Here is a 71,827-nt window from a genome sequence, read left to right on the forward strand (position 1 = left end):
TGTTTAATGGTTAATGATGGTTGAGGGTGAATGTTTAATGGTTAATGGTGGCTGAGGGTGAATGTTTCATGGTTAATGGTGGTTGAGGGTGAATGTTTAATGGTTTATGATGGTTGAGGGTGAATGTTTAATGGTTAATGGTGGTTGAGGGTGAATGTTTCATGGTTTATGATGGTTGAGGGTGAATGTTTCATGGTTAATGGTGTTTGAGGGTGAATGTTTAATGGTTAATGGTGTTTGAGGGTGAACGTTTAATGGTTAATGGTGATTGAGGGTGAATGTTTAATGGTTTATGGTGGTTGAGGGTGAATGTTTCATGGTTAATGGTGGTTGAGGGTGAATGTTTAATGGTTTATGATGGTTGAGGGTGAATGTTTAATGGTTAATGGTGGTTGAGGGTGAATGTTTAATGGTTTATGGTGGTTGAGGGTGAATGTTTAATGGTTAATGGTGGTTGAGGGTGAATGTTTAATGGTTTATGATGGTTGAGGGTGAATGTTTCATGGTTAATGGCGGTTGAGGGTGAATGTTTAATGGTTAATGGTGGTTGAGGGTGAATGTTTAATGGTTTATGATGGTTGAGGGTGAATGGATAATGGTTGTTGAGGGTGAATGTTTAATGGTTAATGGTGGTTGAGGGTGAATGTTTAATGGTTAATGGTGGTTGAGGGTGAATGTTTAATGGTTTATGATGGTTGAGGGTGAATATCTAATGGTTAATGGTGGGTGAGGGTGAATGTTTAATGGTTATGATGGTTGTGGGTGAATGTTTCATGGTTAATGGTGGTTGAGGGTGAATGTTTCATGGTTAATGGCAGTTGAAGGTGAATGTTTAATGGTTAATGGTGGTTGAGGGTGAATGTTTAATGTTTAATGGTGGTTGAGGGTGAATGTTTAATGGTTAATGGTGGTTGAGGGTGAATGTTTAATGGTTAATGGTGGTTGAGAGTCAATTTTTAATGGTTAATGGTGGTTGAGGGTGAATGTTTAATGGTTAATGGTGGGTGAGGGTGAATGTTTCATGGTTAATGGTGGTTGAGGGTGAATGTTTAATGGTTAATGGTGGTTGAGGGTGAATGTTTAATGGTTAATGGCAGTTGAGGGTGAAAGTTAATGGTTAATGGTGGTTGAGGGTGAATGTTTATTGGTGGTTGAGGGTGAATCTTTCATGGTTAATGGTGGTTGAGGGTGAATATTTAATGGTTTATGATGGTTGAGAGTGAATGTTTCATGGTTAATGGTGGTTGAGGGTGAATGTTTCATGGTTAATGGTGGTGAAGGGTGAATGTTTAACGGTTAATGGTGGGTGGGGGTGAATGTTTAATGGTTTATTATGGTTGCGGGTGAATGTTTAAAGGTTAATGATGGTTGAGGGTGAATGTTTCATGGTTAATGGTGGTTGAGGGTGAATGTTTAATAGTTAATGGTGGTTGAGGGTGAATGTTTCATGGTTAATGGTGGGTGAGGGTGAATGTTTAATGGTTAATGGTGGTTGAGGGTGAATGTTTAATGGTTAATGGTGATTGAGGGTGAATGTTTAATGGTTAATGATGGTTGAGGGTGAATGTTTAACGGTTAATGGTGATTGAGGGTAAATGTTAATGGTTAATGGTGGTTGAGGGTGAATGTTTAATGGTTAATGGCGGTTGAGGGTGAATGTTTAATGGTTAATGGTGGTTGAGGGTGAATGTTTAATGGTTAATGGTGGTTGGGGGTGAATGTTTAATGGTTAATGATGGTTGAGGGTGAATGTTTAATGGTTAATGGTGGCTGAGGGTGAATGTTTCATGGTTAATGGTGGTTGAGGGTGAATGTTTAATGGTTTATGATGGTTGAGGGTGAATGTTTAATGGTTAATGGTGGTTGAGGGTGAATGTTTCATGGTTTATGATGGTTGAGGGTGAATGTTTCATGGTTAATGGTGTTTGAGGGTGAATGTTTAATGGTTAATGGTGTTTGAGGGTGAACGTTTAATGGTTAATGGTGATTGAGGGTGAATGTTTAATGGTTTATGGTGGTTGAGGGTGAATGTTTCATGGTTAATGGTGGTTGAGGGTGAATGTTTAATGGTTTATGATGGTTGAGGGTGAATGTTTAATGGTTAATGGTGGTTGAGGGTGAATGTTTAATGGTTTATGGTGGTTGAGGGTGAATGTTTAATGGTTAATGGTGGTTGAGGGTGAATGTTTAATGGTTTATGATGGTTGAGGGTGAATGTTTCATGGTTAATGGCGGTTGAGGGTGAATGTTTAATGGTTAATGGTGGTTGAGGGTGAATGTTTAATGGTTTATGATGGTTGAGGGTGAATGGATAATAGTTGTTGAGGGTGAATGTTTAATGGTTAATGGTGGTTGAGGGTGAATGTTTAATGGTTAATGGTGGTTGAGGGTGAATGTTTAATGGTTTATGATGGTTGAGGGTGAATATCTAATGGTTAATGGTGGGTGAGGGTGAATGTTTAATGGTTATGATGGTTGAGGGTGAATGTTTCATGGTTAATGGTGGTTGAGGGTGAATGTTTCATGGTTAATGGCAGTTGAAGGTGAATGTTTAATGGTTAATGGTGGTTGAGGGTGAATGTTTAATGTTTAATGGTGGTTGAGGGTGAATGTTTAATGGTTAATGGTGGTTGAGGGTGAATGTTTAATGGTTAATGGTGGTTTAGAGTCAATTTTTAATGGTTAATGGTGGTTGAGGGTGAATGTTTAATGGTTAATGGTGGGTGAGGGTGAATGTTTCATGGTTAATGGTGGTTGAGGGTGAATGTTTAATGGTTAATGGTGGTTGAGGGTGAATGTTTAATGGTTAATGGCAGTTGAGGGTGAAAGTTAATGGTTAATGGTGGTTGAGGGTTAATGTTTATTGGTGGTTGAGGGTGAATCTTTCATGGTTAATGGTGGTTGAGGGTGAATATTTAATGGTTTATGATGGTTGAGAGTGAATGTTTCATGGTTAATGGTGGTTGAGGGTGAAAGTTTAATGGTCAATGGTGGTTGAGGGTGAATGTTTAATGGTTAATGGCAGTTGAGGGTGAAAGTTAATGGTTAATGGTGGTTGAGGGTGAATGTTTATTGGTGGTTGAGGGTGAATCTTTCATGGTTAATGGTGGTTGAGGGTGAATGTTTTATGGTTTATGGTGGTTGAGGGTGAATGTTTCATGGTTAATGGTGGTTGAGGGTGAATGTTTAATGGTTAATGGCAGTTGAGGGTGAAAGTTAATGGTTAATGGTGGTTGAGGGTGAATGTTTAATGGTGGTTGAGGGTGAATGTTTCATGGTTAATGGTGGTTGAGGGTGAATATTTAATGGTTAATGGTGATTGAGGGTGAATGTTTAATGGTGGTTGAGGGTGAATGTTTAATGGTTAATTGTGGTTGAAGGTGAATGTTTAATGGTTAATGGTGGTTGAGGGTGAAAGTTTGATGGTTAATGGTGGTTGAGGGTGAATGTTTAATGTTTAATGGTGGTTGAGGGTGAATGTTTGATGGTTAATGGTGGTTGAGGGTGAATGTTTAATGGTTAATGGTGGTTGAGGGTGAATGTTTGATGGTTAATGGTGGTTGAAGGTGAATGTTTAATGGTTTATGGTGGTTGAGGGTCAATGTTTATTGGTTAATTGTGGTTGAAGTTGAATGTTTAATGGTTAATGGTGGTTGAGCATGAATGTTTAATGGTTAATTGTGGTTGAAGGTGAATGTTTAATGGTTAATGGTGGTTGAAGGTGAATGTTTAATGGTTAATGGTGGTTGAGCGTGAATGTTTAATGGTTTATGGTGATTGAGGGTGAATGTTTAATGGTTTATGGTGATTGAGGGTGAATGTTTAATGGTTAATGGTGGTTGAGGGTGAATGTTTAATGGTTAATGGTGATTGAGGGTGAATGTTTAATGGTTTATGGTGGTTGAGGGTGAATGTTTAATGGTTTATGGTGGTTGAGGGTGTACAATGATGTTATGTATGTAAACATTCAAAACGAGTTTGACAAATTACCATTTTTACAATAGACTGTTAGCAAAATTTAAACTCATGTGATGGAAGGGGATGGCAGCATGGATCCAGAATTGATCCATTGATTGGTTGATTGATATTTATTGTCACATGTACCTAAGTACAGTGAAAACTATTTTTCTGCGGCCAAGGGAACAAATGGTAGATCAACAAAAAGCGATTGGTTCCATTGCGGAACAAGGCCAAACAAGAGCAATATAGAGCGTCATGAACAGTGTTCTTACAGGGAACAGATCAGTCCGAGGGGGAGTCGTTGAGGAGTCTAGTAGCTGTGGGGAAGAAGCTGGTCCTCTGTCTGGATGTCCGAGTCTTCAGACTTCTGTATCTTCTGCCTGATGGAAGGGTCTGGAAGAAGGCAATGCCTGGGTGGGAGGGGTCTCTGATAATGCTGCCTGCCTTCCTGAGGCAGCGGGAGGTGTAGACAGAATCAATGGGAGGGTGGCAAGCTGGTGTGATGCGTTGGGCTGAGTTCACCACACTCTGCAGCTTCTTGCGATCTTGGACCGAGCAGTTGCCATACCAGGCTGTGATGCAGCCGGATAGGATGCTCTCTATCGCACATCTGTAGAAGTTTGTGAGAGTTGATGCAGACATGCTGAAGTTCTTTACCTTCCGTAGGAAGTAGAGACTTTGTTGGACTTTCTTGACTGTTGCATCAACATGAGTGGACCAGTAATGGTGATGGTAAACCCCCAGGAACTTAAAGCTATCGACCATCTGGTTTAGGGGCTGGCTTAGCACAGTGGGCTAAACAGCTGGCTTGTGATGCAGAACAAGACCAGCAGCGCGGGTTCAATTCCCGTACCGGCCTCCCCGAACAGGTGCCGGAATGTGGCGACTAGGGAGTTTTCACAGTATCTTCATTGAAGCCTACTTGTGACAATAAGCGTTTATTAATATTATTATTATCTCCCCTTCGGAGCCATTGATGCAGACGGGAGTGTGTGCCGTGCTGCACTTCCTGAAGTTGATGATCAGTTCCTTGGTCTTTCCGACGTTTAGAGAGAGGTTGTTTTCGGTACACCATGCAACCAAGTGATCGATCTCCCTCCTGGAGTCTGATTCGTCGCTGTTTGAGATGCGGCCCACCACAGTCGTATCATCTGCAAACTTCCAGATTGAGTTGGAGTTAAATCTTGCCACACAGCCGTGTGTGCACAGGGAGTACAGTAGAGGACTGAGCACACATCCTTGCGGGGCCCCGGTGTTGGGGACTATTGTGGAGGAGGCGCTGTTACCTATCCTGACAGATTGTGGTCTGTTGGTGAGGAAGTCGAGGATCCAGCTGCACAGGGAGGGGTCAAGTCCAAGGTTGCGGAGTTTGGTTATTAGTCTTGTTGGGATAATGGTGTTGAAGGCGGAGCTGTAGTCGATGACCAGCAGTCTTACACAGGTGTCCTTGTTGTCGAGGTGTTCGAGTGTTGATTGCAGAGCCAGGGAAACAGCATCTGCTGTGGACCGGTTGCGGTGATCGGCATACTGCAGTGGATCGAGACCGTCTGGGAGGCTGGCGTGGATCCGTCTCATGACGAGCCGCTCGAAGCATTTCATGATAACAGACGTCAGGGCCACCGGTCGGTAGTCGTTGAGGCAGGCTATCTTGTTCTTCTTTGGTGCTGGTATTGTGGTGGTCTTCTTGAAGGAGGTGGGCACCTCAGAGCGGGGGAGTGAGGTGGTGAAGATATCTGCGAATACACTCGCCAGCTGGTCTGTGCAGGCTCTGAGTGCACGCCCAGGGACTCCGTCGGGACCCGTCGCTTTCCGCGGATTCACTTTCAAGGAGGCAGCTCTTAGCTCTGAGGCTGTAATAGTGGGTACGGGTGTGTCCAGGGCTGTTGGGGCGGGAGGCACTGATACATTGGCTGACTGCTCAAAGCGGGCATTGAACCTGTTCAGTTCCTCGAGTAGAGATGCTCCAGCCCCAGAGATTCCGCCTGGCCTTGCTTTGTAGCCTGTGATCTTGTGTAGACCCTGCCACAGTCGCCGTGGGTTAGTGTCACTGGCCTGGGACTCTAGTTTGATCCGGAATTGCCTTTTGCTGTCCCTGATGGTTTCCGTACGTCGGACCAGGATTTCTGATCGAGGTCAGGGGGGTCAGACTTGAACGCCTCCGTCCGGGACTTCAGCGGGGAGTGAACCCTTTGGTTGAGCAGGGTTTCCGATTGGGGAATACCCCTATTGTCTTCTTTGCTGCACCGTCCTCGACACACTTCCTGGTGAAGTCTGTGACGGTGGTTGCGTATTCGTCCAGGTTCGCTGCCGGGGCCTTGAATATGGACCAATCCACAGTGTCCAAGCAGTCGCGGAGAATGTCCTCAGATTCCTCGGACCAGCACTGCGCGCTTTTTTTCGGATTTGCCAAAGTGTGGTTGGGGAATGGAGCGGTCGGCCCCTTTGATGCTCGTGTAGCAGTGTCCAGGGTGTTCGCACCTCTGGTGGAGCAGGAGATATGTTGATGGAGTTTGGGTGGAAACTTCCTGAGGTTGGCCTGGTTGAAGTCTCCAGCCACGATTGTCAGGGCTTCGGGGTAATTTGTTTCTTGGTTGTTGATGGTGGAGTTAGTTCGTCACGTGCTGCTCTACATCCTGGCTACTTGTTCATTTGCATATTCCCTTAAAGTGATATCACAACATTTTCCACATTTCAACAAAGTCACCCTACCCCCTCACCTGTAACTTTTTACTCCCTGTAAGCTGATCACCCAGTTAAATGCTGTGTCTCTCTGTCTACAGGTACCGTTATTCCTCTCGCTGCACCTTGGGGAGTTGTTGGATACTTGAAAAATGGCAAAATACAACAAAGATTCAGTGTATTTGTCCTGATAGTTCCCGAAGTCAACAATCCCCCGGAACCAACAGATCCAGCAGTTACATTACAAACTGGACCTCCTGTTTGGTTCTATGGCAGTTGAGTTTAGTGATTGATATATTGTGATTGATGTTCCTTTCTGTCAGCTCTTGTATCAACATCAGCCTGGGGCGGGATTCTCCCGTTTTGAGACTAAGTGCTGTGGTGTGGGTGGGAATGTGGAATGTTCCTGCTGTGGCTTCTTGCCGGAAAACACTCCGAATCTTCCCACCCATCATTAATTATTCACCTGGGTGTTTTCCGCTGTTTTCAGCAGTGGGTCAGGCCTGGATGGTGTGTAGTCCACCCTCCTGCCCGGGTGTCATATTGAAAAGATGTCCAACAACACTGAGCCATGTTGACAAAAGAAGGTGGACCTCCTGAAAATGCAGATCGATTTCCAGCAACATTGGTCACCCAGAAACAGGCCAGCAGAAGGACCCCCTCCAGAACACATAATACGGAAGATCCAAGGGCCCAATCTCCCCCAACCCACTGCTGTGGTGCTCCAGGGTCCAGGGTTGTGGGCGCTCTCCATCCTCAACTCTGTGGGCAGCGCCAGGCATCCTGACTTTGGCACACTACATTGTGAAGAATGTTTCTCACACTGGCGTTTTTCCCGCCGGAATGGCAGAGAATCTATCCTGGGCGGGCACCCCGAGGTCCCTCTGCTACTGCACTCTCTTTAGAACTGAGCCATTAAGTCTGGATAGACTCTCTCCACCCTTTCTGTAAAATGCATCACCTCACATTTCTCTGTGTTAAACTCTATCTGCCACTTGTCTGCCCATTTGGCCAGCTTCTCGATGGTCTTACTCCAGCTGTGGACTAACTGATTGGCGGAGGCGACTCAATGGGCTGAATGGTCAACTCCTGTCCCTGTTGTCCTGGCAACCGACTTTCCAAACAGGATTTGTCAGGAGGATAAAAATTAAATCCTCTGTTCTTAATTCTGTTGCAGGGCTTTTGACAAGAAAGTTGATGAACAACAAACTGAAGAACTTGTGATTCAATTCCTGAAGGATTTGGAACAAGACAACCAGCCCTTCAATAGTACATTTTTTGCCATCGCTTATTTGAACACAGAAGGGTTAATGGAAATAGGTTTTATGAAGACAGGAGAATGAAGGTTTTCTGGAAGGTTCTGTACCTTTCATGGCATCAAACAGTGAGATGTGCTTAACTCTATTCTAAAACTGTTTAACTTTCCATTGGGTTTAATCTGGAATACTGAGCATAGTTTTAATCTCCTTACCTCAAGACGGTTATATTTACCTTTGAGGGAACGCAATGTCTGCTCATCAGACAGGTGACGTATATGTGTCAATATTGGCATTTTGGACAATTCCACCAATGTCCATCTCCAAATCCCTGTGACCCTGTTTAGAAATATTGCCCTCTACTGGCAGTTAGTAATTATGACTCCCACACACACACTGCAGCATTTATTCTAGATTCAAAATTATTCAGCGACATTAATATCAACAGTGAACATTTCTTCCTCATTTCCATACACTGTCCCATTGATTATTTAACTCAATGGTTCTAAACAATGTTCTTTTCTCGATGTCCAGTTTCTTCCCACATTGTCCGGTCATCTTGGTTCTCACCTGGGTCTGGACCGTTTTGTCTGCCTCAAAATTAAATAAAAACAGAGACTCTTCAATCCGCTCCACCATTCAGGAAGATCATGGCTGATCTTCGACCTTAACTCCACCTTCCCACACTGTCCCTCGAGTGTGTAATCTGTCTGATAAACAGGGAATGCACTCCCACAAAACTCGGTTCATCCACCCTTAACTAAGGAGCCCAAACATCACCACATCATATTCTACCTGCCATGTTCTTAACCACTCACTTAACCAACCAAATGTGGAGCAAACACGTGATCGTCCACCCACACGTTAGCCGTACATGTGACTCCAGCCCTGATATATTTGACTGTCTCTGAGTCCCGCCTGCTCTATTTCCCGTTAATATTATTTATAATTAGGTCTCCCTTCAACGTCTGAAATTCATTGCTGAACACGTCTCCACACTGCACAGATACAGGGCAAAACTCAATTGTACCGGGTGGTGGGCCCTCTATTGGGGAACGGAGATTAATCACTGCACTAATTTGCTTTTTCTGTAATCTTGCTTTCAATGAATTGTGAGAGTGAGACTGAGATGGTCCTAGTGTCAGATATAGTTCCAGAATTTTCCATCTTCACACAGCCATGGAATATATTCATCTTTATCCATCATACTGACCAGAATGTTTCAAGTTGATGTGAAAAGAGTTGGGATTTGTTACAGAGCACAGAGTATTGAAGCTGTTAAATGTGAAATCATGGAGTGATCAGATGTGGGACTGTTCCTGGGCTCTCTCAGTCGGAGTTAGTTCCAGATGGAATTATTTAATTACAAGGGAATGTTTAAACTGTAAAGAGACAGTGTGTTCACCATTTGTAAAATAATGAGATTTTTATCACATCATCGGGAAGATTTTGCTTCAATGTTTGAATAGTTCTGTGTCCTGTGCTCTGAAATATAATGGGAATGGACCATATAACAGACTGTGTGGAATAGACACTGGACACTGTAGGAAGAACACGTCACTCACTGGAGAAACCTGCTAATGGAGACAACACCCTGTGTGGGCAGTAAAATATTCCCTTTTCCTGCCAGTCCTGAGAATCAAACACTGGACATTGTGGTGGGGATGATTAAAAAGGTTGTTTCTCAACCCGGTTTGGTCTGACTCAGATCAGTCCAAGTTCAGGAAACAGATGGGCCCAGATCAGGAAAGTGAAAGTGGGAGTTTTGTGACCCAGGTGTGAAGCAGCTGAAAACTGGTCCTTAAACCGGAGAAAGAATCCCAGTTTAAAATTAGAATCCAGAGACTGAAGGTGGAATAAAGTTTCCATTCAGATCTCCTCAAACCCACACTGGGAGCTGACTTTGGGAATATCGACAGACTGAATCTGTGACTGAGAAAATGATCGATTCAGATCTGACTCCCGTTAACAGGTGACCCATTCACAGGATTGTCTGGTGCAGTAAATAATCCATCGTCTTCTAGTCTTTGTTTGTCTTTTGTTTTTCAAACTGCTGGGAATGGATTCTCACTGTGAAATAAAGAGGGTGATGCATTTACACATTTGGTCTCGTGTTAGATTCTTCCTCACAAACAAATCTGGGTCACTGATCACATCACTAATTTCATACCAGATCAACTCTCCACATTTCAGTGAAATCATTCTGTGAAGATGTTGAGGTGTAAAGTTAAAGAATGAAGAGACAGAGAGTAATTTATTGGGAGATGTGACAATTGGAGAGTGGAAACATTCTCTCCACATCCACTCTATCCAGGCCTCGCAGTGTCCTGTAAGTTTCAATAAGATCCCCCCTCATCCTTCTAAACTCCAACAAGTACAGACCCAGAGTCCTCAACCGTTCCTCATATGACAAGTTCTTCATTCCAGGTATCATTCTTGTGGACCTCCTCTGGACCCTTTCCAAGGCCAGCACATCCTTCCTTAGATACGGGGCCCAAAACTGCTCACAATACTCCAAATGGGGTCTGACCAGAGCCTTATACAGCCTCAGAAGTACATCCCTGGTCTTGTATTCTAGCCCTCTTGACATGAATGCTAACATTGCATTTGCCTTCCTACCTGCCGACTGAACCTGCACGTTAACCTTAAGAGAATCGTGAACAAGGACTCCCAAGTCCCTTTGTGCTTCTGATTTCCTGAGCATCTCCTCATTTAGAAAATAGTCTCTGCCTAAATTCCTCCTTCCAAAGTGCATAACCTCACACTTTTCCACATTGTATTCCATCTGCCACTTCATTGCCCGCTCTCCAAGCTCGTCCAAGTCCTTCTGCAGCCCGCCTGCTTCCTCAATACTACCTGTCCCTCGACAGATCTTTGTATCATCTGCAAACGTAGCAACAGATTCTTCCAGATCATTAATGCATATTGTGAAAAGTTGTGGTCCCAGCACAGACCCCTGAGGCACACCACTAGTCACCGGCTGCCATCCTGAAAAAGACCCCTTTATCCCCACTCTCTGCCTTCTGCCAGTCAGCCAATCCTCTGTCCATGCCAGAATCTTACCCTGAACACCACGGGCTCTTAATTTATTTGGAAGTCTCCTATGCGGCACCTTGTCAAAGGCCTTCTGGAAATCTAAATACATCACGTCCACTGGTTCTCCTTTGTCTAACTTGCTTGTTACTTCCTCAAAGAACTCTAACAGATTTGTCAGACAGGATCTCTCTTTGACGAAGCCGTGCTGTCTCAGTCCTATTTTACCATGCACTTCCAAGTACTCCGCAATCTCATCTTTAATAACAGACTCTAAAATCTTACCAATGGCGAAGTCAGGCTAACCGGCCTATCATTTCCCGTCTTCTGCCTCCCTCCCTTCTTTTTCAGGGGTGTTACATTAACCACTTTGCAGTCCTCTGGGACCCTCCCTGCCTCCAGTGATTCCTGAAAGATCACCACCAATGCCTCCACAAGGGTCTGGTTTAGCACAGCGGGCTAAACAGCTGGCTTGTAATGCAGAACAAGGGCAGCAGCATGGGTTCAATTCCCGTACCAGCCTCCCCGAACAGGCTGAGAATGTGGTAACTAGGGGCTTTTCACAGTAACTTCATTGAAGCCTACTTGTGACAATAAGCGATTCTTATATTATTATTATTATCTCCTCAGCTATCTCTTTTGGTGTTGTCCATCCGGTCCAGGTGACTTATCCACCTTCAGACCTTTCAGTTTCCCCAAACCTTCTCCTTAGTAATGGTCACTGCATCACCTCTGCCCCCTGGATCTGGAGCTCTGACATCCCACTGGTGTCTTCCACCGTGAAGACTGATGCAAAGTAACTACTCAGTTCCTCTGCCAGTTCTTTGTTTCCTATTTTCCTTCTCCAGCCACATTTTCCAGTGGCCCAATGTCTATTTTTGCCTCTCTTACCTTTTATATATTGAAAAAATCTCTTACGATCTTCTTTAATATTACTAGCTAGAACAAAGAACAAAGAACAATGAAAAGTACAGCACAGGAACAGGCCCTTCGGCCCTCCAAGCCCGTACCGACCATGCTGCCCGTCTAAACTAAAATCTTCCACACTTCCGGGGTCCGTATCCCGATAATCCCATCCTATTCATGTATTTGTCAAGATGCCCCTTAAACGTCACTATCGTCCCTGCTTCCACCACTTCCTCCGGCAGCAAGTTCCAGGCACCCACTACCCTCTGTGTAAACGACTTCCCTCGTACATCTCCTCTCAATCTTGCCCCTCGCACCTTAAACCTATGCCCCCTAGTAATTGACCCCTCTACCCTGGGAAAAAGTCTCTGACTTTCCACTCTGTCTATGTCCCTCATAACTTTGTAGACCTCTATTAGGTCTCCCCTCAACTACCTTCGTTCCAGTGAGAACAAATCAAGTTTATTCAACCTCTCAACCTAGCTTGCACTCATATTTCATCTTCGCCCCCCCCTGTTGCTTTTTTAGTTGTCCTCTGCTCACTTTTAAATGATTCCAAATCCTCTGGCTTCCCACTAATACTCGCCACTTTGTCTGCTTTTTCTTTAGCTTTTATGCTGTCCTTGACTTCTCTCGTCAGCCATGGATGCCTTGTCCTCCCCTCAGCGTATTTCCTCCGCCTTGGGATGAATTTCTGTTGTGCCTCCCCAATAACCCCCAAAAACTCCTGCCATTGCTGTTCCACTGTCTTCCCTGCTAGGCTCCTTTTACAATCAACTCTGGCCATCTCCTCCCTCATGTCTTTGTAGTTACCCGTATTTAATTGTAATCCCGTTACATCTGATTATCATAGATTATCATAGAATTTACAGTGCAGAAGGAGGCCATTCGGCCCATCGAGTCTGCACCGGCTCTTGGAAAGAGCACCCTACCCAAGGTCAACACCTCCACCCTATCCCCATAACCCAGTAACCCCACCCAACACTAAGGGCATCCTAAGGGCTGATTGTAGCTTCTCCCTCTCAAACTGCAGGGTGAATTCTATCATATTGTGGTCACTGCTCCCTAAGGGTTCCTTCACCTTTAGTTCCCTAATCAAGTCTGCCTCATTACACATCACCAAATGCAGAATTGCCTGTTTCCTCGTGGGCTCTGTCACAAGCTGCTCCAAAAAACCATCTCTTAGACATTCCACAAATTCCTTTTCTTGGGATCCACGACCAACCTGATTTTCCCAGTCCACCTGCATATTGAAGTCCCCCATGATCATTGTAATATTGCCTTTTCTATCTCCTGATTTATTTTCTGCCCCACATCCTGACTACTGCTCGGGGGCCTGCACATAACTCCCATCAGGGTCTTTTTACCTTTGCGATTCCTCAACTCTACCCACAGAGATTCTCTGCCTTCTGATCCTATATCGCTCCTTGCTATCGATTTAACTTCACTCCTTACTAACAATGCAACCCCGCTCCCTTTGCCCATCTGCCTGTCCTTTCGATAGAACACATATCTTGGATATTTAGATCCCAGCCCTGATCCCCTTGCAGCCACGTCTCTGTGATGCCCACAACATCGTACCGGCCAATTTCAATATGTGCAACAAGCTCATTTACCAAGTTCCGTATACTGCGCGCATTTAGGTCCAACACCCTCAGTCCTGCATTGACCACCTCCCGTCTCACACTCGTCACCTTTTCTGCTCTGCCTGAGGTTGATATTGTTCTCTTATTTTGGTTCTCTATTTCCCCTCAGTTATTACACCTTCTAAGCTAACGTTCTGGTTCCCACCCCCTGCCGTACTAGTTTAAATCATCCCGAGTGACTCTCGTTTTGGCCTCAATTACTTTCTATGGGAGTGAATTCCGCGGAATCGGGCCGCGCCGGTTGGCGGCCCCCCCACTGGATTCTCTGGCCCGGATGGGCCGAAGTCCCGCCGATAAATTGCCTGTCCCGCCGGCGTAAATTAGAGTACCTATTTACCGGCGGGACAAGGCGGCGTGGGCGGGCTCTGGGGTCCTGGGGGGTGCCCCCACGGTGGCCTGGCCCGCGATCGGGGCCCACCGATCCGCGGGCGGGCCTGTGCCGTGGGGGCACTCTTTCCCTTCCGCCTCCGCCACGGTCTCCACCATGGCGGAGGTGGAAGAGAATATCCCCACTGCGCATGCGTGGGAAACTGTCAGCGGCCGCTGACGCTCCCGCGCATGCGCCGCCACGATATGTCATTTCCGCGCCAGCTGGCGGGGCAACAAAGGCCGTTTCCGCCAGCTGGCGGGGCAGAAATCTCTACGGCACCGGCCTAGCCCCTCAATGTTGGGGCTCGGCCCCTAAAGATGCGGAGCATTCCGCACCTTTGGGGCGGCGCGATGCCCGTCTGATTGGCGCCGTTTTGGGCGCCAGTCGGCGGACATCGCGCCGTTTGGGGAGAATTTTGCCCCTCATTTATCCACATTATACTGCATCTGCCATGCATCTGCCCACTCACTCAGCCTGTCTCTGCAACCTCCTCACAGCTCACCCTCCCAGCCAACTTTATATCGTAATAATAATAATCTTTAATAGTGTTACATGCAGGCTTACAGTAACACTGCAATGAAGTTACTGTGTAAACCCCCTCATCGCCACATTCCGGCGCCTGTTCGGGTCACAGAGGGAGAATTCAGAATGTCCAATTCACCTAACAGCACGTCTTTCGGGACTTGTGGGAGGAAACCGGAGCACCCGGAGGAAACCCACGCAGACACGGGGAGAACGTGCAGACTCCGCACAGACAGTGATCCAAGCCAGGAATTGAACCTGGAACCCGAGGCTACCATACCGCCCTCAGATTTGGAGATAATGTCTGAATCATTAATATATAATGTGAACAGTTGGGGTCCGAGCACAGATCCCTGCGGTACCCCACTATTCACTGTCTGCCAATTGGGAAAAGACCCATTTATCCTAATCTTTTGTTTCCTGTCTGCTAACCAGACTGCAATCCATCTCAGGACACTACCCGCAATCCCACACACTTTAACTAGACATAATAATCTGCTATGTGAAACTGTGGAAAGCCTTCAGAAAGTCTAAATAAACCACATCCACCGGTCCTCCCTGGTCAGCTCTACCAACAAAAAACAAGAACAAAGAACAGTATAGCACAGGAACAGGCCCTTCGGCCCGCCAAGCCTGGACCAGTCACGTGTCCTATCTCGACCAACCGCCTGTATCTTTCTATACCCCGTCTGTTCATGTGCCCATCCAGATATGACTTAAAGGTCTCGAACATATCTGCCTCAGCCACCTCACTTGGCCGTGCATTCCAGGCCACCACCACACTCTGTGTAAAAAACTCCCCCCACACATCTCCACTGAACCTTTCCCCCCTCACCTTGAACTTGTGCCCCCTTTAATTGTCATTTCCTCCCTGGGAAAAAGCCTCCAACTGTTCACCCCATCTATACCCCTCATAATTTTATAAACTTCTGTCAGGTCGCCTCTCAGCCACTGTCTCTCCAGGGAGAACAATCCCAGTTTATTCAATCTCCCCTCTTCGCTAATACCCTCCATACCAGGCAACATCCTGGTCAACCTTTTCTGGACTCTCTCCAAAGCCTCCACGTCCTTGTGGTAGTGCGGTGACCAGAATTGGACACAGTATTCCAAATGTGGCCTAACCAACGCTCTATATAACTGTAACATAATTTGCGAGCTTTTATACTCGATACCCTGTCCGATGAAGGCAAGCATGTCTTCTGCTTTCTTTACCACCATTTCCACCTGTGCTGCCACTTTTAAGGGTCTGTGGACCTGCACGCCCAGATCTCTCTGTGTCTCTATGTTCCTGATGGTTCTGCCATTTATTTTATAGCTCCCACCTGAGTTGGATCTCCCAAAATGCATCACCTCGCATTTGTCCGGGTTAAATTCCATCTGCCATTTCAACACGCAATTTTGCAGCCTATCGATATCCTGCTGCATTCCCTGACAATCTTCATCACTATCCGCAACTCCTGCAATCTTAGTATCATCCGCAAACTTGCTAATCAGACCAGCTAGTTACATCTTCAAAGAATTCCAGTAGATTTGTCGAGCATGATTTATTTCCCTCTCAGAAATCCATGCTGACTTTGTCTGATTGTACCTCTGCTTTCCAAATGCTGTGCTATGAAATCCTTGAGAATGGGCTTTATGAATAGCGGGGTTCTATTCACCACCCTCCAATCTGTAAGAACCATTCCAGAATCCAAAGAATTTTAGCAAACTGACCACCAATTAATCTCGATCTCTGGAGCCATTTCTGAAGTACTGCAGGATGAAGATTATCAGGCCCTGGAGATTTATCCACTGGAAAATCAGACAACTGAAGGGTTGAAGTACGAATATCCTGGGATTTGTCCGGATTGTGTAGTAACAAGGTCGCAAAGTCACAGGTGAAGACAAGAGGAGAAATCAAAGAGTGAAGATTACGTTGAAGTGCAATTATCAGAAACGGTTTTTGATCAGGTGGTTGACAAAGAACAAGAACAGGTGGAGGATGAGGCGGAGGCGAAAATTGGCGGAGTTACAACAGAAAGATGTAGAAATAAAACGGATATATCAGAAAGCATATACGGAAGAGGAATCTGAGAGTAAACCAGAGTGTTATTACCGTAAAAGTCATGTCTTGATGAGAAAATGGAGACCTGTACATATGCAGGCGGATGAAAAGTGGGCAGACGTTCATCAAGTCGTATTGCCGGTAGGGTATAGAAAGGAGGTGGTGCGAGTTGCACATGAGGTACCAGTGGGAGGTCATTTGGGAATAAGGAAAACTCAAGCCAAAATCCAGAAACATTTTGATTGGCCTGGACTACATAAAGATGTAGTTAAATTTTGTCAATCATGTCACACATGTCAAGTGATAGGGAAACCTCAAGCAGTGATAAAACTATCGCCCTTAATACCAATTCCAGCATTTGAGGAACCTTTTACAAGGGCCCTAATTGATTGCGTAGGACCGCTTCCTAAAACAAAAAGTGCGAATCTATATCTTTTGACTATAATGGAGGCCATTCCAGTACGTAATATTACAGCTAAAACGATTGTGGAGGAGTTACTTAAATTCTTTACTAGATATGGACTACCCACAGAAATACAATCGGATCAAGGATCAAATTTTACCTCAAGGTTATTAAAAGAAGTTATGGACAGTTTAGGAATAAAACAATTTAAATCAACTGCGTACCATCCAGAATCACAGGGAGCATCAGAAAGGTGGCATCAGACATAAAAGACAATGTTGAGGGCGTATTGTCAAGATTGTCCAGAGGATTGGGATAAAGGAATTCCATTCGTACTGTTTGCAATTAGGGATGCACCTAATGAGGCAACCAAATTTAGTCCTTTTGAACAAATGTTTGGTCATGAGGGAAGAGGACCACTGAAATTGATTCAGGAAAAATTGGTGGGTGAGAAATCGGAAATTACATGATTGGATTATGTGTCAAATTTTAGGGAACGATTAAATAGAGCAGGTGAATTGACTGGACAACATTTGAAAGTTGCACAAAATGTGATGAAACGTTCGCGGACAAGAAATCCAATGTTCGTAGTTTTGCCAATGGAGATACAGTTTTAGTGTTGTTACCACTGGTAGGTGAACCTTTTAAAGCTAGGTTTTGTGGACCTTATCAGATTGAAAGAAAATTAAGTGAGGTGAATTATGTGGGAAAAACACCAGGCAGAAGGAAGACTCACCGAGTGTGTCATGCGAATATGCTTAAAAGGTACTTTGAAAGGGATGGGGAGAAAAAGGAGGAGGTTTTAATGATTCTAACTCAAAGTGACGAAACAAGTCCAGATGACTGTGAATTTGACACATCTCAAATTAAATTGAAAAATGAGGTTGTTCTTAAAAATTGGGAGACATTGTTGAGATACCTTCCAGGGGAAAAATGAACTGACCTGAAAGAGTTATTGATATCACATGGGCAAGTTTGTAGAGGTAAATTGGGAAGTACTAAAATTGCTATACATGATGTAGATGTGGGAAATGCTGTTCCAATCAAACAACACCATATAGACTTAATCCTTTAAAATTGGCACAGGTTAACAAAGAGATTGAGAGTATGGTGCAAAATGGCATAATTGAAGTGGGTTGCAGCCAATGGAGCTCACCCATAGTGATGGTACCAAAACCAGACGGTACCCAACGGTTGTGTGTGGACTATAGAAAGGTTAATGCAGTTACAAGAAGGGACTCTTATCCTATCCCACGTTTGGAGGATTGCACTGAGAAAGTGGGGCAGTCCGCTTTTATTTCCAAATTGGATTTACTTAAAGGTTACTGGCAGGTACCTTTATCCGAAAGGGCGAAGGAGATTTCAGCTTTTGTGACTCCAGGTGGTAAATACCAATTCAAAATTATGCCATTTGGCATGAAAAACACCCCAGCCACATTTCAACGGTTAACTAACAAACTTGTTTCAGGATTACCCAATTGCGCGGTATACATGGACGATCTGGTAGTTTTCAGCCAGACATGGACAGAACATTTAAAAAGGCGGGTTTGGTGATAAACCTAGTCAAAAGTGAATTTGGAAAAGCCCGAAACATTTTCCTTGAGGAGTTTCCGATACCCTCGAGACGAAGGGAAATAATGCGATTTCTTGGCATGAGTGGATTTGATCGAACATTTGTGCAAACATATTGTGGCGTGATTGCTCCACTGATGGACTTGCGTAAGAAACGTGAAAAATTTCAATGGACAGCGGACTTTCAACAGGCATTTGACTGCCTGAAAGCTGTAATAACCAATGCTCCTGTGTTGGAGAATTACAAGGGACTCTGTGTTCAGATTGAACTAAAGTATCTGACTTTAAACAGAAATGCTGAGGCATAGAGAAATGGACAGATCGTGCAGAGACCTTCTTGTTCAAAGGGACTGTCAATCGAGAAAGATTTCAGTTGGAGGAAGAAGAACGAAAAAAAAATGGACTATATTATTATACCTGTTTGAGTGTGTTGTTTTTTTTTTTAAACGAAAAGTGTATTTACAGTGTGCATTTCTTAAAGGATAGTGCAAAGGTGAAAAATGAAACCATCTTGAAGTTCATGGTTTATTTTTTTATTCTTGGGGGGAGGTGTCATGTGAGAGTGCCTTCAAGTAATGAGTTTTGAAGAAATGTACCTTTAAGAAATGTATCTGCTCATGTTACTGGAGTGATGTCAGAGTGTGGGTGGAGCTGAGCTCTACTTCTGCTTTTTAGATTCAGTTTGAGAAAAAACTTGGCTGTGTCTGTGTATTTTCAGTGAGCTGCATCTGAAGTCTGCCATCCAAAGACTATCTATGAATCATTTGGTGAACCCAGAATTGTAAAAGGTCTCAATATTGAATGTAAACCTAATGTGCTCCTGTTTGAAGGTTTGTTAAGTCTTTTGAATGTCAAAAGGCAGCTTGTAGGGTTACTTAGTGTTGTATTCTTTGGGGGGGGGGGTTGATTTACTGGCTGCTAAGATGTTCACTGTTTGTTTTAGAAAGGTTAACTTGAGTTCATACAATAATCATTGTTTTGCTTTTAAAAATCCTTTTCCATTTCTGCTGTACCATGCCTGTAGAGTGGGCCGTGTGCTCCCCATACCACAATCTATTAATGGTTGTGGGTCAGGTGAACTCCATGATACACTTTGGGGTTCCCTAAACCCTGACCCATAACAATAGACTATTTTCTAAATGGGGAGATGCTCAGGAAGTCAGAAGCACAAAGGGACTTGGGAGTCCTTGTTCACGATTCTCTTAAGGTTAATGTGCAGGTTCAGTCGGCAGTTAGGAAGGCAAATGCAATGTTCGCATTCATGTCAAGAGGGCTAAAGAGCAGGGATGTACTTCTGAGGCTGTATAAGGCTCTGGTCAGACCCCATTTGGAGTATTGTGAGCAGTTTTGGGCCCTGTATCTAAGGAAGGATGTGCTGGAGCCTTGGAAAGGGTCCAGAGGAGGTTCACAAGAATGATCCCTGGAATGAAGAGCTTGTCGTATGAGGAACGGTTGAGGACTCTGGGTCTGTACTTGTTGGAGTTTAGAAGGATGAGGAGGGATCTTATTGAAACTTACAGGATACTGTGAGGCCTGGATAGAGTGGATGTGGAGAGAATGTTTCCACTCTCCAATTGTCACATCTCCCAATGAATTACTCTCTGCCTCTTCATTCTTTAACTTTACACCTCAACATCTTCACAGAATCATTTCACTGAAATGTGGAGAGTTTATCTGATATGAAACTAGTGATGTGATCATTGACTCAGAGTTGTTTGTGAGGAAGAATCTAACACGAGACCAAATGTGTAAATGCATCACCCTCTTTATTTCACAGTGAGAATCCATTCCCAGCAGTTTGAAAAACAAAAGACAAACAAAGACTAGAAGACGATGGATTATTTACTGCACCAGACAAACCTGTGAATGGGTCACCTGTTAACGGGAGTCAGATCTGAATCGATCATTTTCTCAGTCACAGATTCAGTCTGTCGATATTCCCAAAGTCAGCTCCCAGTGTGGGTTTGAGGAGATCTGAATGGAAACTTTATTCCACCTTCAGTCTCTGGATTCAAATTTTAAACTGGGATTCTTTCTCCGGTTTAAGGACCAGTTTTAAGCTGCTTCACACCTGGGTCACAAAACTCCCACTTTCACTTTCCTGACCTGGGCCCATCTGTTTCCTGAACTTGGACTGATCTGAGTCAGACCAAACCGGGTTGAGAAACAACCTTTTTAATCATCCCCACCACAATGTCCAGTGTTTGATTCTCAGGACTGGCAGGAAAAGGGAATATTTTACTGCCCACACAGGGTGTTGTCTCCATTAGCAGGTTTCTCCAGTGAGTGACGTGTTCTTCCTACAGTGTCCAGTGTCTATTCCACACAGTCTGTTATATGTTCCATTCCCATTATATTTCAGAGCACAGGACACAGAACTATTCAAACATTGAAGCAAAATCTTCCCGATGATGTGATGAAAATCTCATTATTTTACAAATGGTGAACACACTGTCTCTTTACAGTTTAAACATTCCCTTGTAATTAAATAATTCCATCTGGAACTAACTCCGAGTGAGAGAGCCCAGGAACAGTCCCACATCTGATCACTCCATGATTTCACATTTAACAGCTTCAATACTCTGTGCTCTGTAACAAATCCCAACTCTTTTCACATCAACTTGAAACATTCTGGGCAGTATGATGGATAAATATGAATATATTCCATGGCTGTGTGAAGATAGAAAATTCTGGAACTATATCTGACAGTCGGACCATCTCAGTCTCAGTCTCACAATTCATTGAAAGCAAGATTACAGAAAAAGCAAATTAGTGCAGTGATTAATCTCCGTTCCCCAATAGAGGGCCCACCACCCGGTACAATTGAGTTTTGCCCTGTATCTGTGCAGTGTGGAGACGTGTTCATCAATGAATTTCAGGTGTTGAAGGGAAACCGAATTATAAATAATATTAAGGGGAAATAGAGCAGGCGGGACTCAGAGACAGTCAAATATATCAGGGCTGGAGTCACATGTACGGTTAACGTGTGGGTGGACGATCACGTGTTTGCTCCACATTTGGTTGGTTAAGTGAGTGGTTAAGAACATGGCAGGTAGAATATGATGTGGTGATGTTTGGGCTCCTTAGTTAAGGGTGGATGATCCGGGTTTAGTGGGAGTGCATTCCCTGTTTATCAGACAGATTACACACTCGAGGGACAGTGTGGGAAGGTGGAGTTAAGGTCGAAGATCAGCCATGATCTTCCTGAATGGTGGAGCGGATTGAAGAGTCTCTGTTTTTATTTAATTTTGAGGCAGACAAAACTGTCCACCCCCAGGTGAGAACCAAGATGACCGGACAATGTGGGGAGAAACTGGTTCAGAAAAGAACATTGTTTAGAACCATTGAGTTAAATAATCAATGGGACAGTGTGTGGAAATGAGGAAGAAATGTTCACTGTTGATATGAATGTCGCTGAATAATTTTGAATCTAGAATAAATGCTGCAGTGTGTGTGTGGGAGTCATAATTACGAACTGCCAGTAGAGGGCAATATTTCTAAACAGGGTCACAGGGATTTGGAGATGGACATTGGTGGAATTGTCCAAAATGCCAATATTGACACATATACGTAACCTGTCTGATGAACAGACATTGCGTTCCCTCAAAGTTAAATATAACCGTCTTGAGGTAAGGAGATTAAAACTATGCTCAGTATTCCAGATTAAACCCAATGGAAAGTTAAACAGTTTTAGAATAGAGTTAAGCATATCTCACTGTTTCATGTTCAGAACTGCAGCAGAACCTTCCAGAAAACCTTGATTCTCCCGTCTTTTCAAAACCCATTCCCATTAGCCCTCCTATGGTAAAAATATCCATGATGAAATATGTGCTATCGAAGGATTGGTTGTCCTGTTCCAGATCCTTCATTAGTTGAAACAGGTGCTCTTCCATTTGCTGTTCATCAACTTTCGTGTCAAAAGCCCTGCAACAGAATTAAGAACAGAGGAATTAAATTTTTACCCTCCTGACAAATCCTGTTTGGAAAGTCGGTTGCCAGGACAACAGGGACAGGAGTTGACCATTCAGCCCATTGAGTCGCCTCCGCCAGTCAGTTATTCCAGGCATTGTCAAACTCGGGGGAGCGACCGCGACTGTTAATCACGCCGGCTGCAAGCGGCCGTCAAAATGGCTGCAAACATGTTAAAAAAAAGCGGCTGCACTGTGCATGCGTGTCAGATCGATGCACTGTGCATGCGTGTCAGATCGATGCACTGTGCATGCGTGTCAGATTGATGCACTGTGCATGCGTGTCAGATCGATGCACTGTGCATGCGTGTCAGATCGATGCACTGTGCATGCGTGTCAGATCGATGCACTGTGCATGCGTGTCAGATCGATGCACTGTGCATGCGTGTCAGATCGATGCACTGTGCATGCGTGTCAGATCGATGCACTGTGCATGCGTGTCAGATCGATGCACTGTGCATGCGTGTCAGATCGATGCACTGTGCATGCGTGTCAGATCGATGCACTGTGCATGCGTGTCAGATCGATGCACTGTGCATGCGTGTCAGATCGATGCACTGTGCATGCGTGTCAGATCGATGCACTGTGCATGCGTGTCAGATCGATGCACTGTGCATGCGTGTCAGATCGATGCACTGTGCATGCGTGTCAGATCGATGCACTGTGCATGCGTGTCAGATCGATGCACTGTGCATGCGTGTCAGATCGATGGCGATCATGTGCAGTGCGGACGTTTTTTTTTTAAACGGTCGCAGCTTTTTGTTTTACAAGTCCGGGGGGGTTTTATTCATTTAATTTTTTTTTTCATTTATTTTATTCTTTTAATTTTTTTTTATTTTTACAAGTTCGGGTGGGGGGGGTTTATTTGATCAAATTTTACAGGAAAAATGTGCGGAATTTTGGACAGATGGAGACTCCATACTTTCCCACACCGGAAGGCTTCACCTTCATCCAACAGATTCCATTGGAGGAGCGCGTACGAGGGCCAAAGGGACCCAAAACCATTTCCTCCATTTTTATCAGCAGCAAACAAGGGAAGAGAAAATGGTGGCTCGCGCAGTTTGGCCGGCATGGGTCACGAAGGTCGGCCGACGCGGGTCACGAAGGTCGGCCAGCGTGGGTCGCGAATGTCGGCCGGCATGGTTCGCGAAGGTCGGCTGGCCTGGGTCCCGAAGGTCGGCCGGTTGGTAAAAATGGGTCCCCGGAAAAAAAGTTTGAAGAAGACTGATTTAGTCCCCAGCTGGGGTAAGATCATCGAGAAGCTGGCCAAATGGGCAGACAAGTGGCAGATAGAGTTTAACACAGAGAAATGTGAGGTGATGCATTTTACAGAAAGGGTGGAGAGAGTCTATCCAGACTTAATGGCTCAGATCTAAAGAGAGTGCAGTAGCAGAGGGACCTCGGGGTGCCCGCCCAGGATCGATTCTCTGCCATTCCGGCGGGAAAAACGCCAGTGTGAGAAACATTCTTCACAATGTAGTGTGCCAAAGTCAGGATGCCTGGCGCTGCCCACAGAGTTGAGGATGGAGAGCGCCCACAACCCTGGACCCTGGAGCACCACAGCAGTGGGTTGGGGGAGATTGGGACCATGGATCTTCCGTATCATGTGTTCTGGAGGGGGTCCTTCTGCTGGCCTGTTTCTGGGTGACCAATGTTGCTGGAAATCGATCTGCATTTTCAGGAGGTCCACCTTCTTTTGTCAACATGGCTCAGTGTTGTTGGACATCTTTTCAATATGACACCCGGGCAGGAGGGCGGACTACACACCATCCAGGCCTGACCCACTGCTGAAAACAGCGGAAAACACCCAGGGGAATAATTAATGATGGGTGGGAAGCTTCAGAGTGTTTTCCGGCAAGCGGCCACGTTCCTGCCCACTTTCTTGCCCACTTTCCTGCCCACTTTCCTGCCCACTTTCCTGCCCACATTCCTGCCCATGTTGCTACCCATGTTGCTACCCATGTTCCTGCCCTCGTTCATGCCCATGTTCCTGCCCATTTACCTGCCCATGTACCTGCCCACATTTATGCCCTCATTCCTGCCCACGTTGCTACTCACGTTGCTACCCATGTTCCTGCCCACATTTCTGACCATATTCCTGCCCTTGTTCCTGCCCACATTTCTGCCCACATTCCTGCCCACTCTCCTGCTCACTCTCCTGCTCACGCTCCTGATCACTCGCCTGCTCACGCAACTGCTCATGCTCCTGCTCACACTCCTGCTCACGTTTCTGCCCACGTTCCTGCCCACGCTCCTGCCCACGTTCCAACACACGCGCCTGCCCATGTTCCTGCCCACGTTCCTGCCCACATTCCTGCCCACGCTCCTGCACATGCTCCTGCCCACAGTCCTGCCCATATTCCTGCTCACGCTCCTGCCCACGTTCCATCACATGTGCCTGCTCATGTTCCTGCCCATGTTCCTGCCCACATTCCTGCACACGCTCCTGCTCCCGCACCTGCCCACATTCCTGCCCACGTTCCTGCCCATGTTTCTGCCCACGCTCCTGCCCACTTTCCTGCCCACACTCCTGCCCACGTTCCTGCCCACATTCCTGCCCACACTCCTGCCCATGTTTCTGCCCACATTTCTGCCCTCATTTCTGACCACGCTCCTGCCCATATTTCTGCCTTCATTCCTGCCCACGTTACTGCCCACGTTCCTGCCCATGCTCCTGCCCACGCTCCTGCCCACATTCCTGTCCACGCTCCTGCCCACGCTCCTGCCCACGTTCCTGCTCACGTTCCTGCTCACGCTCCTGCTCACGGTCCTGCCCGTGATCCTGCCCACATATCTGCCCACATTCCTGCCCATGTTCCTGCCCACACTCATGCCCACGTTGCTGCCCACATTCATGCCCCTGCTCCTGCTCACGCTCCTGCTCACAGTACTGCCCACGTTCTTGCCCACATTCCTGCCCTCAATCGTGCCCATGTAGCTGCCCATGCTCCTGCCCACGTTCCTGCCCACATTCCTGCCCATGCTCCTGCCCATGTTCCTGCCCACGTAGCTGCCCATGCTACTGCCCATGTTCCTGCCCACATTCCTGCCCATGTTGCTGCCCACATTCCTGCCCACGCTCCAGCCCATGTTACTGCCCACGTTCCTGCCCACATTCCTGCGCTCAATCCTGCCCATGCTCATGCCCATGCTCCTCCCCACACTCCGGCCCACGTTCCTGCCCATGCTCCTGCCCACGTTCCTGCCCACGCTCCTGCCCCTGTTTCTGCCCACATTCATGCCCCTGCTCCTGTCCACGCTCCTGCCCACGTTCCTGCCCTTGTTCCTGCTCACGCTCCTGCTCACAGTACTGCCCATGCTCCTGCCCACTTTCCTGCCCACATTCCTGCCCACATTCCTGCCCATGTTCCTGACCATGTTTCTGCCCACATTCCTGCCCACATTCCTGCCCATGTTTCTGCCCACGTTCCTGCCCATGTTCCAGCCCACTTTCCTGCCCACACACCTGCCCATGTCTCTGCCCACATTCCTGCCCACGCTCCTGCCCCTGTTTCTGCCCACATTTCTGCCCACATTCATGCCCACGCTCCTGCCCACGTTCCGGTCCATGTTCCTGCTCACACTCCTGCTCACAGTACTGCCCGCGTTCCTGCCCACATTCCTGCCCTCAATCCTGCCCTTGTAGCTGCCCATGCTCCTGCCCACATTCCTGCCCATGTTCCTGCCCACGCTACTGCCTATGTATCTGCCCACATTCCTGCTCACGTTCCTGACCATGTTTCTGCCCACATTCCTGCCCATGCTCCTGCCCACGTTCCTGCCCATGTTCCAGCCCACGCTCCTGCCCATGTTCCTGCCCACATTCCTGCCCACATTCCTGCCCACATTCCTGCCCACACACCTGCCCATGTTTCTGCCCACATTCCTGCCCTCATTTCTGCCCACGCTCCTGCCCATATTTCTGCCCACATTCCTGCCCACATTCCTGCCCATGTTCCTGCCCTCGTTCCTGCCCACGCTCCTGTCCACGTTTCTGGCCACATTCCTGCCCCTGCTCCTGCCCACGCTCCTGCTCACGCTCCTGCTCACGGTCCTGCCCTTGTTCCTGCCCACATACCTGCCCACGTTCCTGCCCATGTTCCTGCCCACACTCCTGCCCATGTTCCTGCCCAAGCTCCTGCCCACGTTTCTGCCCACATTCCTGCCCACATTCATGCCCCTGCTCCTGCCCACGCTCCTGCCCTCGTTCCTGCCCATGTTCCTGCCCACACTCCTGCCCACGCTCCTGCCCTCGTTCCTGCCCATGTTCCTGCCCACGCTCCTGCCCACAAAATAGCACTTAGTCTCAAAATGGGAGAATTGCTCCCCGGGCTGATGTTGATACAAGAGCTGACAGAAAGGAACATCAATCACAATATATCAGTCACTAAACTCACCTGCCATAGAACCAAACAGGAGGGGCTGTTACTATTTCAACTGTTGGATCTGTTGGTTGAGGCGGGTTGATGACTTGAGGAACTATCACAAGAAATACTCGGAATCTCTGCTGTATTTCGCCATTTTTCACGTATCCAAAAACTCCCCAAGGTGCAGAGAGAGGAACAATAGTACCTGTGGACAGAGACACTGTTACAGCATTTAACTGGGTGATCAGCTGATAGATAGTCAGAGGTTACAGGTCAGGGGGCAGGGTCACTTTGGTGACATGTGGAAAATGTTGTGATATCACTTTAAGGGAATATGCAAATGCCCAAGTTGCCCGAATGGAGAGCAGCATGTGACCAGCATGGTCCCACTCGCAGTGTGAGTGCCGACTGTTGTGTTCTGCTTCTTCATGTAGCATAAGCTGCTTCCTTGATGTCGGCTCTGACAAAGGAAGGTTCAGACTTGGAGATGGTTTAACACATTTATTGAACAGTTAACAATTCTCCTCCTTGAGTTCGACTCTCCTGCTCATCTTACTATAGTAACTCAGTCTAACTAACCAGTCTGCTCTCAGCCATGCGGTGAGTGTGATGCTTCCTGATCTGCCCCTGTCTCTCTGAGTGTCCTTTTATACGGGTACCTTGTGGTAGTGCCACGTCTGGGTGTCTTGACTGCTCATTGGACGTGTCCTATCTCACTGACCTATTGGTTGAATGTCTGTCAGCTCCCGCCAGTGTTTATTTAGTTGCAGAGTATTTACATGAACCCCTTGTGTGTTTACAGTGATGCACATCAGCACACCGACACGACACCCCCCCTCCCTGCCCTCCGAGCCCTACACCACCCCCCTTCCCTGCCCCCAGTGCCCTACACCACCCCCCTCCCTGCCCCCCGAGTCCTTCCCCACACTCCCCTCCCTGCCCTCAGAGCCCTACACCACCCCCCCTCCCTGCCCCCTGAGCCCTACACCACCCCCCTCCCTGCCCCCCCGAGCCCTTCCCCACACTCCCCTCCCTGCCCCCCGAGCCCTTCCCCACACTCCCCTCCCTGCCCTCAGAGCCCTACACCACCCCCCCTCCCTGCCCCCTGAGCCCTACACCACCCCACTCCCTGCCCCCCCGGGCCCTTCCCCACACACCCCTCCCTGCCCCCGAGCCCTACCCCCCTCACCCCCCTCCCTATCCCCGAGCCCTACAACCCCCACAACCCCCCCTGCCGACACGAGACCTTACACCTCCTCCACATCCGTTGCACAGCTCTCCTTCCACATTACCCCCCTCGTCTTTGTCAAGCCATTAGTTCACCCCCACTCCAAACCCCCCCCCCCCCCCCTCCCATGACCCCAGAACGCACCTCATACTCCTCTCCTGGTCAAACTTTGTACCTTTATTGTGGTGGCTGCTGAGTGTCACAGAGCTGTCCAGATAGACACTGGTGTGTGTCACTGCTGGAAGGGACAGACAGCACAGAGCTGTCCAGATAGACACTGGTGTGTGTCACTGCTGGAAGGGACTGACAGCACAGAGCTGTCCAGATAGACACTGGTGTGTGTCACTGCTGGAAGGGGGAGACAGCACAGAGCTGTCCAGATAGACACTGGTGTGTGTCGCTGCTGGAAGGGACAGACAGCACAGAGCTGTCCAGATAGACACTGGTGTGTGTCACTGCTGGAAGGGACAGACAGCACAGAGCTGTCCAGATAGACACTGGTGTGTGTCACTGCTGGAAGGGACAGACAGCACAGAGCTGTCCAGATAGACACTGGTGTGTGTCACTGCTGGAAGGGGGAGACAGCACAGAGCTGTCCAGATAGACACTGGTGTGTGTCACTGCTGGAAGGGACAGACAGCACAGAGCTGTCCAGATAGACACTGGTGTGTGTCACTGCTGGAAGGGACAGACAGCACAGAGCTGTCCAGATAGACACTGGTGTGTGTCACTGCTGGAAGGGGGAGACAGCACAGAGCTGTCCAGATAGACACTGGTGTGTGTCGCTGCTGGAAGGGACAGACAGCACAGAGCTGTCCAGATAGACACTGGTGTGTGTCACTGCTGGAAGGGACAGACAGCACAGAGCTGTCCAGATCGACACTGGTGTGAGTCACTGCTGGAAGGGACAGACAGCACAGAGCTGTCCAGATAGACACTGGTGTGTGTCACTGCTGGAAAGGACAGAGAGCACAGAGCTGTCCAGATAGACACTGGTGTGTGTCACTGCTGGAGGGGGAGACAGCACAGAGCTGTCAGATAGACACTGGTGTGTGTCACTGCTGGAAGGGACAGACAGCACAGAGCTGTCCAGATAGACACTGGTGTGTGTCACTGCTGGAAGGGACAGACAGCACAGAGCTGTCCAGATAGACACTGGTGTGTGTCACTGCTGGAAGGGACAGACAGCACAGAGCTGTCCAGATAGACACTGGTGTGTGTCACTGCTGGAAGGGACTGACAGCACAGAGCTGTCCAGATAGACACTGGTGTGTGTCACTGCTGGAAGGGGGAGACAGCACAGAGCTGTCCAGATAGACACTGGTGTGTGTCACTGCTGGAAGGGACAGACAGCACAGAGCTGTCCAGATAGACACTGGTGTGTGTCACTGCTGGAAGGGACAGACAGCACAGAGCTGTCCAGATAGACACTGGTGTGTGTCACTGCTGGAAGGGACTGACAGCACAGAGCTGTCCAGATAGACACTGGTGTGTGTCACTGCTGGAAGGGGGAGACAGCACAGAGCTGTCCAGATAGACACTGGTGTGTGTCACTGCTGGAAGGGACAGACAGCACAGAGCTGTCCAGATAGACACTGGTGTGTGTCACTGCTGGAAGGGACAGACAGCACAGAGCTGTCCAGATAGACACTGGTGTGTGTCACTGCTGGAAGGGACAGACAGCACAGAGCTGTCCAGATAGACACTGGTGTGTGTCACTGCTGGAAGGGATAGACAGCACAGAGCTGTCCAGATAGACACTTGTGTGTGTCACTGCTGGAAGGGACAGACAGCACAGAGCTGTCCAGATAGACACTGGTGTGTTTCACTGCTGGAAGGGACAGACAGCACAGAGCTGTCCAGATAGACACTGGTGTGTGTCACTGCTGGAAGGGACAGGCAGCACAGAGCTGTCCAGATAGACACTGGTGTGTGTCACTGCTGGAAGGGACAGACAGCACAGAGCTGTCCAGATAGACACTGGTGTGTGTCACTGCTGGAAGGGGGAGACAGCACAGAGCTGTCCAGATCGACACTGGTGTGTGTCACTGCTGGAAGGGACAGACAGCACAGAGCTGTCCAGATAGACACTGGTGTGTGTCACTGCTGGAAAGGACAGAGAGCACAGAGCTGTCCAGATAGACACTGGTGTGTGTCACTGCTGGAGGGGGAGACAGCACAGAGCTGTCAGATAGACACTGGTGTGTGTCACTGCTGGAAGGGAGAGACAGCACAGAGCTGTCCAGATAGACACTGGTGTGTGTCACTGCTGGAAGGGACAGACAGCACAGAGCTGTCCAGATAGACACTGGTGTGTGTCACTGCTGGAAGGGACAGACAGCACAGAGCTGTCCAGATAGACCCTGGTGTGTGACACTGCTGGAAGGGACAGACAGCACAGAGCTGTCCAGATAGACACTGGTGTGTGTCACTGCTGGAAGGGACGGACAGCACAGAGCTGTCCAGATAGACACTGGTATGTGTCACTGCTGGAGGGGGAGACAGCACAGAGCTGTCCAGATAGACACTGGTGTGTGTCACTGCTGGAAGGGACAGACAGCACAGAGCTGTCCAGATAGAAACTGGTGTGTGTCACTGCTGGAAGGGACAGGCAGCACAGAGCTGTCCTGATAGACACTGGTGTGTGTCACTGCTGGAAGGGGGAGACAGCACAGAGCTGTCCAGGTAGACACTGGTGTGTGTCACTGCTGGAAGGGAGAGACAGCACAGAGCTGTCCAGATAGACACTGGTGTGTGTCACTGCTGGAAGGGACAGACAGCACAGAGCTGTCCAGATAGACACTGGTGTGTGTCACTGCTGGAAGGGACAGACAGCACAGAGCTGTCCAGATAGACACTGGTGTGTGTCACTGCTGGAAGGGATAGACAGCACAGAGCTGTCCAGATAGACACTTGTGTGTGTCACTGCTGGAAGGGACAGACAGCACAGAGCTGTCCAGATCGACACTGGTGTGTGTCACTGCTGGAAGGGACAGACAGCACAGAGCTGTCCAGATCGACACTGGTGTGTGTCACTGCTGGAAGGGACAGACAGCACAGAGCTGTCCAGATAGACACTGGTGTGTGTCGCTGCTGGAAGGGGGAGACAGCACAGAGCTGTCCAGATAGAGACTGGTGTGTGTCACTGCTGGAAGGGACAAGCAGCACAGAGCTTTCCAGATAGACACTGGTGTGTGTCACTGCTGGAAGGGACAGACAGCACAGAGCTTCCAGATAGACACTGGTGTGTGTCACTGCTGGAAGGGACAAGCAGCACAGAGCTTTCCAGATAGACACTGGTGTGTGTCACTGCTGGAAGGGGGAGACAGCACAGAGCTGTCCAGATAGACACTGGTGTGTGTCACTGCTGGAAGGGACAGACAGCACAGAGCTGTCCAGATAGACACTGGGGTGTGTCACTGCTGGAAGTGACAGACAGAACAGAGCTGTCCAGATAGACACTGGTGTGTGTCACTGCTGGAAGGGACAGACAGCACAGAGCTGTCCAGATAGACACTGGTGAGTGTCACTGCTGGAAGGGACAGACAGCACAGAGCTGTCCAGATAGACACTGGTGTGTGTCGCTGCTGGAAGGGGGAGACAGCACAGAGCTGTCCAGATAGACACTGGTGTGTGTCACTGCTGGAAGGGACAGACAGCACAGAGCTGTCCAGATAGAGACTGGTGTGTGTCACTGCTGGAAGGGACAAGCAGCACAGAGCTTTCCAGATAGACACTGGTGTGTGTCACTGCTGGAAGGGACAGACAGCACAGAGCTGTCCAGATAGACACTGGTGTGTGTCACTGCTGGAAGGGACAGTCAGCACAGGGCTGTCCAGATAGACACTGGTGAGTGTCACTGCTGGAAGGGGGAGACAGCACAGAGCTGTCCAGATAGACACAGGTGTGTGTCACTGCTGGAAGGGACAGACAGCACAGAGCTGTCCAGATAGACACTGGGGTGTGTCACTGCTGGAAGGGACAGACAGCACAGGGCTGTCCAGATAGACACTGGTGAGTGTCACTGCTGGAAGGGACAGACAGCACAGAGCTGTCCAGATAGACACTGGGGTGTGTCACTGCTGGAAGGGACAGACAGCACAGAGCTGTCCAGATAGACAATGGTGTGTGTCACTGCTGGAAGGGACAGACAGCACAGAGCTGTCCAGATAGACATTGGTGTGTGTCACTGCTGGAAGGGGGAGACAGCACAGAGCTGTCCAGATAGACACTGGGGTGTGTCACTGCTGGAAGGGACAGACAGCACAGAGCTGTCCAGATAGACATTGGTGTGTGTCACTGCTGGAAGGGACAGACAGCACAGAACTGTCCAGATAGACACTGGTGTGTGTCACTGCTGGAAGGGACAGACAGCACAGAGCTGTCCAGATAGACACTGGTGTGTGTCACTGCTGGAAGGGGGAGACAGCACAGAGCTGTCCAGATAGACACTGGTGTGTGTCGCTGCTGGAAGGGACAGACAGCACAGAGCTGTCCAGATAGACACTGGTGTGTGTCACTGCTGGAAGGGACAGACAGCACAGAGCTGTCCAGATAGACACTGGTATGTGTCACTGCTGGAAGGGACAGACAGCACAGAGCTGTCCAGATAGACACTGGTTTGTTTCACTGCTGGAAGGGACAGACAGCACAGAGCTGTCCAGATAGACACTGGTGTGTGTCACTGCTGGAAGGGACAGACAGCACAGAGCTGTCCAGATAGACACTGGTGTGTGTCGCTGCTGGAGGGGGAGAAGGAGACTCCTGTACTCGCAGCCCTGGCACAATACTGAACGGGAAACGGTGGCACAGGCGTGTCCATGGGTCCAGCAGCACGGTGCTGCCCATGAAGACGAGCTGGGCATGGAGACGGAGGGCAGGAAGTGTGGTGAACGATGCATCAGGAGCGGCGCAGCACTGTGGCAGTGTTGCATTCACCTCAAATATCGGGTGAACCGAGAGCCCCCTGTTCACGCCAGCCTTCATCACCATTAACCCGCCATTGGGAGACTTGTAACGGAATTTTACACCAGCGGGTATTCGACGGTCTGGCTCCCACCAGATTCACCGCATCCAGTTGGCACTAAGAGAATTGGGAGAATGGGGTCCCTGGTTTTAACAGAGCTGTGAGTGAGGTCGGTCTCATTGCTCTATTGGACTGATCCATTTAATTGCACGGACCCTCTCTTCACTTTCCCCATTCGTTAAACATTTCTCTGTTGAATTTTAGCCTTGCATTTGTTTCCAGTTCATTCCCGTGACTTCCGGCCTCCCCAGAGTTGGATTTGGAGAGGGTTTTCCAAAGATGTTACATTCGTGCCACACAAGTGCCCGGCAATGACCAACTCCGACAAGAGGGGATCTCACCCTCGCCCCAGAGAGGGGGAAGTCTGTGGAATTTGAAGAAGGAATTAGATTTGATCTTGGGACGAAAGGGTTCAAGGGATAGGGGAGGAAGGTGGGAACTTGATGATCAGCCATGATCAGAATGAATGGCGGGGCAGGCTCGAAGGGCCGAATGGCCTCCTCCTGCTTCTATTTTCCCGGTTTGTTTCTATGTGTGTAAGTAGCCCAAACAGCGCCTCAACCCACTGGTCACATGTGACCGCGGAACGCTCTGGGATTGACAATTCTTTGCTCAGTGTGTCAGTCTGTACAGAAAGTTTCAAACGTGACAGGTTAAAGAGTGAGTGGCTGTTTTCGAATCTGTTGTTACTTTGAAGGAACATCTGACATACCTGCAACATTCCCACAACGTGCATAACTGAATAGTTTGTCCAGACCGATCGCCAGCGCACTTTTAATATCCACGGCATCAACTTCAGTTTCAATCCTCCGGCGTTCTTTGAATTGCACCTCAAGGTAATTCTAAAACAAGAAAATAAAATCCATCACCATGTGGCACAACTGAACTCGCACCAAAACACATCAGTGTTGAGGGGACTGTCCTCGGTTCCCAGGTGTGGGAGCAGTATTCATGTCCTGTGATAGGGAGACCCCCCCTCACAGAGACCCCTGTGACAGGGAGACCCCCACAGAGTCCCCTGTGACAGGGAGACCCCCACAGAGACCCCTGTGATAGGGAGACCCCCACAGAGACCCCTGTGATAGGGAGACCCCCCCCCCAAGAGACCCCAGTGATAGGGAGACTCCCACAGAGACCCCTGTGATAGGTAGACCCCCACAGAGACCCCTGTGATAGGGAGACCCCCCCCCCACAGAGACCCCAGTGATAGGGAGACCCCCACAGATACCCCAGTGATAGGGAGACCCCCACAGAGACCCCTGTGATAGGGAGACCCCCCCCCCCACAGAGACCCCAGTGATAGGGAGACTCCCACAGAGACCCCAGTGATAGGGAGAACCCCACAGAGACCACTGTGATAGGGAGACCCCCACAGAGACCCCTGTGATAGGGAGACCCCCACAGAGACCCCAGTGATAGGGAGACCCCCACAGAGACCCCTGTGATAGGGAGACCCCCACAGAGACCCCTGTGATAGGGAGACCCCCCCCCACAGAGACCCCAGTGATAGGGAGACCCCCACAGATACCCCAGTGATAGGGAGACCCCCACAGAGACCCCTGTGATAGGGAGACCCCCCCCCACAGAGACCCCAGTGATAGGGAGACTCCCACAGAGACCCCAGTGATAGGGAGACCCCCACAGAGACCACTGTGATAGGGAGACCCCCACAGAGACCCCTGTGATAGGGAGACCCCCACAGAGACCCCAGTGATAGGGAGACCCCCACAGAGACCCCTGTGATAGGGAGACCCCCACAGAGACCCCTGTGATAGGGTGACCCCCCTATTTTGACCCCCTTCCTGCAGGAATCCCCTCCACAGGTGACTCCCCACATAAAGACCCCCCCCCCCCCCCACAGACACACAGAAGATGAACCCACCCCTGCCTGGAAGCTCAGAGCAGTCCAAACAGGGTCAGTTAGTGCCCCCCAATTACAGGAGTCCCTGTGGGGTCTCCCTATCCCAGGGGTCTCTGTGCGGGGGTCTACCTATCACAGGGGTCTCTGTGGGAGTCTCCCTACCACTGGGGTCTCTTGGGGGAGGGGTCTCCTTATGACAGGGGTATTTATCGGGTAGGTCTCCCTATCACAGGGGTCTCTGTGGGGGGGGGGGGTCTCTCTATCACAGGGATCTCTGTGGGGGGTTCTCCCTATCAGAGTGGTCTCCGTGGGGGGTCTCCCTATCACAGGGGTCCCTGTTGGGATCTCCCTATCACAGGTGTCTCTGTGGGGGGGGCTCCCTATCACTGGCGTCTCTGTGGGGGGGGTCTCCCTATCACAGAGGTCTCTGTGGGAGGGGTCTCCTTATGACAGGGGTTTTTGTCGGGGGGGGGGGGTCTCCCTATCACAGGGGTCTCTGTGGGGGGGGTCTCTCTATCACAGGGATCTCTGTGGGGTGTTCTCCCTATCAGAGTGGTCTCCGTGGGGGGTCTCCCTATCACAGGGGTCCCTGTTGGGGGGGGGTCTCCCTATCACAGGGATCTCTGTGGGGGGTCTCCCTATCACTGGGGTCTCTGTGGGGGTCTCCCTATCACTGGGGTATCTGTGGGGGTCTCCCTATCACTGGGGTCTCTGTGGGGGGAGTCTCCCTATCACTGGTGTCTCTGTGGGGGGGGGGGTCTCACTATCACTGGTGTCTCTGTGGGGGGGGGGGTCTCCCTATCACAGGGGTCTCCATGGGGGGGTGTCTCCCTATCACAGGGGTCTCTGTGGGGGGGGCTCCCTATCACAGGAGTCTCTGTGGGGGGGGGGTCTCCCTATCACAGGGATGTCTGTGGGGGGGGGTGTCTCACTATCACAGCGGTCTCCGTGGGGTGGGGGTCCCCTTATGACAGGGGTCTCTGTCGGGGGTGTCTCCCTATCACAGGCGCCTCTGTGGGGGGGGTCTCCCTATCACAGGAGTCTCTGTGGGGGTGTCTCCCTATCACAGGGATGTCTGTGGGGGTGTCTCCCTATCACTGGGGTCTCTGTGGGGGTCTCCCTATCACTGGGGTATCTGTGGGGGTCTCCCTATCACTGGGGTCTCTGTGGGGGTGTCTCCCTATCACAGGAGTCTCTGTGGGGGGGGTCTCCCTATCACAGGAGTCTCTGTGGGGGGGTCTCCCTATCACAGGAGTCTCTGTGGGGGGGTCTCCCTATCACAGGGGTCTCTGTGGCGGGGGTCTCCCTATCACAGGAGTCTCTGTGGGGGGGGTCTCCCTATCACAGGGATGTCTGTGGGGGTGTCTTCCTATCACAGGGGTCTCTGTGGGATGGTCTCACTATCACAGGGGTCTCTGTGGGATGGTCTCACTATCACAGGGGTCTCTGTGGGTGTTGCCCGTATTACAGGAGACCCTGTGGGGGGGAGGGGGATGGGTCACCCCTGTACGTGTGGGTCAGGAGAGTCCCGTTTCAAACCAGGGGGTTGGGGGCGGCAGTGTTGTGTGGTGGGTGGTAGGGGTCAGGGCTGACGTGTGGTCCGGAGGGTGGGTGGGGGGGGGCTGTGCGGTGTGGTGGGGAGAGAGGGTGTGGGATGATGGGGGGGGCGCTGTGCGGTGTGGTGGGGAGAGAGGGTGAGGGATGATGGGGGGGGCTGTGCGGTGTGGTGGGGAGAGAGGGTGAGGGATGATGGGGGGGGCTGTGCAGTGTGGTGGGGAGGGAGTGTGAGGGATGATGGGGGGGGCTGTGCAGTGTGGTGGGGAGAGAGGGTGAGGGGTGATGGGGGGGGCTGTGCGGTGTGGTGGGGAGAGAGGGTGAGGGGTGATGGGGGGGGCTGTGCGGTGTGGTGGGGAGGGAGTGTGAGGGATGATGGGGGGGGCTGTGCAGTGTGGTGGGGAGGGAGGGTGTGGGATGATGGGGGGGGGGCTGTGCGGTGTGGTGGGGAGGGAGGGTGTGGGATGATGGGGGGGGGTGCAGTGTGGTGGGGAGGGAGGGTGAGGGATGATGGGGGGGTGCTGTGCAGTGTGGTGGGGAGGGAGGGTGAGGGGTGATGGGGGGGGCTGTGCGGTGTGGTGGGGAGAGAGGGTGAGGGGTGATGGGGGGGCTGTGCAGTGTGGTGGGGAGAGAGGGTGAGGGGTGATGGGGGGGCTGTGCAGTCTGGTGGGGAGAGAGGTTGAGGGGTGATGGGGGGGGCTGTGCGGTGTGGTGGGGAGAGAGGTTGAGGGGTGATGGGGGGCTGTGCAGTCTGGTGGGGAGAGAGGGTGAGGGGTGATGGGGGGGGCTGTGCGGTGTGGTGGGGAGAGAGGGTGAGGGGTAATGGGGGGGGCTGTGCAGTGTGGTGGGGAGGGAGGGTGAGGGATGATGGGGGGGGCTGTGCGGTGTGGTGGGGAGAGAGGGTGAGGGATGATGGGGGGGGGCTGTGCAGTGTGGTGGGGAGGGAGGGTGAGGGATGATGGGGGGGGCTGTGCAGTGTGGTGGGGAGGGAGGGTGATGGTTGATGGGGGGGGGGCTGTGCGGTGTGGTGTGGAGAGAGGGTGTGGGATGATGGGGGAGGCTGTGCAGTGTGGTGGGGAGAGAGGGTGAGGGGTGATGGGGGGGGCTGTGCAGTGTGGTGGGGAGAGAGGGTGAGGGATGATGGGGGGGGGGCTGTGCGGTGTGGTGGGGAGGGAGGGTGAGGGATGATGGGGGGGGGGCTGTGCGGTGTGGTGGGGAGGGAGGGTGAGGGATGATGGGGGGGGGCTGTGCGGTGTGGTGGGGAGGGAGGGTGAGGGATGATGTGGGGGCTGTGCAGTGTGGTGGGGAGGGAGGGTGAGCGATGATGGGGGGGGGCTGTGCGGTGTGGTGGGGAGGGAGGGTGCGGGATGATGTGGGGGCTGTGCAGTGTGGTGGGGAGGGAGGGTGAGCGATGATGGGGGGGGGCTGTGCGGTGTGGTGGGGAGGGAGGGTGAGGGATGATGGGGGGGCTGTGCGGTGTGGTGGGGAGAGAGGGTGAGGGGTGATGGGGGGAGCTGTGCAGTGTGGTGGGGAGGAAGGGTGAGGGGTGATGGGGGGGCTGTGCGGTGTGGTAGGGAGGGAGGGTGAGGGGTGATGGGGGGGGGCTGTGCGGTGTGGTGGGGAAGGAGGGTGAGGGATGATGGGGGGGGGCTGTGCGGTGTGGTGGGGAGAGAGGGTGAGGGGTGATGGGGGGAGCTGTGCAGTGTGGTGGGGAGGAAGGGTGAGGGGTGATGGGGGGGCTGTGCGGTGTGGTGGGGAGGGAGGGTGTGGGTTGATGGGGGGGCTGTGCGGTGTGGTGGGGAGGGAGGGTGAGGGATGATGGGGGGGGAGCTGTGCGGTGTGGTGGGGAAGGAGGGTGAGGGGTGATGGGGGGGGGCTGTGCAGTGTGGTGGGGAGAGAGGGTGAGGGGTGATGGGGGGGGCTGTGCGGTGCGGTGGGGAGGGAGGGTGTGGGTTGATGGGGGGGCTGTGCGGTGTGGTGGGGAGGGAGGGTGAGGGATGATGGGGGGGGAGCTGTGCGGTGTGGTGGGGAAGTAGGGTGAGGGGTGATGGGGGGGGCTGTGCGGTGTGGTGGGGAGAGAGGGTGAGGGGTGATGGGGGGGGCTGTGCGGTGTGGTGGGGAAGGAGGGTGAGGGGTGATGGGGGGGGGCTGTGCGGTGTGGTGGGGAAGGAGGGTGAGGGATGATGGGGGGGGCTGTGCGGTGTGGTGGGGAGAGAGGGTGAGGGGTGATGGGGGGGGAGCTGTGCGGTGTGGTGGGGAAGGAGGGTGAGGGCTGATGGGGGGGGCTGTGCGGTGTGGTGGGGAGAGAGGGTGAGGGGTGATGGGGGGGGCTGTGCAGTGTGGTGGGGAGGGAGGGTGAGGGGTGATGGCGGGGGCTGTGCGGTGCGGTGGGGAGCGAGGGTGAGGGATGATGGGGGGGGGCTGTGCGGTGTGGTGGGGAGAGAGGGTGAGGGGTGATGGGGGGGGCTGTGCAGTGTGGTGGGGGGGGAGGGTGTGGGATGATGTGGGGGCTGTGCAGTGTGGTGGGGAGGGAGGGTGAGCGATGATGGGGGGGGGCTGTGCGGTGTGGTGGGGAGGGAGGGTGAGGGATGATGTGGGGGCTGTGCAGTGTGGTGGGGAGAGAGGGTGAGGGGTGATGGGGGGGGGCTGTGCGGTGTGGTGGGGAAGGAGGGTGAGGGATGATGGGGGGGGGGCTGTGCGGTGTGGTGGGGAAGGAGGGTGAGGGGTGATGGGGGGGGGCTGTGCGGTGTGGTGGGGAGGGAGGGTGAGGGGTGATGGGGGGGGGCTGTGCGGTGTGGTGGGGAAGGAGGGTGAGGGATGATGGGGGGGGGCTGTGCGGTGTGGTGGGGAGAGAGGGTGAGGGGTGATGGGGGGGGCTGTGCAGTGTGGTGGGGAGGAAGGGTGAGGGGTGATGGGGGGGCTGTGCGGTGTGGTGGGGAGAGAGGGTGAGGGGTGATGGGGGGGGGGCTGTGCGGTGTGGTGGGGAGGGAGGGTGAGGGGTGATGGGGGGGGCTGTGCGGTGCGGTGGGGAGGGAGGGTGTGGGTTGATGGGGGGGCTGTGCGATGTGGTGGGGAGGGAGGGTGAGGGATGATGGGGGGGGCTGTGCGGTGTGGTGGGGAGAGAGGGTGAGGGATGATGGGGGGGGCTGTGCAGTGTTGTGGGGAGGGAGGGTGAGGGATGATGTGGGGGCGCTGTGCGGTGTGGTGGGGAGGGAGGGTGAGGGGTGATGGGGGGGCTGTGCGGTGTGCTGGGGAGAGAGGGTGAGGGATGATGGGGGGGGGCTGTGCGGTGTGGTGGGGAGAGAGGGTGAGGGGTGATGGGGGGGGCTGTGCGGTGTGGTGGGGAGGGAGGGTGAGGGGTGATGGGGGGGGCTGTGCGGTGTGGTGGGGAGGGAGGGTGAGGGATGATGGGGGGGGGGCTGTGCGGTGTGGTGGGGAAGGAGGGTGAGGGATGATGGGGGGGCTGTGCGGTGTGGTGGGGAGAGAGGGTGAGGGGTGATGGGGGGGGCTGTGCGGTGTGGTGGGGAAGGAGGGTGAGGGGTGATGGGGGGGGGCTGTGCGGTGTGGTGGGGAAGGAGGGTGAGGGATGATGGGGGGGGGCTGTGCGGTGTGGTGGGGAGAGAGGGTGAGGGGTGATGGGGGGGGAGCTGTGCGGTGTGGTGGGGAAGGAGGGTGAGGGATGATGGGGGGGCTGTGCGGTGTGGTGGGGAAGGAGGGTGAGGGGTGATGGGGGGGGGCTGTGCGGTGTGGTGGGGAAGGAGGGTGAGGGATGATGGGGGGGGGGCTGTGCGGTGTGGTGGGGAGAGAGGGTGAGGGGTGATGGGGGGGGCTGTGCAGTGTGGTGGGGAGGAAGGGTGAGGGGTGATGGGGGGGCTGTGCGGTGTGGTGGGGAGAGAGGGTGAGGGGTGATGGGGGGGCTGTGCAGTGTGGTGGGGAGAGAGGGTGAGGGATGATGGGGGGGCTGTGCGGTGTGGTGGGGAGGGAGGGGGAGGGGTGATGGCGGGGGCTGTGCGGTGCGGTGGGGAGCGAGGGTGAGGGATGATGGGGGGGGGGCTGTGCGGTGTGGTGGGGAGGGAGGGTGAGGGATGATGGGGGGGGAGCTGTGCGGTGTGGTGGGGAGGGAGGGTGAGGGATGATGGGGGGGGCTGTGCAGTGTGGTGGGGAGGGAGGGTGAGGGGTGATGGGGGGGCTGTGCAGTGTGGTGGGAAAGGAGGGTGAGGGATGATGGGGTGGCTGTGCAGTGTGGTGGGGAGGGAGGGTGAGGGGTGATGGGGGGGGCTGTGCAGTGTGGTGGGGAAGGAGGGTGAGGGGTGATGGGGGTGGGGCTGTGCGGTGTGGTGGGAAAGGAGGGTGAGGGATGATGGGGTGGCTGTGCAGTGTGGTGGGGAGGGAGGGTGAGGGGTGATGGGGGGGGCTGTGCAGTGTGGTGGGGAGGGAGGGTGAGGGATGATGGGGGGGGGGCTGTGTGGTGTGGTGGGGAGGGAGTGTGAGGGATGATGGAGGGGGGGCTGTGCGGTGTGGTGGGGAGAGAGGGTGAGGGGTGATGGGGGGGCTGTGCAGTGTGGTGGGGAGGGAGGGTGAGGGATGATGTGGGGGGCTGTGCGGTGTGGTGGGGAAGGAGGGTGAGGGATGATGGGGGGGCTGTGCGGTGTGGTGGGGAAGGAGGGTGAGGGGTGATGGGGGAGCTGTGCGGTGTGGTGGGGAAGGAGGGTGAGGGGTGATGGGGGGGGCTGTGCGGTGTGGTGGGGAGGAAGGGTGAGGGGTGATGGGGGGGCGCTGTGCAGTGTGGTGGGGAAGGAGGGTGTGGGATGATGGGGGGGGCTGTGCAGTGTGGTGGGGAAGGAGGGTGAGGGATGATGGGGGGGCTGTGCAGTGTGGTGGGGAAGGAGGGTGAGTGGTAATGGGGGGGGCTGTGCGGTGTGGTGGGGAGGGAGGGTGAGGGATGATGGGGGGGGCTGTGCAGTGTGGTGGGGAAGGAAGGTGAGGGGTAATGGGGGGGGCTGTGCGGTGTGGTGGGGAGAGAGGGTGAGGGGTGATGGGGGGGGCTGTGCAGTATGGTGGGGAGGGAGGGTGAGGGGTGATGGGGGGGGCTGTGCGGTTTGGTGGGGAGGGAGGTTGAGGGATGATGGGGGGGGCTGTGCGGTGTGGTGGGGAGAGAGGGTGAGGGTTGATGGGGGGGGGCTGTGCAGTGTGGTGGGGAGGGAGGGTGAGGGGTGATGGGGGGGCTGTGCAGTGTGGTGGGGAAGGAGGGTGAGGGATGATGGGGGGGACTGTGCGGTGTGGTGGGGAGGGAGGATGTGGGATGATGGGCGGGTCTGTGCGGTGTGGTGGGGAGAGAGGGTGAGGGGTGATGGGGGGGGCTGTGCAGTGTGGTGGGGAGAGAGGGTGAGGGGTGATGGGGGGGGCTGTGCGGTGTGGTGGGGAGGGAGGGTGAGGGGTGATGGGGGGGGGGCTGTGCGGTGTGGTGGGGAGAGAGGGTGAGGGATGATGGGGGGGCTGTGCAGTGTGGTGGGGAGGGAGGGTGCGGGATGATGGGGGGGGCTGTGCGGTGTGGTGGGGAGGGAGGCTGTGGGATGATGGGGGGGCTGTGCAGTGTGGTGGGGAGGGAGGGTGTGGGATGATGGGGGGGCTGTGCAGTGTGGTGGGGAGAGAGGGAGAGGGGTGATGGGGGGGGGCTCTGCAGTGTGGTGGGGAGGGAGGGTGAGGGATGATGGGGGGGGGCTGTGCAGTGTGGTGGGGAGAGAGGGTGTGGGGTGATGGGGGGGCTGTGCGCTGTGGTGGGGAGAGAGGGTGAGGGCTGATGGGGGGGGCTGTGCAGTGTGGTGGGGAGGGAGGGTGATGGGTGATGGGAGGGGGCTGTGCGGTGTGGTGGGGAGAGAGGGTGTGGGGTGATGGGGGGGCTGTGCAGTGTGGTGGGGAGGGAGGGTGAGGGATGATGGGGGGGGCTGTGCAGTGTGGTGGGGAGGGAGGGTGAGGGATGATGGGGGGGGGCTGTGCAGTGTGGTGGGGAGGGAGGGTGAGGGATGATGGGGGGGGCTGTGCAGTGTGGTGGGGAGGGAGGGTGAGGGATGATGGGGGGGGGCTGTGCAGTGTGGTGGGGAGGGAGGGTGAGGGATGATGGGGGGGGGCTGTGCAGTGTGGTGGGGAAGGAGGGTGAGGGATGATGGGGGGGCTGTGCGGTGTGGCGGGGAGGGAGGGTGAGGGATGATGGGGGGGGGTGCGGTGTGGCGGGGAGGGAGGGTGAGGGATGATGGGGGGGCTGTGCGGTGTGGTGGGGAGGGAGGGTGAGGGATGATGGGGGGGGGTGCGGTGTGGCGGGGAGGGAGGGTGAGGGATGATGGGGGGGCTGTGCGGTGTGGTGGGGAGGGAGGGTGAGGGATGATGGGGGGGGGTGCGGTGTGGCGGGGAGGGAGGGTGAGGGATGATGGGGGGGCTGTGCAGTGTGGTGGGGAAGGAGGGTGAGGGGTGATGGGGGGGCTGTGCGGTGTGGCGGGGAGGGAGGGTGAGGGGTGATGGGGGGGCTGTGCAGTGTGGTGGGGAGGGAGGGTGAGGGATGATGGGGGGGGTGCGGTGTGGCGGGGAGGGAGGGTGAGGGATGATGGGGGGGCTGTGCAGTGTGGTGGGGAAGGAGGGTGAGGGGTGATGGGGGGGCCTGTGCGGTGTGGTGGGGAAGGAGGGTGAGGGATGATGGGGGGGGGGGCTGTGCGGTGTGGTGGGGTGAGAGGGTGAGGGGTGATGGGGGGGGGCTGTGCAGTGTGGTGGGGAGGGAGGGTGAAGGGTGATGGGGGGGGCTGTGCGGTGTGGTGGGGAGAGAGGGTCAGGGGTGATGGGGGGGGGCTGTGCAGTGTGGTGGGGAGGGAGGGTGAGGGATGATGGGGGGGCTGTGCGGTGTGGTGGGGAGGGAGGGTGTGGGATGATGGGGGGGCTGTGCGGTGTGGTGGGGAGGGAGTGTGAGGGATGTTGGGGGGGGCTGTGCGGTGTGGTGGGGAGAGAGGGTGAGGGATGATGGGGGGGCTGTGCGGTGTGGTGGGGAGAGAGGGTGAGGGATGTTGGGGGGGGCTGTGCGGTGTGGTGCGGAGAGAGGGTGAGGGATGTTGGGGGGGGGCTGTGCGGTGTGGTGGGGGGAGAGGGTCAGGGGTGATGGGGGGGGGCTGTGCGGTGTGGTGGGGAGAGAGGGTGAGGGATGTTGGGGGGGGCTGTGCGGTGTGGTGGGGGGAGAGGGTGAGGGATGATGTGGGGGGGCTGTGCGGTGTGGTGGGGAGGGAGGGTGAGGTATGATGGGGGGGCTGTGCAGTGTGGTGGGGAGGGAGGGTGAGGGGTGATGGGGGGGCTGTGCAGTGTGGTGGGGAAGGAGGGTGAGGGATGATGGGGGGGGGGCTGTGCGGTGTGGTGGGGAGGGAGGGTGAAGGGTGTGGGGGGGGCTGTGCAGTGTGGTGTGGAAGGAGGGTGAGGGGTGATGGGGGGGCTGTGCGGTGTGGTGGGGTGGGAGGGTGAGGGGTGATGGGGGGGCTGTGCGGTGAGGTGGGGAAGGAGGGTGAGGGGTGATGGGGGGGCTGTGCAGTGTGGTGGGGAAGGAGGGTGAGGGGTGATGGGGGGGGGCTGTGCAGTGTGGTGGGGAAGGAGGGTGAGGGGTGATGGGGGGGGCTGTGCGGTGTGGTGGGGAGAGAGCGTGTGGGGTGATGGGGGGGGGCTGTGCAGTGTGGTGGGGAGGGAGGGTGTAGGTGATGGGGGGGGGGCTGTGCAGTGTGGTGGGGAGGGAGGGTGAGGGGTGATGGGGGGGGCTGTGCGGTGTGGTGGGGAGAGAGCGTGTGGGGTGATGGGGGGGGCTGTGCAGTGTGGTGGGGAGGGAGGGTGAGGGGTGATGGGGGGGGCTGTGCGGTGTGGTGGGGAGGGAGGGTGAGGGCTGATGGGGGGGGCTGTGCGGTACGGTGGGGAGAGAGGGTGATGGGGGGGCTGTGCAGTGTGGTGGGGAGGGAGGGTGAGGGCTGATGGGGGGGGGAGCTGTGCAGTGTGGTGGGGAGGGAGGGTGAGGGATGATGGGGGGGGACTGTGGTGTGTGGTGGGGCAGGAGGGTGAGGGGTGATGGGGGGGCTGTGCAGTGTGGTGGGGAGGGAGGGTGAGGGATGATGGGGGGGGGCTGTGCGGTGTGGTGGGGAGAGAGGGTGAGGGCTGATGGGGGGGGCTGTGCAGTGTGGTGGGGAGAGAGGGTGAGGGGTGATGGGTGTGTGTGCGGTGTGGTGGGGAGAGAGGGTGAGGGGTGATGGGGGGGCTGTGCAGTGTGGTGGGGAGGGAGGGTGAGGGCTGATGGGGTGGGGCTGTGCAGTGTGGTGGGGAGAGAGGGTGAGGGATGATGGGGGGGGGCTGTGCGGTGTGGTGGGGAGAGAGGGTGAGGGATGATGCGGGGGGGCTGTGCAGTGTGGTGGGGAGGGAGGGTGAGGGATGATGAGGGGGCTGTGCGGTGTGGTGGGGAGAGAGGGTGAGGGATGATGGGGGGGGCTGTGCAGTGTGGTGGGGAGTGAGGGTGTGGGATGATGGGGGGGGGCTGTGCGGTGTGGTGGGGAGGGAGGGTGAGGGCTGATTGGGGGGGGGGCTGTGCAGTGTGGTGGGGAGTGAGGGTGTGGGATGATGGGGGGGGCTGTGCGGTGTGGTGGGGAGAGACGGTGTGGGATGATGGGGGGGGCTGTGCGGTGGGGAGGGAGGGTGAGGGCTGATGGGGGGGGGGCTGTGGATGGGCTCAGTTGGTCACTACTATCTCGGCCCAGGTGTGGTGGGCCTCACCAATGGGGCAAACGCTCCGATGTGACTCCCGGGGAGAGAGAATCCCGGGAGTGCAGAGCAAAGGGGTCATTCCCATCCATTCCCATTTATTTATGCTCCCGCTGGCGTGCGACATGGAACCCGTTCCCACCGTCACTGAGGGGTCAGAGCATCGCGTTCCCGTTGTCACCAATCCCAATGTTATCCCAATTCTCCGTCCCATTGGGGAACACATCCCGGATATCCCGGGCCGCAGAATCCAGCCCTCCCAGTCACAGAATCATCCCTCCACCACCCTCAGCTTCCTGCCTCTCAGCCAATTGTGGGTCCAATGTGTCTCTTTGCCTTGGTCCCAAGGGCCCTGACTGGACCAGTCTGCCACGAGGGACCCTATCAAAAGCCTGGCTAAAGCCCATATCGACCACTCCAAATGCATTCCCCTTATCAACACTCCTGCTCACCGCCTCAAATAATTCAACTGTGTTTGTCAAGAAAGACCTTCCACGCTGACTATCCCTGATTAATCCGTGTCTAAAGTACAGATAGATTCTGTCCCTCAGAATACTTTCCTGATCCCAGCCTTGAATTTAGAAATCATTAACTGTGTGAGTGCCGGGTCCCGGGATGTGTGAACCGCCCGGGGCAGATATTTCACTGTTTATTCCAGTTCACACACTCAGCATTGACAACCCTCCCTGACTGAGTCAGACAGATGTTTGACAGTAAAGAGAGTAAAGGGGACTCGACCCAATAACACAGGCATTAAATAATTTCCATTGGTACGAATGTTACAGAATGCAGTAAACTCTGAAGGGCAGCACGGTAGCACAGTGGTTAGCACAGTTGCTTCACAGCGCCAGGGTCCCAGGTTCGATTCCCGACTTGGCACACTGTCTGTACGTTCTCCCTGTGTCTGCGTGGGTTTCCTCCGGGCGCTCCGGTTTCCTCCCACAAGTCCCGAAAAACGTGCCATTAGGTGAATTGGACATTCTGAATTCTCCCTCTGTGACCCGAACAGGCGCCAGAATGTGGCGACTAGGGGCTTTTCACAGTAACTACATTGCAGTGTTAATGTCAGCCTACCTGTGACACTAATAAAGATTATTCTTGTTCTAATTATCCTTACCTTTTCCTGAATGAATACTGCGGGTTTCAGGCAGTCATTTTCTCCACAGACCCCGATCACCTCGTCTACCGCATCCTGTGCAGCGAGTTGGTTCCAGAAGAGGACAGACACGGTTAAGAAGATTCGCAGCATCTTGGTGTCGGTACAGGTCACTGGTGAATTCACTGAATGACCCTCAGCACCTTCAGCTCGATCTGCAGTTTGAGCAGAGAGCTCAGGGATTTTTATACAGTTTTAAGGGGATGATTTTGAATAAAGTTTAGCTACGGGAACATCAGATGTTGAAGAACCGCCCAGCTTATTAACTATGGAAATGTTTTTTGGTGTTTTGATCACAGCCTGGAATTTAGAAACCATTTAGAAATATTTAGGTATCACAGTGGTTAACACTGTTGCTTCACTGCTCCAGGGTCCCTGGTTTGATTCCCGGCTTGGGTCACTGTCTGTGTGGAGTCTGCACGTTCTCCCCGTGTCTGCGTGGGTTTCCTCCGGGTGCTCCGGTTTCCTCCCACAAGTCCCGAAAGACATGCTGTTAGTGAATTGGCCATTCTGAATTCTCCCTCAGTGTACCCGAACAGGCGCCGTAATGTGGCGACAAGGACTTTTCACAGTAAATTCATTGCAGTGTTAATGTAAGCCTGTATGTAACAATAATAAAGATTATTATTATCTCTGTGATGCCGTTTACCGAGAAATGTGAACCGCCCGGGGCAGATATTTCACTATTGATTCCAGTTCACACACTCAGCATTGACCCCCCTGCCGGAGTTAGACAGGAAATGTGAACCGCCCGGGGCAGATATTTCACTATTGATTCCAGTTCACACACTCAGCATTGATCCCCCTGCCTGAGTTAGACAGGAAACATGAACCGCCCGGGGCAGATATTTCACTATTGATTCCAGTTCACACACTCAGCATTGATCCCCCTGCCTGAGTTAGACAGGAAATGTGAACCGCCCTGGGCAGATATATCACTATTGATTCCAGTTCACACACTCAGCATTGACCCCCCTGCCTGAGTTAGACAGGAAATGTGAACCGCCCGGGGCAGATATTTCACAGTTGATTCCAGTTCACACACTCAGCATTGACCCCCCTGCCTGAGTTAGACAGGAAATGTGAACCGCCCGGGGTAGATATTTCTCTATTGATTCCAGTTCACACACTCAGCATTGACCCCCTTGCCTGAGTTAGACAGGAAATGTGAGCCGCACGGGGCAGATATTTCACTGTTGATTCCAGTTCACACAATCAGCATTGACCCCCCTGCCTGAGTTACACAGGAAATGTGAACCGCCCGGGGCAGATATTTCACTATTGATTCCAGTTTACACACTCAGCATTGACCCCTCTGCCTGAGTTATACAGGAAATGTGAACCGCCCGGGACAGATATTTCACTATTGATTCCAGTTCACACACTCAGCATTGACCCTCCTGCCTGAGTTAGACAGGAAATGTGAACCGCCCGGGGCAGATATTTCACTATTGATTCCAGTTCACACACTCAGCATTGACCCCCCTGCCTGAGTTAGACAGGAAATGTGAACCGCCCGGGGCAGATATTTCACTTTTGATTCCAGTTCACACACTCAGCATTGGTCCCCCTGCCTGAGTAAGACAGGAAATGTGAACCGCCCGGGGCAGATATTTCACTATTGATTCCAATTCACACACTCAGCATTGATCCCCCTGCCTGAGTGAGACAGGAAATGTGAACTGCCCGGGGCAGATATTTCACTATTGATTCCAGTTCACACACTCAGCATTGGTCCCCCTGCCTGAGTTAGACAGGAAATGTGAACCGCCCGGGGCAGATATTTCACTATTGATTCCAGTTCACACACTCAGCATTGATCCCCCTGCCTGAGTTAGATAGGAAATGTGAACCGCCCGGGGCAGATATTTCACGACTGATTCCAGTTCACACACTCAGCATTGAGCCCCCTGCCTGAGTTAGACAGGAAATGTGAACCGCCCGGGGCAGATATTTCACTATTGATTCCAGTTCACACACTCAGCATTGATCCCCCTGCCTGAGTTAGACAGGAAATGTGAACCGCCCGGGGCAGATATTTCACTATTGATTCCAGTTCACACACTCAGCATTGATCACCCTGCCTGAGTGAGACAAGAAATGTGAACCGCCCGGGGCAGATATTTCACTATTGATTCCAGTTCACACACTCAGCATTGACCCCCCTGCCTGAGTTAGATAGGAAATGTGAACCGCCCGGGGCAGATATTTCACGACTGATTCCAGTTCACACACTCAGCATTGACCCCCCTGCCTGAGATAGACAGGAAATGTGAACCGTCCAGGGCAGATATTTCACTATTGATTCCAGTTCACACACTCAGCATTGACCCCCCTGCCTGAGTTAGACAGGAAATGTGAACCGCCCGAGACAGATATTTCACAATTGATTCCAGTTCACACACTCAGCATTGACCCCCCTGCATTAGTTAGACAGGAAATGTGAACCGCCCGGGGCAGATATTTCACTATTGATTCCAGTTCACACACTCAGCATTGACCCCCGTGCCTGAGCTCGACAGGAAATGTGAACCGCCCGGGGCAGATATTTCACTATTGATTTCAGTTCACACACTCAGCATTGACCCCCCTGCCTGAGTTAGACAGGAAATGTGAACCGCCCGAGGCAGATATTTCACTATTGATTTCAGTTCACACACTCAGCATTGACCCCCCTGCCTGAGTTAGACAGGAAATGTGAACCGCCCGGGGCAGATATTTCACTATTGATTCCAGTTCACACACTCAGCATTGACGCCCCTGCCTGAGTTAGACAGGAAATGTGAACCGCCCGGGGCAGATATTTCACAATTGATTCCAGTTCACACACTCAGCATTGACCCCCCTGCCTGAGTTAGACAGGAAATGTGAACCGCCCGGGGCAGATATTTCACTATTGATTCCAGTTCACACACTCAGCATTGACCCCCCTGCCTGAGTTAGACAGGAAATGTGAACCGCCCGAGGCAGATATTTCACTATTGATTTCAGTTCACACACTCAGCATTGACCCCCCTGCCTGAGTTAGACAGGAAATGTGAACCGCCCGGGGCAGATATTTCACTATTGATTCCAGTTCACACACTCAGCATTGACGCCCCTGCCTGAGTTAGACAGGAAATGTGAACCGCCCGGGGCAGATATTTCACAATTGATTCCAGATCACACACTCAGCATTGACGCCCCTGCCTGAGTTAGACAGAAAATGTGAACCGCCCGGGGCAGATATTTCACTATTGATTCCAGTTCACACACTCAGCATTGACGCCCCTGCCTGAGTTAGACAGGAAATGTGAACCGCCCGGGGCAGATATTTCATTATTGATTCCAGTTCACACACTCAGCATTGACCCCCCTGCTGAGTTAGACAGGAAATGTGAACCGCTCGGGGCAGATATTTCACTATTGATTCCAGTTCACACACTCAGCATTGGTCCCCCTGCCTGATGTTAGACCAGAAATGTGAACCGCCCGGGGCAGATATTTCACTATTGATTCCATTTCACACACTCAGCATTGACCCCCCTGCCTGAGTTAGACAGGAAATGTGAACCGCCCGGGGCAGATATTTCACTATTGATTCCAGTTCACACACTCAGCATTGACCCCCGTGCCTGAGCTCGACAGGAAATGTGAACCGTCCGGGGCAGATATTTCTCTATTGATTCCAATTCACACACTCAGCATTGACCCGCCTGCCTGAGTTAGACAGGAAATGTGAACCGCACGGGGCAGATATTTCACTATTGATTCCAGTTCACACACTCAGCATTGACCCGCCTGCCTGAGTTAGACAGGAAATGTGAACCGCCCGAGGTAGATATTTCACTATTGATTTCAGTTCACACACTCAGCATTGACCCCCCTGCCTGAGTTAGACAGGAAATGTGAACCGCCCGAGGCAGATATTTCACTATTGATTTCAGTTCACACACTCAGCATTGACCCCCCTGCCTGAGTCAGACAGGAAATGTGAACAGCCCGGGCAGATATTTCACTATTGAATCCAGTTCACACACTCAGCATTGACCCCCCTGCCTGAGTTAGACAGGAAATGTGAACCGCCCGGGGCAGATATTTCACTATTGATTCCAGTTCACACACTCAGCATTGACGCCCCTGCCTGAGTTAGACAGGAAATGTGAACCGCCCGAGGCAGATATTTCACTATTGATTCCAGTTCACACACTCAGCATTGACCCCCCTGTCTGAGTTAGACAGAAAATGTGAACCGCCCGGGGCAGATATTTCAATATTGATTCCAGTTCACACACTCAGCATTGACGCCCCTGCCTGAGTTAGACAGGAAATGTGAACCGCCCGGGGCAGATATTTCACTATTGATTCCAGTTCACACACTCAGCATTGACGCCCCTGCCTGAGTTAGACAGGAAATGTGAACCGCCCGGGGCAGATATTTCACTAATGATTCCAGTTCACACACTCAGCATTGACGCCCCTGCCTGAGTTAGACAGGAAATGTGAACCGCCCGGGGCAGATATTTCACAATTGATTCCAGATCACACATTCAGCATTGACCCCCCTGCCTGAGTTAGACAGGAAATGTGAACCGCCCGGGGCAGATGTTTCACTATTGATTCCAGTTCACACACTCAGCATTGATCCCCCTGCCTGAGTTAGACAGGAAATGTGAACCGCCCGGGGCAGATATTTCACTATTGATTCCAGTTCACACACTCAGCATTGATCCCCCTGCCTGAGTTAGACAGTAAATGTGAACCGCCCGGGACAGAAATTTCACTATTGATTCCAGTTCACACACTCAGCATTGATCCCCCTGCCTGAGTTAGACAGGAAATGTGAACCGTCCAGGGCAGATATTTCACTATTGATTCCAATTCACATACTCAGCATTGACCCCCCTGCCTGAGTTAAACAGGAAATGTGAACCGCCCGGGGCAGATATTTCACGATTGATTCCAGTTCACACACTCAGCATTGGTCCCCCTGCCTGAGTTAGACAGGAAATGTGAACCGCACGGGGCAGATATTTCACTATTGATTCCAGTTCACACACTCAGCATTGATCACCCTGCCTGAGTTAGACCAGAAATGTGAACCGCACGGGGCAGATATTTCACTATTGATTCCATTTCACACACTCAGCATTGACCCCCGTGCCTGAGTTAGACAGGAAATGTGAACCGCCCGGGGCAGATGTTTCACTATTGATTCCAGATCACACATTCAGCATTGACCCCCCTGCCTGAGTTAGGCAGGAAATGTGAACCGCCCGGGGCAGATGTTTCACTATTGATTCCAGTTCACACACTCAGCATTGATCCCCCTGCCTGAGTTAGACAGGAAATGTGAACCGCCCGGGGCAGATATTTCACAATTGATTCCAGATCACACATTCAGCATTGACCCCCCTGCCTGAGTTAGGCAGGAAATGTGAACCGCCCGGGGCAGATGTTTCACTATTGATTCCAGTTCACACACTCAGCATTGATCCCCCTGCCTGAGTTAGACAGGAAATGTGAACCGCCCGGGGCAGATATTTCACTATTGATTCCAGTTCACACACTCAGCATTGATCCCCCTGCCTGAGTTAGACAGGAAATGTGAACCGCCCGGGACAGAAATTTCACTATTGATTCCAGTTCACACACTCAGCATTGATCCCCCTGCCTGAGTTAGACAGGAAATTTGAACCGCCCGGGTCAGATATTTCACTATTGATTCCAGTTCACACACTCAGCATTGATCCCCTTGCCTGAGTTAGACAGGAAATGTGAACCGCCCGGGACAGATATTTCACTATTGATTCCAGTTCACACACTCAGCATTGACCCCCCTGCCTGAGTTAGACAGGAAATGTGAACCGTCCAGGGCATATATTTCACTATTGATTCCAGTTCACACACTCAGCATTGACCCCCCTGCCTGAGTTAGACAGGAAATGTGAACCGCCCGGGGCAGATATTTCACTATTGATTCCAGTTCACACACTCAGCATTGACCCCCCTGCCTGAGTTAGACAGGAAATGTGAACCGCCCGGGGCAGATATTTCACTATTGATTCCAGTTCACACACTCAGCATTGATCCCCTTGCCTGAGTTAGACAGGAAATGTGAACCGCCCGGGGCAGATATTTCACTATTGATTCCAGTTCACACACTCAGCATTGACCCCCCTGCCTGAGTTAGACAGGAAATGTGAACCGCCCGGGGCAGATATTTCACTATTGATTCCAGTTCACACACTCAGCATTGACCCCCCTGCCTGAGTTAGACAGGTTTCTGTTGGGAAAGGAAGTCGAGGGTTATGGGGACAGGCAGCAAAGTGGAGTTAAGGCCACAGTTTGATCAGACATGATCTAATGGAACGAAGGAGCAGGTTGGAGTGGCTGGTTGATCGATTCCAGCTCCAATCTGTTTTTATTCATTCTTGCGATGTGGGTGTTGCTGGGCGGGGCCGGCAATTGTTGCCCGTCCCTAATTGCCCTGGAACTGAGTGGTTTGCTAAGAGGAAACCGCATTGCTGTGGGTCTGGAGTCACGTGTAGGCCAGACCGGGTAAGGGCGGCAGATTTCCTTCCCTAAAGGACATGAGTGAACCAGATGGGGTTTTACGATGATCGACAATGGTTTCATGGTCATCAACAGACTTTAACTTCCAGATACTTAAATTTAATTCCAATTTCACCATGTTGCTGAGTGGGATTCGATCCGGGGATCCCAGAGCATTCCCCTGGGTCTCTGGATTACCCGTCCAGTGACAATGCCACTGTGCCACCTCCTCCCCATCTCTGAGGGTTTGGTGACACCGCCTGTTACGATGCATCATCCTCTGTTTTTAACAGTGAGAATCCAATCCCAGCCTTTAGAAAAGCAAAATACAGACAAAGGTTACAAGACATTGTTTAATTTACTCCCCAGGAAAACCCTGTCAATGGGCTGCCTGTTAATAGACCAGACATAGAATCCCTATAGTTCAGATGGGGGACACTCGGCACATTGAGTCTGCACTGACCCTCTGAAAGAGCCCCTACCTCGGCCCAAGCCCCCCTTCCCCGGAAACACACCTAATCTGTGGACACGAAGGGCAATTTATCCTGGCCAATCCACCTAACCTGCACATCTTTGGACTGTGGGAGGACACCGGAGCACCCGGAGGAAACCCACGCACACACGGGGAGAACGTGCTGACTCCGCACAGACAGTGACCCAGCCGGCGCTCTCCATACCAGGCAACATCCTGGTGAACCTCCTCTGCACCTTCTCCAAAGCATCCACATCCTTCTGGTAATGTGGCGACCAGAACTGTACGCAGTATTCCAAATGTGGCCGAACCAAAGTCCTATACAACTGTAACATGACCTGCCAACTCTTGTACTCAATACCCCTTCCGATGAAGGAAAGCATGCCATATGCCTTCTTGACCACTCTATCGACCTGCGCAGCCACCTTCAGTGTACAATGGACCTGAACACCCAGATCTCTCAGTACATCAATTTTCCCCAGGGCTTTCTCATTTACCGTATAGTCCGCTCTTGAATTGGATCTTGCAAAATGCATCACCTCGCATTTGCCCGGATTGAAATCCATCTGCCATTTCTCCGCCCAACTCTCCAATCTCGCTATATTCTGCTGTATTCTCTGACAGTCCCCTTCACTATCTGCTACTCCACCAATCTTAGTGTCATCTGCAAACTTGCTAATCAGACCACCTTTACCTTCCTCCAGATCATTTATGTATATCACAAACAACAGTGGTCCCAGCATGGATCCCTGTGGAACACCACTGGTCACAGTTCTCCATTTTGAGAAACTCCCTTCCAAGACTACTCTCTGTCTCCTGTTGCCCAGCCAGATCTTTATCCATCTAGCTAGTACACACTGGACCCCATGAGACTTCACTTTCTCCATCAGCCTACCGTGGGGAACCTTATCAAATGCCTTACTGAAGTCCATGTATATGACATCTGCAGCCCTTCCCTCATCAATCAACTTTGTCACTTCCTCAAAGAATTCTACTAAGTTGGTAAGACATGACCTTCCCTGCACAAAACCATGTTGCCTATCACTGATAAGCCCATTTTCTACCAAATGGGAATAGATCCTATCCCTCAGTATCTTCCCCAGCAGCTTCCCTACCACTGACATCAGGCTCACCGGTCTATCATTACCTGGATTATCCCTGCTACCCTTCTTAAGCAAGGGGACAACATTAGTAATTCTCCAGTCCTCCGGTACCTCACCCATGTTCAAGGATACTGCAAAGATGTCTGTTAAGGTCCCAGCTACTTCCTCTCTGACTTCCCTCAGCAACCTGGGATAGATCCCATCCAGACTTGGGGACTTGTCCACCTTAATGCCTTTTAGAATACCCAACACATCCTCCCTCCTTATTCCGACTTGACCTAGAGTAATCAAGCATCTATCCCTAACCTCAACATCTGTCATGGGGCTGTTTAGCACAGGGCTAAATCGCTGGCTTTGAAAGCAGACCAAGGCAGGCCAGCAGCACGGTTCAATTCCCGTACCAGCCTCCCCGAACAGGCGTGGAATGTGGCGACTAGGGGCTTTTCACAGTAACTTCGTTTGAGGCCTACTTGTGACAATAAGCGATTTTCATTTCATTTTCATTTTCATTTCATGTCCCTCTCCTCGGTGAATACCGATGCAAAGTACTCATTAAGAATCTCACCCATTTTCTCTGACTCCACGCATAACTTTTCTTCTTTGTCCTTGAGTGGGCCAACCCTTTCTCTAGTTACCCTCTTGCTCCTTATATGTGAATAAAAGGCTTTGGGATTTTCCTGAACCCTTTTCTTGGAAAGAGCACCCTACCCAAGGTCCACACCTCCACCCTATCCCCATAACCCAGTAACCCCACCCAACACTAAGGACAATTTTGGACACTAAGGGCAATTTATCATGGCCCTAACCTGCACATCTTTGGACTGTGGGAGGAAACCGGAGCACCCGGAGGAAACCCACGCACACACGGAGAGGATGTGCAGACTCCACACAGACAGTGACCCAAGCCGGAATCGAACCTGGGACCCTGGAGCTGTGAAGAAATTGTCCTATGCTACCGTGCTGCCCCATAGTGTCCTCCATAGTGCCCTCCTTCAGCACAGCTGTGATATCCTCTCTGACCAGTAATGCATCTCCTCCACCCCTTTTGCCTCCAACTCTATCCCACCTGAAGCATCGATATCCTGGGATATTTAGTTACCAATCATGCCCTTCCCTCAACCAAGTCTCAGTAACAGCAATGACATCATACTCCCAGGTACTAATCCAAGCCCTAAGTTCATCTGCCTAACCTACTACACTTCTTGCATTAAAACAAATGCAGCTCAGACCACCAGTCCCTTTGCGTTCATCATCTGCTCCCTGCCTACTCTTCCCCTTAGTCACGCCGACTTCATGATCTAGTTCCTTACAGGCTTTAGTTGCTACCTCCTTACTGTCCACTAACCTCCTCATTTGGTTCCCATCCCCCTGCCACATTAGTTTAAACCCTCCCCAACAGCGTCAGCAAAAGCACCCCCAAGGACATTGGTTCCAGTCCGGCCCAGGTGTAGACCGTCCAATTTGTAGTAGTCCCACCTCCCCCAGAACCGGTCCCAATGTCCCAAAAATCTGAACCCCTCCCTCCTGCACCATGTCTCAAGCCACGCATTCATCCTGCCTATTCTTTCATTTCTACTCTGACTACCACGTGGCACTGGTAGCAATCCTGAGATTACTGCCTCTGAGGTCCGACTTTTTAACTTGGCTCCTAACTCCCTAAATTCTGCTTGTAGGACCTCATCCCATTTTTTACCTATATCATTGGTGCCTATATGCACCGCGACAACTGGCTGTTCACCCTCCTACTCTACATTGGAGAGATTCCACCCAGACTGGGTGACCGCATTGCAGAACACCTCCAGTCCGCCCACAAGCAGGGCCCAGGCCTTCCTGTTGCTGCCATTTTAACTCACCGTCCTGACCTCACGTCCACATGTCCGTCCTTGACCTGCTGTAACATTGAGTTCAACAACTTCAGACTGTGAACTCTTTCATGCACCTTTACCCCATATTCATTTCTATCAATTTATTTTCCTTTCCTCCATCAATCCATTTGTCCCTCACCATTTGTCCCTCTAAGGCCATCGTTGACACACTGTTTACCTCTGTTCTGCCATAAACACAGTCTGATCTCTGAATGTGCTGCTATCAGCTCCCTTCTGAGTCATTGTCATAGTCATAATATACATCTATGTATGTAATGGAGTGCAGACAGACAGTGACTGGCACTCAGGATGACCAGTAAGCACACAGAACAGAGCAGCCAATCACCAGACAGGGCACGACCACTATAAAGCCAGAGGGCACCAGTTTTCTCGCGCTCTCGGGACCCAGCCTCGGAGAGAGTCAGAGTTTGTGAGCTGGCCATGTGGTAGCTAGTAAGTCTGGTTAGGCTAGTAACAGGTCTCCAGTCAAGTCAGCATAGTGTCAACCCACCGTTGAACATGTATAATAGTTTAGATGTTAAATAAAATCGTGTTGCATCTTAGCAAGTGGTGGAGGTCTGTCTCTCGCTACACTGCATCAAGTGCAGTCCACATCGACCCAGCCTACCCAACACATCAGTCACCACCATTTACATTCCCTCCGTCTATTTGTCCAGGACATCTTTGTCAATCTCCCCCGAACCCTCCGGGTGCTCCGGTTTCCTCCCATATCCAAGGATGAGCAGGTTCGGTGGAATAGCCTTGACAAATTGCCCCTTCGTGTCCAGAGGTTAGGTGGGTTATGGGCACAGGGCGGGAGCCTGGGCCTGAGTAAGGTGCTCTTTCCCAGTGTCAGTGCAGACTCGATGGGCCGAATGGCCTCCTTCTGCACTGCACTGATTCTACAAACACAAATCCCCCAAAAAATCAAATGTTACAAGGAAAGTGACGGCAAAAAGCCCTGCGGTGCTTTTAAAATCTTCTGACAATAATCTAAATTAAAACACACAAACATTTTTCAGCATACTGCACGGAAAGTGGTATAATAATATAGCCCAGATTTAACTAGTTTCACAGACTTAAAACAAATAATAAAACATATGTTCACTTATCAATAATCACCTTTAAAACATAAAAAAATTAAAATTATTTTAAAAGAATCAACAGAAACAGTGATGCCTGTTTCAAAGAAAGATTTAAAAAACTGTGAAGAAAGTTTCTACATACCTTGAAAACACTTGTTAAAATAGTTTCCTGAGTTTTTCAATATGAATCTACTGTTTAGGACAGCACGGTGGGGCTGTGTTTAGCACTGCTGCATCACGGCGCTGAGGTCCCGGGTTCGATCCCGGCTCTGGGTCACTGTCCGTGTGGAGTTTCCACATTCTCACCGTGTTTGCTTGGGTTTCGCCCCCACAACCCAAAGATGTGCAGGTTAGGTGGATTGGCCACGCTAAATTGCCCCTTAATTGGAAAAAATGAATTGGGTACTCTAAATTTAAAAATAAATGAATAAATCTACTGTTTAAATGCCTGCCCTTAATGGGCGGTCCCAAGCTGGCCTGCCCCTAGTCACCACATTCCGGCGCCTGTTCGGGTACACTGAGGGAGAATTCAGAATGTCCAATTCACCTAACAAGCACGTCTTTCGGGACTTGTGGGAGGAAACCGGAGCACCCGGAGGGAACCCACGCAGACACGGGGAGAACGTGCAGACTCCACACAGACAGTGACCCAAGCCGGGAATCGAACCTGGGACCCTGATGATGTGAAGCAACAGTGCTAACCACTGTGCTAACCTGCCTCCCAACCTTGTCGAAAACTCCCACATCCCAAGAAGCAATAATAAATACCATGTGACCACAATCTGCAATGACTCAACCAAATATGTTCCTGGTTAAAGTTTTTTACAGCTTCATTTTTCTACAGGATTGAGGAGCAATGGAACAATTTCAAATATAAAATTCAGCTCCACCTATTGCTCTGAAATGTGGGCCCTGTAAATGTCCCGATGGACAATTGAAATGAGGTTTCAGATCTGCCTTTGGGGCAGTTTTACTTCAGTGGTCAGTGGGTGGTCCAGATCTCCCGGACATTTCCAATGACCTTGTTATTGAGTGAGGCACTCAGCTGATGTGATGACTTTGCATTGACAGAGCCACACACCATCGCCTGGCCTCTCTTCACAGTAACATTTACATGGTGCTTTGCAACTTCTGATGTTGAACTCATGGGAGACGAAGAAAAACATTGTCACAAGCTCAAAGTGACTTCACCTGCACCTGGACAAAGTAAATTGCTGAATTTTCTACCATGATATTCAAAATGGAGCTGTAATTCTCTCTGACTCTTTATTCCCGGGATTAGTTACACAGATTGTCACAAGCCAGAAGCTGACAGGAATGAGGAGGTGGGTGGTGGGTGTGAGTGTGATTCCTCACAGCAGAGACTGGAGGGAATGATCCCTGGCATCCGGAAAGGGGGCAGGGAAAATATCTGGAAGTTATTGCAGCTGGGGAAGGTGAAGAGAATTCTGCACCAAAGAATGGCCAAGTGTTTCGATTGTGCCCTGGAGTGACTCAAATAGACCAGGGGCTCTGATTGGACAGACAGTCGGTGGGGGGGGGGGGGGGGTTGAACTATCTGTTCCTGCCCTCTCTGTCCAATAGGAGCCCTTCACAACATTAAAAAGGTGAAACACCTGTCCTTCTCGCAGCCACCATGTCACTTTGAGAGGGTTTGTGCCTCTTGATCTCACAAATGGTGTCAATGCCTCATTGTGACTGTCGGCAGTTTAACCAGCAGCAGAGATGTCTCTGCACCCCAGCATTGAAATGTTCAAGAGGACCCTGCCTGTCTCCAGCGGATCGTTGGTGAAGCGAACGTGGAGTTTGGCCTGGAATAGATCGACAACAAGTCAATAAGTTTCTCTTTCATAGAACATAGAACATTACAGCGCAGTACAGGCCCTTCGGCCCTCGATGTTGCGCTGACCTGTGAAACCAATGTGGTAGTATGTATTAGGGGTCATGTGGGACTGGAAGCCCTAATGTCATTGGCTGACAGATCCCGGGTCCTGGTTGGCCGTTGACCTCTAGCTCCGCCCTGAAGGCGGAGTATAAGAAGCCAAAGTCCTCCCCCGCAGGCCATTCTACTATCGAGCTGCGGGGGAACAGACACACTTAATAAAACCTCATCGACTTCACTCTATTTGTCTCACGGAGTCTTTGTGCGCTACAATTTATTAAGCGTGCCTCAAAAGGACTATGGAGCTCAGGATCATTCCGGAATGCCTGAGGATCAGCCCCCACGCAGTGAACAAGGCAGCAGCCTTCAAGCACTGGCAGACTTGTTTCGAGGCCTACCTCAGAACGGCCACCAGCCGGGTCACAGAAGACCAAAAACTGCAGGTCCTGCACTCGAGGGTGAGCACGGAGATCTTCTCCCTCATCGAAGACTCGGAGGATTTCCAGACGGCGTTCGCAGCACTGAAAAGTCTCTATGTCCGCCCAGTTAGCCAAATCTACGCTCGCTACCAGCTCGCGACGAGACGGCAAGGTCCCGGAGAATCGATGGACGAATTCTACGCCGCGCTGCTGATTTTGGGACGAGCCTGCAGCTGCCCTTCGGTGAACGCAAATGAACACACGGACATGTTAATGCGCGATGCTTTTGTGGCAGGTATGAATTCCTCCCAAATCCGCCAAAGACTTTTAGAAAGAGAGTCTCTAGGACTCTCAGAGGCACGGGCCCAAGCAGCCTCCCTAGACGTTGCCGCGCGTAATACCCGCGCCTACGGCCCCGACCGCGCGGCAGCCCATTGGGCTCCGTACGTACCCGTCGCGACAAACCCACCCCCCCCCCCCCCCGGACACCCCACAGGCTTGCGCGGTCCAAACGCCAAGTCGCACCGGGGGCGCCCGCTGTTATTTCTGCGGCCAGGCGAAACACCCCCGACAGCGCTGCCCGGCCCGCGCAGCTATCTGCAAGAGCTGCGGGAAAAAGGGCCATTACGCGGTTGTGTGCCGGTCCCGCGAGGTCGCCGCTGTCTCGGGAGAACAGGGAGCCCTGCACGCCGCTTACGCTCCCCAACCCCCCCCCCCCCCACCCCATGTATGACCCGCCGGCGCTACCGCTTTGGGTCCCGGCCACCACTCTCCACGGAGAAGAGGGAGTTCTGCGCGTCCCTAACGCCCTCCTAACCCCCCCTCCCGCGCCCCACGTCTGACCCGCCGGCGCTACCAACTTGGGTCCCGACCACCGCTGTCCCCGGTGAGGGAGCTCCGCGCGGTCCTAACGCTCCCCAACCCCCCCAGCGCCCCATCTGCGACCCGCAGACGCCGCCATTTTGGGTCCCGGCCACCACGAGAGGAGGAAGGGCGCCGCCATCTTGGACCACCCCAGACCTGTACGACGCGTGGGGGTGGCCATTTTGTCCACCCCGCCGCCATCTTGTGACCCCCCAGCCATGTGCGATGCATGGGGGCAGCCATTTTGTTCATCCCGACGCCATCTTGTGACCCCCAGCCACGTGCGATGTATGGGGCGGCCATTTTGTTCATCCCCGACACCATCTTGGACGGCAACAACGGACCCCACTCCACTACTACAACCACGTCTCGCTTCAATTACGCTCGATCAAGCTCGGCCCCGGACACTCCAGACGACGACGACAACGGTGCTAATAAACGGCCACGAGACACCATGCCTAGTCGACTCCGGGAGCACGGAGAGCTTTATCCACCCCAACACGTTAAGACGCTGTTCACTGACCACCTATCCCAGCGCACAAAAGATTTCCCTAGCTGCAGGATCCCACTCCGTACAGATCCAAGGATTCTGCATAGTTACCCTAACGGTACAGGGGAGGGAGTTCAAAAACTACAAACTAAACGTCCTTCCCCAACTCTGCGCCCCCACCTTACTGGGATTAGATTTCCAATGCAATCTACAGAGCCTGACGTTCAAATTCGGCGGCCCAATACCCCCACTCACTATCTGCGGCCTCGCAACCCTCAAGGTGCAACCCCCATCCTCGTTTGCGAACCTCACCCTGGATTGCAAACCCGTCGCCACTAGGAGCAGATGGTACAGCGCCCAGGACCGGACCTTCATTCGGTCCGAAGTCCAGCGGCTACTAAAGGAAGGCATAATCCAGGCCAGCAATAGTCCCTGGAGAGCACAGGTGGTAGTAGTGAAGACAGGGGAGAAACAAAGGATGGTCATAGACTATAGCCAGACCATCAACAGGTACACACAACTAGACGCGTACCCTCTCCCCCGCATATCCGACATGGTCAATCGGATTGCCCAATATAAGGTCTCCTCCACCGTGGACCTCAAGTCCGCCTACCATCAGCTCCACATCCGCCCAAGTGACCGCAAGTACACAGCCTTCGAGGCAGACGGGCGATTATACCATTTCCTAAGGGTCCCATTTGGCGTCACAAACGGGGTCTCGGTCTTCCAACGGGAGATGGACCGAATGGTTGATCAACATGGGTTGCGGGCCACGTTCCCGTATCTCGACAATGTAACCATCTGCGGCCACGACCAGCAGGACCACGACGCCAGCCTCCAAACATTCCTCCAGACCGCCAAAGCCTTGAGCCTCACATACAACGAGGACAAGTGCGTTTTTAGCACCAATCGGCTAGCCATTCTGGGCTACGTAGTGCGCAATGGGATAATAGGCCCCGACCCCGAACGTATGCGCGCCCTCATGGAATTTCCCCTCCCGCACTGCTCAAAAGCCCTGAAACGCTGCCTGGGGTTTTTTTCATACTACGCCCAGTGGGTCCCCCAGTACGCAGACAAGGCCCGCCCCCTAATACAGACCACAACCTTCCCTCTGTCGACAGAGGCTTGCCAGGCTTTCAGCCGCATCAAAGCGGACATCGCAAAGGCCACGATGCGCGCCATCGACAAGTCCCTCCCCTTCCAGGTCGAGAGCGACGCCTCCGACGTAGCTCTAGCGGCCACCCTTAACCAAGCGGGCAGACCCGTGGCCTTCTTCTCCCGGACCCTTCACGCCTCAGAAATCCGCCACTCCTCAGTGGAAAAGGAAGCCCAAGCCATAGTGGAAGCTGTGCGACATTGGAGGCATTACCTGGCCGGCAGGAGATTCACTCTCCTCACCGACCAACGGTCGGTAGCTTTCATGTTCGATAATGCACTGCGGGGCAAAATCAAAAACGACAAGATCTTAAGGTGGAGGATCAAACTCTCCACCTTCAACTACGAGATTTTGTATTGTCCCGGAAAGCTGAACGAGCCGTCCGATGCCCTATCCCGCGGCACATGTGCCAACGCACAAATTAACCGCCTCCAAACCCTCCACGAGGACCTCTGCCACCCGGGGGTCACTCGGTTTTTCCACTTTATCAAGTCCCGCAATCTCCCATACTCTTTAGAGGAGGTCCGTACAGTCACAAGGGACTGCCACATCTGTGCAGAGTGCAAACCGCATTTTTTCAGGCCGGATGGTGCGCACCTGATCAAGGCCTCCCGCCCCTTTGAACGCCTTAGTCTCGATTTCAAAGGGCCCCTCCCCTCCACCGACCGCAACACATACTTTCTTAATGTGGTGGACGAATACTCCCGCTTCCCATTCGCCATTCCCTGCTCTGACATGACTGCGGCCACAGTCATTAAATCCCTGAACACCATCTTCACACTGTTCGGTTACCCCGCATACGTCCACAGCGACAGGGGGTCCTCTTTCATGAGTGACGAGCTGCGCCAGTTCCTGCTCAGCAAGGGCATAGCCTCGAGCAGGACGATAAGCTACAACCCCAGGGGGAACGGGCAAGTAGAGAGGGAGAACGGCACGGTCTGGAAGACCGTCCTACTGGCCCTACGGTCCAGGGACCTCCCAGTTTCACGGTGGCAGGAGGTCCTCCCGGACGCTCTCCACTCCATCCGGTCACTACTGTGTACTAGCACTAATCAAACGCCTCATGAGCGTCTCCTTGTCTTCCCTAGGAGGTCCTCCTCTGGAACGTCGCTGCCGACCTGGCTGGCGGCCCCAGGACCCATCCTGCTCCGAAAGCACGTGCGGGCACACAAGGCGGACCCGTTGGTCGAAAGGGTTCACCTCCTCCACGCGAACCCACAGTACGCTTACGTGGAGTACCCCGACGGCCGACAGGACACGGTCTCCCTGCGGGATCTGGCGCCCGCCGGCACCACGCACACCCCCCCGGCACCATCAACCCAACCGCCCCCCCTTCCTGCCACCGCCGCACCCCGCGACCGCCCCCTTCCCAGGAGGATCAGTCCCCTTCCCCTTTGCACCGACAGCTAAAACCGTGCGGTTCCCGGAGGCGACAACGCTGGTACAAGCACCACCACCACCGCCGGGGCCGAGGTGATCGACACGGACGACCAGACCACCCGACCGACTCGTGGCGTCTATCTAAATCAATATATGGACTTTTCACAAGAACATTTTGCTTTTCTCCCAATACCTTCTGTAAATAGTTGAAACAGGACAAAATTGTACAATACTGTATTGCCATGTGAATGTTTTTCCCCCCAGGACCAGTTGGCCGTTGACCTCTAGCTCCGCCCTGAAGGCGGAGTATAAGAAGCCGGAGTCCTCCCCCGCAGGCCATTCTACTATCGAGCTGCGGGGGAACAGAAACGCTTAATAAAGCCTCATCGACTTCACTCTATTCGTCTCACGGAGTCTTTGTGCGCTACAACCAATCTAAAGCCCATCGACCCTATTCCATTATCATCCATATGTCTATCCAATGACCATTTAAATGCCCTTAATGTTGGCGAGTCCACTACTATTGCAGGCAGGGCATTCCACGCCCTTACTACTCTCTGAGTAAAGAACCTACCTCTGACATCTGTCCTCTTTCTATCTCCCCTCAATTTAAAGCTATGTCCCCTCGTGCTAGACATCAATATCCGAGGAAAAAGTCCCTCACTGTCCACCCTATATAATCCTCTGATCATCTTGTATGCCTCAATTAAAGTCACCTCTTAACCTTCTTCTCTCTAACGAAAACAGCCTCAAGTCCCTCAGCCTTCCCTCATAAGATCTTCCCTCCATACCAGGCAACATCCTGGTAAATCTCCTCTGCACCCTTTCCAATGCTTCCACATCCTTCCTATAATGCGGCGACCAGAATTGCACGCAATACTCCAAATGCGGCCCCACCAGAGTTTTGTACAGCTGCAACATGACCTCATGGCTCCGAAACTCAATCCCTCTACCAATAAAAGCTAACACACCGTACGCCTTCTTAACAACCCTCTCAACCTGGGTGGCAACTTTCAGGGATCTATGTACATGGACACCAAGATCTCTCTGCTCATCCACACTGCCAAGCATCTAACCATTAGCCCAGTACTCTGTCTTCCTGTTATTCCTTCAAAAATGAATCACCTCACACTTTTCTGCATTCATCCATTTGACTCTCAGCCCAGCTCTGCAGCTTATCTATGTCCCTCTGGAACTTGTAACATCCGTCCGCACTGTCCACAACTCAACCGCTTTAGTGTCATCTGCAAATTTACTCACCCATTCTTCTACGCCCTCCTCCAGGTCATTTATAAATATGACAAACAGCAGTGGCCCCAAAACAGGTCCTTGTGGTATACCACTAGTAACTGGACTCCAGGCTGAACATTTCCCATCAACCACCACCCTCTGTCTTCTTACAGCTAGCCAATTTCTGATCCAAACCGCTAAATCACCCTCAATCCCATGCCTCCGTATTTTCTGCAATAGCCTACCGTGGGGAACCTTATCAAACGCTTTACTGAAATCCATATACACCACATCAACTGCTCTACCCTCATCCACCTGTTTGGAAATCTTCTCAAAGAACTCAATAAGGTTTGTGAGGCACGACCTACCCTTCACAAAACCGTGTTTACTATCTCTAATCAAATTATTCCTTTTCAGATGATTATACATCCTTGCTCTTATAAACCTTTCCAAGACTTTGCCCACAACAGAAGTAAGGCGCACTGGTCTATAGTTACTGGGGTTGTCTCTACTCCCCTTCTTGAACAAGAGGACAACATTTGCTATCCTCCAGTCTTCTGGCACTATTCCTGTAGACAAAGATGACATAAAGATCAAAGCCAAAAGCTCAGCAATCTCCTCCCTAGCTTCCCAGAGAATTCTAGGATAAATCCCATCCGGCCTAGGGGACTTATCTATTTTTACACTTTTCAGAATTGCTAACACCTCCTCCTTATGAACCTCAAGCCCTTCTAGTCTAGTAGCCTGAATCTCAGTATTCTCCTCGACAACATTGCCTTTTTCCTGTGTGAATACTGACGAAAAATATTCATTTAGCACCTCTCCTATCTCCTCGGACTCCACGCACAACTTCCCACTACTGTCCTTGACTGTCCCTACTCTTACCCTAGTCATTCTTTTATTCCTGACATAACTATAGAAAGCTTTAGCGTTATCCTCGATCCTACCTGCCAAAGACTTCTCATGTCCACTCCTGGCTCTTCTTTGGGTCCTTCCAAGCTAACTTGTGATTCTCGAGCACCCTAACTGAACCTTCACATCTCATCTTTACATAATTCTCCTTCTTCCTCTTGACAAGTGTTTCGACTGCTTTAGTAAACCACGGTTCCCTCGCTCGACCACTTCCTCCCTGCCTGACAGGTACATACATATTTATCAAGGACACGCAGTGGCTGTTCCTTGAACAATCTCCACATTTGTGGGTAGCATTGTGGATAGCATAATTGCTTCACAGCTCCAGGGTCCCAGGTTCGATTCCGGCTTGGGTCACTGTCTGTGCGGAGTCTGCATATCCTCCCCGTCTGTGCGTGGGTTTCCTCCGGGTGCTCCGGTTTCCTCCCACAGTGTAAAGACGTGCAGGTTAGGTGGATTGGCCATGATAAATTGCCCTTAGTGTCCAAAATTGCCCTTAGTGTTGGGTGGGGTTACTGGGTTATGAGGATAGTGTGGAGCTGTTGACCTTGGGTAGGGTGCTCCTTACAAGAGCCGGTGCAGACTCGATGGGCCGAATGGCCTCCTTCTGTACTGTAAATTCTATGATCTATGATTTCAATTGTGCCCATCCCCTGCAGTTTCCCTCCCCATCCGATGAATCCTAAGTCATGCCTCATCGCATCATAATTGCCTTTCCCCCAGATATAACTCTTGCCCTGCGGTATATACCTATCCTTTTCCATCGCTAAAGTAAACGTAATCGAATTGTGGTCACTATCACCAAAGTGCTCACCTACCTCCAAATCTTACACCTGTCCTGTTTCATTACCCAGTACCAAATCCAATATGGCCTCGCCTCTCATTGGCCTATCTACATACTGTGTCAGGAAACCCTCCTGCACACATTGGACAAAAACGGACCCATCTAAAGTACTCGAACTATAGCTTTCCCAGTCAATATTTGGAAAGTTAAAGTCCCCCATAACAACTACCCTGTTACTTTCGCTCCTATCCAGAATCATCTTTGCAATCCTTTCCTCTACATCTCTGGAACTTTTCGGAGGCCTATAGAAACTCCGAACAGGGTGACCTCTCCTTTCCTGATTCTAACCTCAGCCCTTACCACCTCAGTAGACGAGTCCACATCAAACGTCCATACTGCTACCGTAATACTGTCCTTGACGAACAATGCCACCCCTCCCCCTCTTTTACCACCTTCCCTGAGCTTACTGAAATATCTAAACCACGGCACCTGCAACAACCATTCCTGTCCCTGCTCTATCCATGTCTCTGAAATGGCCACAACATCGAAGTCCCAGGTACCAACCCATGCCGCAAGTTCACCCACCTTATTCCGGATGCTCCTGGCATTGACGTAGACACACTTTAAACCACCTTCCTGCCTGCCGGTACACTCCTGCAACTTTGAAACCTTACTCATGACCTCACTACTCTCAACCTCCTGTATACTGGAGCTACAATTCAGGTTCCCAATCCCCTGCTGAACTAGATTAAACCCTATCGAAGAGCATTAGCAAACTTTTCTTTCAGCCTTATTCCTGCACACACACACCCCTGGTAACTACGTTGTGGGTTGGGAGGTGTAGGGTTCTGGAGGAGGTGATAAAAGTCGGGGTGTTGTCTGAGATACCGACACAGCTGATCCCAATCCTGTCCTCATTAAATCCCCGTGTGGAGTTTGTAGAGCAGAGGTCAGTGGATTCCAGCAGGAACAGGAACACTGCTGGTTTAATTTTTCCCTTTCCCAGACAAGGAATAAACCGTTGACCCAACTGGCAGCAGGTTGAGATCAGAGACGTCCTCACAGACAGCAGGTTAAAGGTGGGACATTCCTGGTCAGATATGTTTCAGTTCCACATCCCAGGACAACTTCCCCTCACAGAGATCACAGGAGAGGCTGGAATCTCCCCTTGGGCAGTAATACAATCTGAGATATAGGGAATCGCGGCTCCTTTTACACCCACCCGATTGTGTAAATCAGCGGGAAAAGGATTGGTCTTCACGCTGACACCTGGGACATCCCATTCACTCTGTGGGTAGAGTTGATGAATCGCAAAGGTAAAAAGACCCTGATGGGAGTTATGTACAGGCCCCCGAGCAGCAGATGTCGGGCAGAAAATAAATCAGCAGATAGAAAAGGCAATATTACAATAATCATGGGAGACTTCAACATGCAGGCGGACTGGGAAATCAGGAGCGAAATTCTCCGGTATCGGCGCGATGTCTGCCGACTGGCGACCAAAATGGCGCAAATCAGTCGGGCATCGCGCAGCCCCAAAGGTGCGGAATGCTCCGCATCTTTGGGGGCCGAGCCCCAACCTTAAGGGGCTAGGCCCGCGCCAGAGGAATTTCCGCCCCGCCAGCTGGCGGAAAAGGCCTTTGGTGCCCCGCCAGCTGACGCGGAAATGACATCTCCGGGCGGCGCATGCGCGGGAGCGTCAGCGGCCGCTGACGGCATTCCCGCGCATGCGCAGTGGAGGGAGTCTCTTCTGCCTCCGCCATGGTGGAGACCGCGGCGAAGGCGGAAGGGAAAGAGTGCCCCCACGGCACAAGCCTGCCCGCGGATCGGTGGGCCCCGAACGCGGGCCAGGCCACCGTGGGGGCACCCCCCGGGGCCAGATCGCCCTACGCCCCCCCCAGGACCCCGGAGCCCGCCCACGCCGCCTTGTCCCGCCGGTAAGAGAGGTGGTTTAATCCACGCCGGCGGGACAGGCATTCCAGCAGCGGGACTTCGGCCCATCCGGGCCGTCAAATCGTGCGGGGGGGGGACCCGACAACCGGCCCGGCGCGATTCCCGCCCCCGCTGAATCCCCAGTGGTGGAGAATTTGGCAACCGGCGGGGGCGAGATTCACGCCAGCCCCCGGCGATTCTCCGACCCGGCGGGGGATCGGAGAATCTCGCCCCAGGTTGGTCGTGGATCCCAAGAAAAGGAATTTGTGGAATGTTTAAGAGATGGGTTTTTTGAGCAGCTTGTGACAGAGCCCACTAGGGAACAGGCAATTCTGGATTTGGTGATGTGTCGTGAGGCAGACTTGATTCAGGAACTTAAGGTGAAGGAACCCATAGGGAGCAGTGGCCACAATATGATAGAATTCACCCTGCAGTTTGAGAGGGAGAAGCTGCAATCAGATGTAACGGGATTACAATTAAACAAGGGGAACTACAAAGACATGAGGGAGGAGCTGGCCAGAGTTGATTGGAAAAGGAGCCTAGCAGGGAAGACAGTGGAACAGCAATGGCAGGAGTTTTTGGCGGTTATTCGGGAGGCACAGCAGAAATTCATCCCAAGGAGGAGGAATCATGCTCAGGGGAGGACAAGGCATCCATGGCTGACAAGGAATGTCAAGGACAGCATAAAAGCTAAAGAAAAAGTATACAAAGTGGCGAGGATTTGTGGGAAGCCAGAGGATTGGGAATCATTTAAAAGTGAGCAGAGGACAACTAAAAAAGCAACAGGGGGGGCGAAGATGAAATATGAGTGCAGGTTAGCTAGTAATATAAAAGAAGATAGGAAGAGTTTCTTTCAATGTATAAAAGGTAAGCGTGAAGCAAAAATAGACATTGGACCATTGAAAAATGTGGCTGGAGAAGTAATAATAGGAAACAAAGAAATGGCAGAGGAACTGAATAGTTACTTTGCATCAGTCTTCACGGTGGAAGACACCAGTGGGATGCCGGAGCTCCAGAACCAGGGGGCAGAGGTGAGTGCAGTGACCATTACTAAGGAGAAGGTTCTGGGGAAACTGAAATGTCTGAAGGTGGATAAGTCAGCTGGCCCGGATGGACTACACCCCAGGGTTCTAAAAGAGATAGCTGAGGAAATTGTGGAGCAGGAAGGGTCCCAGAGGACTGGAAAGTGGCTAATGTAACACCGTGTTTAAGAAGGGAGGGAGGCAGAAGACGGGAAATGATAGGCTGGTTAGCCTGACTTCGGCCATTGGTAAGATTTTAGAGTCTGTTATTAAAGATGAGATTGCGGAGTACTTGGAAGTGCATGGTAAAATAGGACTGAGTCGGCACGGCTTTGTCAAAGAGAGATCCTGTCTGACAAATCTGTTGGAGTTCTTTGAGGAGGTAACAATGAAGTTAGACAAAGGAGAACCAGTGGATGTGATTTATTTAGATTTCCAGAAGGTTTTTGACAAGGTGCCGCATAGGAGACTGTTAAATAAGTTAAGAGCCCATAGTGTTCAGGGTAAGATCCTGGCATGGATAGAGGATTGGCTGACTGGCAGAAGGCAGAGAGTGGGGATAAAGGGGTCTTTTTCAGCATGGCAGTCGGTGACTAGCGGTGTGCCTCAGGGGTCTGTGCTGGGACCACAACTTTTCACAATATACATTAATGATCTGGAAGAAGAAACTGAAGGCTCTGTTGCTAAGTTTGCAGATGATTCAAAGATCTGTGGAGGGACAGGTAGTATTGAGGAAGCAGGGGGGCTGCAGAAGGACTTGGACAGGCTAGGAGAGCGGGCAATGAAGTGGCAGATGGAATACAATGTGGAAAAGTGTGAGGTTATGCACTGTGGAAGGAGGAATGGAGGCATAGACTATTTTCTAAATGGGGAGATGCTGAGGAAATCACAAGCACAAAGGGACTTGGGAGTCCTTGTTCACGATTCTCTTAAGGTTAATGTGCAGGTTCAGTCGGCAGTTAAGAAGGCAAATGCAATGTTCGCATTCATGTCAAGACCAGGGATGTGCTTCTGAGGCTGTATAAGGCTTTGATCAGACCACATTTGGAGTATTGTTAGAAGTTTTGGGCCCTGTATCTAAGGAAGGATGTGCTGACCTTGGAAAGGGTCCAGAGGAGGTTCACAAGAATGATCCCTGGAATGAAGAGCTTCTCGTATGAGGAACGGTTGAGGACTTTGGGTCTGTGCTCGTTGGAGTTTAGAAGGATGAGGGGGGGATCTTATTGAAATTAACAGGATACTGCGAGGCCTGGATAGAGTGGATGTGGAGAGGGTGTTTCCACTTGTAGGAAAAGCTAGAAGCAGAGGACACCATCTCAGACTAAAGGGACGATCCTTTAAAACAGAGATGAGGAGGAATTTCTTCAGCCAGAAGGTGGTGAATCTGTGGAACTCTTTGCCGCAGAAGGCTGTGGAGGCCAAATCACTGAGTGTCTTAAGACAGAGATGGATAGGTTCTTGATTAATAAAGGGGTCAGGGGTTATGGGGAGAAGGCTGGAGCATTTAATGAGAAAAATATCAGCCGTGATTGAATGATGGAGCAGACTCGATGGGCCGAGTGGCCTAATTCTGCTCCTATGTCTCATGGTCTTATGTTGATGGAGGGCGCTCCAGGGGGCTCGATGAGGGCAAGGCGGCCTGCGTGCAATCCACTACCCCCTGAGCCTGGGGTGTCCCAGCGAGGGCGGAGAATGCTGCTTCCCAGGCACCTTGCAGGGCCCGGTCCATGACCAAGTGGATGTAGTTCGCCGCCTGGGCAAACAGGCCATACCTGACCTCGCATTTGTGGACTGCAGCTTGTGAGATACCACACAAGTCCCCGCTCGAGCCCCGGAATGATCCTGAGGTCAGGGCCGCGGTGACCTTGACGGACACTGGGAATTCCACAGATTCACTCCCCTCTGAGAGAAGAAATTCCTCCTCATCTCTGTCTGAAATGGGTGAGCCCTCACTCTGACATTCTGCCCTCTGGTCCTAGACTCTCCCACAAGGGGAAACATCCTCTCAGCATCGACCCTGTCAAGCCCCCTGAGAATCCGATATGTCTCAATAAGGTGGCCTCTCATCCTTCTAAACTCCAGTGAGCACAGGCCCCACCTCCTCACCCTCTCCTCATGAGAAAGTCGCTCCATACCCGGGATTAACCGAATGAACCTTCTCTGGCCAGCCTCCAATGGCAGTGTATCCTTCCTCAGATAAAGTACCAAAACTGCTCAGTGTCCAGCTGTGACCCAACTCGGGCCTTGTCTAGTTTTAGCAGGACGTCTGTATTTTTAAACTCCATTCCCTTTGAAATGGAGGCCAACATTCCACTTGCTCTCCCGATGGAAGGTGTTAAATTGGAGTAAGGCCGGTTCCAACAATGTTCAGCAGCAAGTGAAG

The 71,827-nt window shown here is 52.1% G+C and overlaps 1 protein-coding gene across 1 annotated transcript; it reads right to left on the reverse strand.

Moving 5' to 3' along the window:
• Positions 1–20,188: 20,188 nt before the first annotated feature.
• Positions 20,189–46,489, reverse strand: LOC140411236 (uncharacterized). Its single transcript, XM_072500349.1, has 4 exons — positions 46,279–46,489; positions 33,693–33,822; positions 26,757–26,931; positions 20,189–22,315 (listed from the first exon to the last, which is right to left on the reverse strand). The coding sequence occupies exons 1-4, from the start codon at positions 46,408–46,410 to the stop codon at positions 22,093–22,095; spliced, it is 660 nt and encodes a 219-aa protein (XP_072356450.1). The 5' UTR covers positions 46,411–46,489; the 3' UTR covers positions 20,189–22,092.
• Between the last annotated feature and the right edge of the window lie 25,338 nt (positions 46,490–71,827).

The sequence above is a fragment of the Scyliorhinus torazame genome, chromosome 4, assembly GCF_047496885.1.
Source record: "Scyliorhinus torazame isolate Kashiwa2021f chromosome 4, sScyTor2.1, whole genome shotgun sequence".
Lineage (NCBI taxonomy): Eukaryota > Metazoa > Chordata > Chondrichthyes > Carcharhiniformes > Scyliorhinidae > Scyliorhinus > Scyliorhinus torazame.

Excerpts from the sequence above, each read along its gene's own strand:
- LOC140411236 (XM_072500349.1), bottom strand. The coding sequence starts at position 46,410 with ATGCTGCGAATCTTCTTAACCGTGTCTGTCCTCTTCTGGAACCAACTC. Across the intron at positions 33,823-46,278 it reads CAGTATTCATTCAGGAAAAG|AATTACCTTGAGGTGCAATT; the intron begins GTAAGGATAATT and ends TTCTTGTTTTAG. Across the intron at positions 22,316-26,756 it reads CCTGTTTGGTTCTATGGCAG|GGCTTTTGACACGAAAGTTG; the intron begins GTGAGTTTAGTG and ends ATTCTGTTGCAG.